Source organism: Ictidomys tridecemlineatus, chromosome 6, assembly GCF_052094955.1.
Source record: "Ictidomys tridecemlineatus isolate mIctTri1 chromosome 6, mIctTri1.hap1, whole genome shotgun sequence".
NCBI lineage: Eukaryota > Metazoa > Chordata > Mammalia > Rodentia > Sciuridae > Ictidomys > Ictidomys tridecemlineatus.
The window spans coordinates 59,535,920-59,608,008 of record NC_135482.1 but is presented as its reverse complement, the minus strand read 5'-3'; the positions used below and the strand labels follow the sequence as shown (position 1 = coordinate 59,608,008).

The following is a 72,089-nucleotide window of genomic DNA, read 5'->3' as shown; positions in this document are numbered from 1 at the left end:
AGATTTTCCTGGGGATACATGTGGGTGGATCCATAGTAAAGGCCCATCTTGCCACAGTACTCCAGTAGGCTGCCGCATAGTGGCAAGCACACATAACTGGAAAGGTTTATCACTCTGGAGCCTGCATAGAGTAGCATGTTGTATAGCTTCTTCTACTTTTATAAGGGCCACTCTGGCCTCTGTAGTGAGGGTACGAGGGGAAGTAAGATCTGGATCACCCTTAAGAATAGCATACAAAGGCTGGAGCACGATATTAGGAATATGTAAATAACCTCTTATCCAATTAATATCTCCCAACAGTTTTTGAAAATCATTTAAAGTTTGGAGATCTTGAGTTCTTATAGTAACTTTTTGTGGTTTTAACACGTCATATCCAATCGTTGCTCCCAAATACTGAATAGAATCCCCTGTTTGAACCTTTTCAGGTGCAATATGTAATCCATACTGAGCTAACAACTTCACCAAGTCTTTATAGGCCTCATTAACTGACTGCTCTAATTTGGCTGCCAATAATACATCATCCGTATAATGAATAATCTTGATGGAAGGATATTTTTGTCTGAGAGGTGCGAGTGCCTTCCCTACATACATCTGACAAATAGTAGGACTGTTAGACATTCCCTGTGGTAAAACGACCCACTCAAACCTTTGATCTGGTTCCTCGTGATTACACGGGGGAAGGGTGAAGGCAAAACGCTGTGAGTCCTTAGGATGCAAAGGAATAGAAAAGAAACAGTCTTTAATGTCAATAGCAATGATATGCCAGCCCTGAGGAACAGAGGAAAGCAGCGGCAGCCCTCTTTGTTTGGGCGTGGAAACTTCGTCCTGAAACACCCCCACCATACGGAGGCGGATCGGGAGGCCGCCTGTTCCTGAGCCCTTGCTTATCTCTGTTCCCTGTACCTAAACTCCCTAACTGCCGGGACAGCGTTCTTATCTCCTCCTCCTCAGCGTCTTCTGCCTCTGACCCACTTTCGCATGGGGGGCGTGCGCAGCACACTGAGATCTGGATACAGTCTCCTCCCGTTCTCCACGCCCCGCACACTCCCCTCTTCCTGAGACACTTCGCTCTCTGTTGTTTCTGATTTTTCTTCATGCAATTGTTCTAAAACCTCTTGCCCTTTAACAAGCGCTTCTTGGCATCGGCCATCCGTAAGACAACTACGGACCATCTTCCAGAGGGGTATCACCCCGCCCTCTAGCATGCCCTGCTCACGAGCAAAGTCAAGGTCTTTGCCTAATTTATCCCAGCTGGGTGTAGTGAGGCTGCCTGAAAATGCAAACCACGGTGCAGCGACATCTACTCTCTGTAAAAATTTTTCCAAGGTGCGATGCTTCACCTCCAGTCCCTTGGAACGTAAAAGGCCATCGAGGGCTAGAAGGAGTGGACTTGAAGTCACAGCTCCCATAACGCAACACAAGAAAACACAGAAATCGAAAGTGAAAGTACACAAAACAAAACGAACATACACAGAAAGAGAACAAAAATTCAGAGTGCAATTGCTATAAGATGTAGCGCCCTCTCTTTACAGAGGAGCTTCCCGCTTTTTAACAGCGGGTCCCACGTTACCTGGGACTTAGCGGTGCACCTCCCTGACTGCTGAAAGTTCTGGTTCCTGGGTGTTTCTTTGTTTCTTTTCTCCCGGGTCTCGGCACCACTTGTCGCGACCCCCCTTGCCCGCAAGGAAGACGCGACTCAGGAATCTTCTTTCAGCAGTTTATTCAGGCCCTTGATATTCTTCTAATAATTCTTCTACTACTACCTCGGATGCCCCTCCCAGCCTTAATAAAGCACCGCGAACCCCAATGCAAAGCTGCCACGTGTACCCTTCTCACAGGGTGCTAGAAAATGACACGCCAACTTTCTCTGATAAGGAGCTGGGAACACGCCAACTCTCTTTGATATGGAGTTGTCCTTCACAGACCACAACGGAGCCAGCGCCATCATGTAATGGCGACCACAGTCCGCAGGAACGGCTTACCACAAAAGAGTGCTCTTTAATTTCCATATGTAAAGGAAGCAGAATTACCTGCCCTGGACTCTGATTTTGATTATAAACACTCTATATCTGCATGCCTCAAGTCTTTGAACTAATACTTCTCAAGGCAACATGAAATATTTAACAAAATAGACACAACTTCAGCCCAGAAAATGAACTCTGTGTGTGTGTGTGTGTGTGAACTCTGTGTGTGTGTGTGTGTGTGTGTGTGTGTGTGTGTGTGTGTGTGTGTGCAGTACTGCTGGGGATTGAAACCAGGGGCAGTTTATCACTGAGTTATATCCCCATCCCCAGCCCTTTTTAAGTTTTTCTTTACAAGAGTTTTGAAACAGAGATTCACTAAGCTGCTAGGTCTGAGGTTAAACTTGGGATCCTCAGCCTTCAAAATTGCTGGGATTACAGGTATGTGCCACCATACCAGTTTGAAAATGAACAAATTTAAGGACTATAAATTATTCAAATGCGTGAAGATTCAGAGGGAAAAGAGAAGGTATCCGATTCTTTTTTTAAAAAAATATTTATTTATTTGTTTTAGTTTTTAGGTGGATACAATATCTTTATTTTTTTTTAAATTTTCATGTGGTGTTGGGAATTGAACTCAGTGCCCCGCGTATGCCATGTGACCGCGCTACTGCTTGAGCCCCACCTCCAGCCCTCTGATTCTTAATAATAAAAAAATTAACAAAAGCAGATATCCTGGAATGTAAAAAGTGAGGAGAGAGGGTAGATGGTATGAAGTGAGTCTGAAGTCTGAAATGGTAGGAGGACAACAAGGCCCTTGCCAAAAAAAAAAAAAAAAAAAAAAAAATTCTCCCAGAAAAGTAAGAAATGTAAGTATCTCAGATCTATTTTATATTTCAACTTATCCAGTTCCATCCTCACCTGTAAGATTTCATGTGGATCTTATTAGTGAAAATTTTGGGATAAAAGTGTTGCTAACAGAAGATACAAGTTACTTTGGTGCTCTTGCTAACTCACTGTCCAGACTCTCATATTGTTTATGTAGACCCTGAAGTTGTTAGGGAAGTGGGCTGTCCATTGAAAAGAAAACAAAAATAGATCCATATATCACAGAGGAATAAGTTCTGGGGCTGAGGGTGATGATCAGTTATAGAGCTCTTGCCTAGCATGTGTAAGATCCTAGGGTCTATCTCCAGCACTGCAAAAGAAAAAGAAAAAGAAAAAGAAAAGGTCTTGGTTGGATTAAAGGTATGGATGTCAAAACCTTTTGCACAGGAGTATTAAATTTATATGAATATAAATTTTTATATAAATTTGAAGTATGTATAAAAGGCTGTCCTTAGAAAAATCTGTGGTTGACTGCCCAATCTTTTTTTAGTTAAACCTCACTATAAAAAAGTCAAAACACAAGATGGGCTCTGAAAATATGTTGCAACAGATGAGATGCAACATTATACATTTATATCTTCTACTAATAAGACAATAAGCTCAATAAAAATGAATACAAATGGCCAATTCATGGACAAGGAAAACAAATATTTGAAAATATTCAGTCTCTATTATTTGGAAAATGTACGGTTTTTAAAAATATATAATACTCATATACTAAACATTTATTTACCTTTTCTACTCTGCTAAACACTTTCATGCATCTCTCATTTAATTATTACAATATCCTATGAGTTAAAGCTACCAATCTTTTCATCTTATGCATAGGAAAACTGATATTAAGAAAGGTCAAATAGTGGGGTTTGGTGGCGCAAGCTTAGGAGGCTGAAGCAGGAGGATTGTGACTTCAAAGCCAGCCAGCCTCAGTAAAAGTGAGGCTCTAGGCAACTCAGTGAGACCTTGTGTCTAAATAAAGTACAAAAAAGGGCTGGGGATGTGGCTCAACGGTTGAATGCCCCTGAGTTCAATCCTGGGTATACCTACCCACTCTCCCATTAAAAAACAAAAACAAAAACAACAACAAAAAAACAGGTCAAATAAATTTGCAAGTTTGCTAAGAAGTGAGGATGAGTTCTCTCTGGATAACTTGATAAGGAATAATATCCAGTAAACATTATTAACTAAAAAAAAAAAAAAAAAAACCACCAGGAAAGTTGCAGAATATGCTGTGTAGTAAAATTGCATCAGTTGTATGAAGAAAAAAATTTATTTTTGGCTATATTTTAAGAGGATTCAAAAACCAAAATGGATAAAATATGTTTTATGTTGGTTAATTCATAGATTTTAAAGAAATAGAAGCTTTTTTGGAAATGTATGGACCATTCCATAGGTTACTTTATAGTATGGTGACACTTGATTGTCATAATTAACCATGTATTAGCTTTAACATTAAAAATTAAAAACTAAATCTTGAAGTACTCTTCTGTTGTAGAAGGACATCATAACTTTTTTTATGTATTTATTTCTGTGTGTGGCTCTGAGTATGGAATCCAGGGCCTCACACATGCTAGGCAAGCATTGTACCACTGAGCCCTAACCCCAGCCACACTCTTCTGATTTTTAAAGAATTTAAAATTCTTTCTTTAGTCATTCATTCTGCTCTATGCTGGCACAGATATATAAATGAATACAACAGGGGTACCATCCACTGTGGAGTTCCTTAGTCCTGGATTTAGCCAATCCCCAAGGAATTGAGAATACATTATCTCCTGAGTTTAGCCTAAGTCCATGGGCATATTAAGACAAGTAGGTACAGACAAAGGGAAACCAGGCTGGTTGTACCAGCTGACTAGAACTCTTTTGCTCTATGGCTTGACTCTCTATAAAGGTACACCATGACACCACTTTATCTCCAGCTGAATACTTCTGTTCTTCAATCTAGCCTCTCAAGGGGTTATACAGTTTACAGAGAAGGTAAAGTGGAGTTATTTTATGTGATACTCAATCTTTATCTTATGCAGAGAGCTTTGAAATGTTTTATCTTTATAGTATGTTGAAGCAGTAATCTGTGAAAATTTACATAGAGAACCTTCAGGTTTGCAGGAGTAGGTTTTGGAATTCAAGTCAGAAATGTTTCAATTTATCTGGAAACAAAGGATATAAAAGAGAAACTCATTTTTTTTAACTTATACTTGAGGCTGACAGAAAACTTTCATGATATTCAGCCTAAACTTTCTCTGTGTGAGAGGCTTTTGGGTAACAGAAGAAAGGGTGAGCAAAAAACAAAACAAACAAAAACAAAACAAAAATAAAAACAAAACTGAAGTGTGTTATAAATGCATTAAATTTTGCATTTTAATAAAATCAAGATAAATTTGGATTTTGTTTCTGAATAGTATCATCAGATACATTAGAAAGTATGTTCCATATTTTTTAATAAATTTATTTTTTCTCTTGTATGAAAGCTTATTTTATTGGATTAAGTAACAAAGATGCTGAAAATACCACTTTAACGTAAATGTTATTGTTAATTTTACATTTTAATATGTTTCAACCTTTGTTCACCACAATAATAATTTCTACGTTTAATTTGCTAGTTTTGCTATATATTCATGACAAGTATATGCAAATTCCCAAGGGAAAAGTATACTGATTGTCAGAAAAATAAAATCGAAAGAAGAAAAAAATGCACAATATCAGCATTAATACTTATCACCTGCTAATTTGTCATATGTATGCTACAGAGAGAAAGAATTACAACAAATATATGAGAACTTTCATCACAGACATGATGCTGACTGTAACGGAGACAGAGAAAAGGACAGATAGAAGTCCTATAGGTTATATCGTAGAGAGTGTGATTTCTATAAAGTAAATCCTAGAGAAAATTATATTTATTCTGATTGTTTAGCCTTGCAGAGAGGAGGCAATGCCATATTTTGGAATCAGAAAACTCCTTAATATTTCTGTTGTCTCCTCAGGAAAGTTGAAGAGTAAAAGGACAAAGTTAATATAATAAAAATTTAAAACTCAGTTGCTAATTTAAATAAAGGGTATAAAATGATATAAAGCATTAGTAGATTATAAATATATGCATATTATTAAGCTCTACTTCTATGTTCACCAATTTCTCTGGCCTCTGTTTTTCCTCCCATAAATTTAAAACTTTGGTTTACAACCAAGGTAACTCTAGTTCTAAATTTCTGTGATTGAAACTCATTTATTTCCATGGTTATGGGAATAAATCTTTAAAAGTATATATATATATATATATATATATATATATATATATATATATATATATAATAAAAATAATTATAAAAGCTATTTAAGTTTAGTGACTGTGATTATGTCACTAATTCCCACCATCAATTTTCTAAGTTTATAAAAGTCATCAGAATCAACCCCAAAATTAAATAATTCAGGCCTAAAAGTACATAATCTTGGAAACTGGAAGACAGTGCCTCAATTGTCAAACTACAAATGTATTTGATGAATGTTATTGTAGAAATCAGTAATTCCAAGACATACTGCACATACAGAAAATCTGAAAATACTTTGAGGTTTGATGTAAATTTATTGATGAAGGCACTTAAAATATGTCAGTGATCCACATTTGATTTCAACTGAAGATATGTGTATATTGTCTGTATTAATAGGAATGAGTGAATATCACAAAATTCTTTTAAGAAAAATGTCAATGGAGGTATCAATATCACATTTAAATTTTCAATACTTTAATGCCAAACTTTGCTATATATATTCTTTGTTTTTCACCAATAGACTTTGTTGGAAGAAAAAACAATCAGAATGAGAAACCACACAATGATTAAAGAGTTTGTACTCTTGGGCATATCAGACAACCAAGAGCTTCAGGTTGTAATTTTTATCTTTTTATTCATAACTTATTTATTAAGCATCACTGGAAACCTAACCATCATCATTCTCACCTTGCTGGACTCACAACTAAAGACCCCTATGTATTTCTTCCTCCGGAATTTCTCCTTCTTGGAAATTGCATTCACCAGTGTTTCCATCCCCAGATTTTTGGGGTCAATAATTACTAAAGTCAAGACCATTTCCTATAACAACTGTTTAGCTCAATTATATTTCTTCATCTCCATGGGTGTGTCTGAATTTTTCCTTCTAACTGCTATGTCCTATGATCGCTATGTGGCCATCTGCAAGCCACTGCATTACACCACCATCATGAATAAGAAAGTCTGCTCCCTTCTTGTCTTTGGTTCATGGCTGGCAGGATTTCTGACCATTTTCCCACTACTTATGCTCTTTCTCAGGTTAGATTTCTGTGCTTCCAATGTCATCAATCATTTCTCTTGTGACTACTTCCCCATCTTGCAACTCTCGTGCTCAGATACATGGCTTTTAGAGAAAACTGGCTTTTACTTTGCCTTTGTTACTCTTCTCTTCACTTTGGCGTTGGTGATTCTGTCCTACATATGCATCATTAGCACCATTCTGAGAATCCCATCTGCCAGTCAGAGGAAAAAGGCTTTCTCCACTTGTTCCTCTCACATGATTGTCATCTCCATCTCTTATGGCAGCTGCATATTCATGTATGTCAAGCCTTCAGCAAAAGAAAGAGCATCACTGACCAAAGGAGTAGCTCTCCTCAACACTACTATTGCTCCCATGTTGAACCCTTTTATTTACACTTTGAGGAACAAGCAAGTAAAACAAAGCTTAAAACACTTGGTTTATAAGGTAGTATTTCATAGAAGCAAATGAAAGTATGTATTCAGCTGAATGAGTGCCATGGTGAAGATGCAACCAGGGAAATGAAACTTTACTTCTCCCTTATCTTTCTGTATCCAAAGCCCAGCTACCCGCACTGCTGAACTCCTTGACTTCAGCTTTCTTTTTAACCTGAATGTGACCATGTTGTGTTGTCCTTTAAAGCTATCTGTACATTCCATGTAATCACTGATTTACAATCCTGACTAGAAAACCAGTGTCTATAGAACTGAAATCACTTTGATAGTTATTCTTAATAAGGAAAATATAAAGTTTCTTTACTTTGTCACTACCATACAATTTCCTTTTTAAAATTACATGCATTTTGAAATAAAATAACGTCTACTGCAAACTATTCTGCATGGTGTTTGTGGTATCTGACCAATTCTTCCTAGTCTCCAATGGACTCGTGTATTTTTTTTTTCTATTTAGAAGTAATGGAAAACTCTCTATTTTCTTGTTTTGGTTAGAGTATGTATTCTATGTGGCTTTATATGTTCTCCTTGTTTATCTATATATTTGTTCTTTGAAATTATATATAAAGATGCATTTTTAGGTAACTGCCATTGCTTTTTTGCAACCTGAAAGTCTGTTAAAAATTTCTTTAAAAAATTGCATTTATACTGAGAGCACTATTTAAAGCCTTCTTTTGGACTAGGTATATCCTGTACCATGTCTTATTTAATCATCACAGCTATATGGCAAAATAGACATAGTTATGTATTTTGTTTTATAAATGGGTAAATTGATGCTTAACTTGCATAAGTTCATTTTGCAAAAATAGTCAATATAAGAATCTCAAAATGCAAACAAACAAAAACACTAATCTTTGCTCCATTTACATATATATATATGTATATATACATATATATATACATGTATATATATATATGTATACATGTATACATATATACATATATCCTTTTACTAAGGATCTGAATAAATCCTTAGTAAATTTAATAATCCTTAATACAATTTTGATCACCTCATTTGGGCATGGTTACATAATTAGAGTTTGATTAAGGAAGATACTAACTCCAAATATTTTACTTAATATATAAATTACAACACTAATCAATCAAAACAACAACAACAACAAAAGTCTTCAACTGCAGTTCTGTTGAGCAAAAGAATGAGCATGAAAAAAAGCTTCACAGTGTGAGCATTATTATGGTAGTAAAATTATTAAAGGAAGGCAGACTAATAATGGAAATAATGAAGGCTTTCAGTATAATGCAGTAGATTCCAAGTTTGAAACTTTTCATGGAGCATTGGGTAGAAGTCTGCATTAGGAATTGTGATTGTGATTGGTTGCTATCTTTATCCCAGAAGATGACATCAAAGGACAAACATTTTTACACTTTGTATTGTTATTTGTTTGTTACTTTTTTCTCTGTCTTATTGGACACCCCCAAGCTGCATTTTTAGAACTTTTAGAACTTTAATAGTAATGTTGTATGTTTATATTCCTTTGAGTTTTGTTTATATTTCTCTTCTGTCAATTTTCTTTCACTGAATTGGTACCTGGAGCCAGTGCTAGATAAAATGGATAAAAATACTAAGTAGTACTTATAATTTACATAGAAACCATGCCAAATCATTTTAAAGCACTTCTGTATCCAAAGCCCAGCTACCTGCACTGTTGAACTCCTTGGTTTCAGCTTTCTTTTTAACCTGAAAGTGACCATGTTGTGTTGCCCTTTAAAGCTATCTGTACATTCCATGTAATAAAAACATACTGTTTTTATGTTATAATTTTGCTTCTTCCTCATAATTTATAGTCAGAAAAGTATAATTGCTCTCGATAAAATGGAAAAATGAAGGCAAAATTTTTTTACAATATAAAAAATGACTTTTACTAAGTGACAGAAAACCTACAACAATTTAAAAGAAGCATACTAGTTCAGTGGAAGAAAGAGGGAATATGTTTAGAAATACTGGTTTCCCTGGATTACAATGAAGGCATTGTCTAATTTTTATTATTCCAGTCATTCTGGGTGTTAGTAAAAGTAGATGAAAAATCAGAGGTAAGTTGGATGTACGCAGGCAAGAGGAAGACATTCAAATCTCAGCATTGCTTCAATACTTAATAGCTTGACTTTTAACCAATGTTAAATAGATATGCTGGGTATATTTTGAAACTGGACATAATTAAAAGTCATATAAAATTGTTAGTATGTTTTGTATTATCTATTCATTTTCTATTTTCTAAAATAAGGAAATTACTATTTATATCCCTGTATTTTTAATTGTATACCAATTTGTAGAATTGTTTTTAAGGGAATGGACTTTAATTGTAGGTATTGAATTCCACATTTTCTAGCTGTGTGAAGTGATGAAAGTTACAGTAATCTCTGAGTCTCAATGCTTTAGAAATAGTAAGAACAATTTCACACTTATATTATAAAGACTGAGATAAAATATAAAAGGTTTCAGTCACTGGAATAAACTTGTGTTTAGTAAACCACATCTACTCTTCATACCATTTCCAGAGTTGAGAATTAATTCTAAACAAAAGAAAAATAATTAACACAACTATTCTCAAAACCTGAAAGTCACATGATTTACGGAGTACACTTGTTTACATAATTTTATTCAATTCTCAAAAACACTCTTGAAATTCCATCTGCATTTTAGGCAGAGAGACTGAAACTTAATGAAATTAAATAATGTATCCAAAGTCACAAATCCATTACATTGCACATTTGTATTTTTTAATTTACATCAAATAGCTAAGCCCATACCTTATGGAATAAATAAAAAATTAATCATGTTTTGGTATGATAATTTCACTATTAATTCATTTCTTATTCCTTTCTTGTTTAAATTATAGACAACTAGTTAATGGAATGAAAGTATAAACCCTTACAGACATGAATGTTAGTGTTTATGAAATTATCATCAAATGTGATTGATGATCTTTTAGTTCCTTTGATTTGTTTCTATGCACACTGGTATGGATGCAGAGAATTGAAACTTCCCATCATTATTGAAATTAATAAATACAAATTACTCTTATTCCTATTGCTCTTTTAGGTAAAAGTCTTCTAAAATAATTGTGTGAAACTGTAAATATAAATGATCATAAAATAAGTCTTCTAACCAATCAGTCAACTCTCTTGAATAATCTTTGCTTTATTCATGCTGACAGACTTTCTCAAAGGAACCAAACCCCATGGCATGGCCCAGAGCCAGGAATGCCTGAGGAGTGTCAAAAGGGCATTTTATGTGGTTACAAAGCTGAGCTAGAGATTGCCCACATATTGAATTCAATGATTAGCCTGTTCTTTAATGTATTAACCTAGACTCTGAACAGATCTTAAAACTTATAAAGTAGAAAGAAGGTGCTTTTTGAAATTTTTCTAATGATTTCTACTTAGGTTTAATTGAAGAAGAAAGAATTGAGCATACAGAATGTAAAAACAACAACAACAACAACAAAAAAAAACACACTAGATTCTCAAAGTTATTGCATTACTAAGGAAGATTTCCACCCAGTGCAACATAAAACATATTATGGTGGGAGAGGGGGAGAAAGAGACATAGATATTAGAAATCAAATGGAACCAAAGTCTCTCATCTCAGTTTCTAAGGAATATCCATTGATCCTTCAAACTTATTATATCTTTTAGTATAGTGTTTCTTTTTCACCTTGGACTTCAAATATATTGCCAAATCTTATGTGATTTGTTTAGGTGGTCATTATTAATATTCATTTGGGGGTAGGTATTTGGAAAGTACAAATTTTATTTAACAAGTAATAAATATTTCTAAAATTTTTCATTTTGAATGGCATAAGGAACCTGTCCCAGATTATTTGAAAAGAAAATAAGAATTGATTTTGCTAAAATGGGCAAAAGGAAATGAGATCTTAATATCTAAGATGCATTCTTCCAGGAGAAAATATGAATCTGTAATAAATAACACACTGAAATGATGAGTTAAAGCTTTGCAGATATCCACACAAACACATCCTGGGAATAGTTTAAGGCTGTAGGAATCATACATACCTTATTCAATATTTAATTATTCTTTTAAAGGAGTATAGATACTCAATTTTAACAAGGTCATTTATGTTAGCAAATGAAAATAATCCATTGAACTTTCTTTCTTTGGTCTTTGGAAACTTTCTATAGAAATGTTCGTTGTTTTCATGATGCACTTATAAAGCCTTTTTTATTTTTTTGATATTTTTCCTCAAATATCAGAAGTTTCTTCAGAACTTCAATCAGTAACAAAAAAACAATATTATTAATGTTAAAAAATTGTTAGAATTTACAAAGATTAGGAAGGAAATTAGCCAATAAATTTGCAAACAAGGTTAAAATAAATACAGTGCACTCATACATTTCCACAATGAAATGATAATATAAATATATTTTAAAAACTATGAGTTTCCAATATATGTATGTTATTACAAGAACTGTAAATTTGAGACTGACACCAAATTTGATCTATTTGATGGGACAGTAGTTTGTTACTTCAAGGTATTATAAAAAAGTCTTGATTTTAATAAAAAAAAAAAACCTGGGAAGTTAAGAGTGATATTACTTAAAAGGAGTACAGTGTTCTGAAAGGATGGAGTATAAAGAAATGTTAAAAAGTAATTTAGAAATAATGTTTAATAAAGGGTCTTAAAATTTATGTATCAATAAAATGTAGTTTCCTTTACATGTCTTTGGTTTTACATTTATTCAGTATAGGGAATTTGGGTCAAGTGTTTAAGCATATTTTGTAAGGTAAGTAATGTGGGAAAATGCATCTTATGAGAGAAAAATAAGACATAAATACTTTCCAGGTTAGAATAGAGGATAAGATTGGGAACTGTGCCTGATGGCAGCATTTGTTTCAACAACAAACTCAACATTAATTAACTAGAAGAATCTTCCTTTTAAGCCACTATAACTATACTAGTTAGTAAAAAATGTTGAAACATCTTTGAAGATAAGATCTTGTCCTTTCAAGAATGTGCAGGGTAATGACAGAGTTCACAGGAGACTTCAGCACAGTCCAAATATGAAAAAAACAAAGTAGCCGTGGATAATGTTGATATGCTGTGAATACTTAATTTGCTCAGGTACAATAATTAAACCCTGGCCAAGGATGGGAGTAGAGAGAGTGTGTGTGTGTGTGTGTGTGTGTGTGTAGTGTTAGTATGGAGGAGGTACATAAAACATGGTTAGAGAGATAACATAAAGTAGTGAGGGTATAAGAACAAAGAATCATGTGCCTAAATGTGCTAGGTACTATACAATCAGGTAATTCCTATTCTAATAATGTTGTTGCTGTTCTTGTGTAATTCTCTTGAGATTAAATGTTTTTGTTACTTTTTTCTAAAATAGCCTTTGGCTCAGGACATCATCCTGATCCCAACAGTATTCAGCTCAATGATTAGGTAACATTTTCTCCATTGGAAAATATGTATATAACTTCCATTAAATGTTAAGCATTTTTCCAAATGTGTCACATATATTAACTTATTTAAATCTCATGATTATCAAATGAGATTGATTTGTATTTTAGATAAGTGTATTAGCATGGAGGAGTAAGTGATTGTAAAACCTTAAAAGTGGATTGGATTCAAAGCCAGACATTCCTCCTCTTTTGTATAGAAATATAGCAATAGCATTTAAACTTTACCTCTAAAAAAATTAGAACATATTATTTAAAAAATGTATATCAAACTATTAAAGCAAGCTTTCTTGTGTTATGCTTATATAAAGCTTTAACTTAGGGCATCACCAAATAGTAATAATGATTAATGATTAGGTTTAATAATACAATTAGAAAGCAAAATAATTTGACTATGAATAAAGATCATAAAAAAATACAAGTAGACTGAAATATGAAATTTTGCAAGAGATTTACATGCATTAAACCTCAGAGTCAAACCTTCTAATGTATGTTGTTTTCTGCTTCTTTCTCCCCTCTATCCCTGACACCTGAGGTTGCTCATGGCAATGACATCAGGATTTTTCAACTTCTGATAATGTAATAACACAAGTTGGAAAAGCCAGTAAGTGGTAGTCAATGTTGGTAGATGGCTAAGAACAAAACAACCACATTTAAAAAATTATATGTCTTTACCATTTTTCACAATTCTCAGTGTAATTCAACTATTACAGAAATGGAAATGTCTATAGAGATTGGAGCAGTGTCTTATAGGTGATCCCACTTGGGAAGGTATTTTATAGGCACGTATCTGAAAGGTAAGAAGTAACATTTGGAATTAGGTCTGGCTAAAGATCTTGAACCTACCATTTCAAGTTGTGTAATACTAAGTTATTTTCTTATTATTTTAAAATTTATTTTATGTTCATATATTAGTTGTACATGTTAATGAAATTCAGTGTGATATTTCCATAGATGTATATAGCATGCTTTGATCATATTTAACCATTCTTCTTCTAACCTCCCTCAAACCCACCCCTGCACCATTCCTAATCACTGTTCTTCACTATTTTGTTTTTAGTTTGTTTGTTTCCACATATGAGAGAGAACATGTGATACTTGTCTTCCTGTGTCTAGCATATTACACTAAAAACAATGCCCTTCATTTCATCCATTTTGCTGCAAGTGATTTCATTCTTCTTTATGGCTGAATAATACCCCTTTGTGTATACATACTATATTTTATTCACTATTCATCTTTTGAAGAGCAGCTAGGCCCTTACTATATTTCTGTGAATTATTCCAGAATAAACATGGCGTGCAGGTGTATCTTTGATACACTGATTTCATTTCTTTTGAATATGTACCCAGTAGTAAGATGGTTGGATCATTTGTTAGTTCTGTTTTTAGTTTTTGAGCACCTATATGCTATTCTTCATAATAATGTAATAATTTACATTATTTTTAACAGTTTGTAAGTATTCTTTCTCCACATATTATCCTTAGCATTTCCTTGTGAGTGTGTGTGTGTGTGTGTGTGTGTGTGTGTGTTTGACAATAACCATTTTAACAGGAGTGCAAAGGAAACACATTGTACTTTTGACACTAAAGCAGTTTTTAATCTGCTTCAATTAAAGAGTTTTTCATTGTAAATGAGAAGAAATTAAAGGATCATTGTCATTATCAGGTGGCTTTCCATTTCTCCTGAAGGTCGAAATGGCATATTTCAGCAAAATTCCAGATTTACACTGGGATATTTATTAATCCTCAACTCAAATCTTTTCTTTGTACTTCCACTTATAAGTTTGAGATCAAGGAGGAGATTAAAAAAATCCTTAGAGGTGAATGAGAACACAGATACAGCATATCAACATCTCTGGGACACTATAAGGGCAGGACTAGAGGAAAGTCCATTGCATGGAGTTCATTCCTTAAAAGAAGAAAAAGTCAACATTTAAATGACCTCACACTAGATCTCAAAGTCCTAGATAAAGAACAAATCAGCAGCAAATGCAGTAGAAATAATTAAAATCAGAGCTGAAATCAATATAATCAAAACAAAAGAAATAACTGAAAAAATTGACAAAAATAAAAGTTGGTTCTCTGAAAAAATAAATTAGATTGACAGACCCTTAGCCATGCTAACAAAAAGAGGAAGAGAGAGAACCCAAATTTCTAGCATACGGGATGAAAAAGGCAATATCACAACAGACACTACAGAAATACAGAAGATAATTAGAAATTATTTTGAAACCTTATACTCTAATAAAATAGAAGATTGTGAAGGCATCGATAAATTCCTTAAGTCATATGAGCTGCCCAAATTGAGTCAGGAAGATATACACAACTTAAACAGACCAATATCAAGTGAGGAAATAGAAGAAGCCATCAAAAGATTACCAACCAAGAAAAGCCCAGGACTGGATGGATATACAGCCGAGTTTTACATGACCTTTAAAAAAGAACTAATACCAATACGCTACAATCTATTTCAGGAAATAGAAAAAGAGGGAGTACTTCCAAATTTATTCTATGAGGCCATAAACACCCTGATTCCAAAACCAGACAAAGACACCTCAAAGAAAGAAAACTTCAGACCAATATCTCTAATGAATATAGATGCAAAAATACTGAATAAAATTCTTGCAAATCAGATACAAACTATATCAAAAAGATCATGCACCATGATCAATTAGGATTCATCCCCAGGATGTAAGGTTGGTTCATCATACAGAAATCAATAAATGTAATTCATCACATCAATAGACTTAAAGATAAGAACCATAGGATCATCTCTAAAGATGCAGAAAGAGCATTTGACAAAATACAGCACCATTTCATGTACAAAACACTAGAAAATCTAGGGATAACAGGAACTTACCTCAACATTGTAAAACCTATCTATGCTAAGCCTCAGGGCAGTATCATTCTAAATGGAGAACAATTGAAGGTATTCCTTCTAACATCTGGAACAAGACAGGGATGCCCTCTCTCACCACTTCTATTCAACTTAACCTTGAAACAGTAGCAAGTGCAATTAGACAGATGAAAGAAATTAAAAGAATAACTATAGGAAAAGAAGAACTTTAACTAGCCCTATTTGCTGATGATGTGATTCTATACCTAGAAGACCCAAAAAATTCTACCAAAAAAGTTCTATAACTAGTAAATGAATTCAGCAAAGTGGCAGGATATAAAATCAATACCCACAAATCAAAGGCATTTCTGAATATCAGTGACAAATCCTCTGAAAAGGAAATGAGAAAAACTACCCCATTCACAATATCCTCAAACAACAACAACAACAACAACAACAACAACAACAACAACAAAACACCTTGGGAATCAACTTAACAAAAGAGGTGAAAGATCTATACAATGAAAACTATAGAATCCTAAAAAGAGAAATAGAAGAAGACCTTAGACTTCCATGACCTACCTTGCTCACGGATAGGCAAAATTAATATTATTAAAATGACCATACTACCAGAAGCACTCTGCAGGTTCATTGCAATTCTAATCAAAATACCAATGGCATTCCTCATAGAAATAGAAAAAGTAATCATGAAATTCATCTGGAAAAATAAGAGACCCAGAATAGCTAAAGCAATTCTAAGCAGGAAGAGTGAAACAGGTGATATTGCTATACCAGACCTTAAAGTAATCTACAGAGCAATAGTAATAAGAACAGCATGGTACTGGCACCAAAACAGGTTGGTAGACCAGAATAGAGAACACAGAGACTAACTCACAAAATTATAACTACCTTATATTAGACAAAAGTGCCAAAAGCATGCACTGGAGAAAGGATAGCATCTTCAATAAATGATTCTGGGAAAACTGGAAATCCATATACAACAAATTGAAATTGAATCCCTATCTCTCACTGTGCACAAAAGTTAACTCAAAATGGATCAAGGATCTAGGAATTAAACCAGAGACTCTACATCTAATAGAAGAGAAAGTAGGCCCTAATCTCCATCATGTGGGGCTAGGCCCCAACTTCCTTAATAAGCCACCTATAGCACAAGAATTAAAACCAAGAATCAACAAATGGGATGGATTTAAATTAAAAAGTTTTTTTCTCAGCAAGAGAAATAATATGTGAGGTGAATAGGGAGCCTACATCCTGGGAACAAATTTTTACCCCTCACAAATCAGATAGAGCTCTAATCTCTATGGTATATAAAGAACTCAACAAGATAAGCACCAAAAAAAAACAAATGATCCAAACAATAAATGGGCCAAGGACCTGAACAGACACTTCTTAGAAGAGGATATACAATCAATCAACAAATATATGAAAAAATTCCCATCATCTCTAGCAATCAGAGAAATGCAAATTAAAACTACTCTAAGATACCATCTCACTCCAGTAAGAGTGGCAGCCATTATAAAGACAAACAACAACAAGTGCTGGCGAGAATGCGGGGGTGGGGGTAGGGGGGAAGGTACACTCATACACTGCTGGTGGGATGCAATTGGTGCAGCCAAGTTGGAAAGCAGTATGGAGATTCCTTGGAAAGCTGGGAATGGAACCACCATTTGACCCAGCTATCCTTCTCCTCTGTCTATACTCAAAGGACTTAAAAGTAGCATATTACAGTGATACAGCCACATCAATGTTTATAGCAGCACAATTTACAATAGCTAAACTGTGGAGCCAACCTAGATGTCCTTCAGTGGATGAATGGATTAAAAAAATGTGGCATTTATACACAATGGATTGTTATTCAGCAAAAAAAAAAAAAAAAAAAAGGAGAATAAGATCATAGCATTTGCAGGGAAATGGATGACATTAGAGCAGATTATGCTAACTGAAGTTAGCCAATCCCCCCAAAAAACAAATGCTGAATTATAGGGCATGATGTAATATGTGAGGCATGTTGTATCAAAAAGGAGGAAACCTAACTTGATGTAGGGCATGCAACATCTAGGGCATGTTGCATCAGAAAAGAGGAAACCTAACTTGCTGGCTGCTACCCACTTCCCAGTCCTGGCTAAGATAGCTCCTGGGGATCAGCAGAAGGCGTTGCCTGGGTTGTGATGAAAAATCAGACCACCTCTAGGATAGGCTCAGAACACTTTCGCCCTCGTGGACAGCTCGTGTGTGTCTCCCATTACTGCTTGTAGGATGGGTGTACACGTGAACTCTCCCAAACCCTGCTGACCTTTATCCTGATTGACTTCTGTACATTATATTAGCTGTGTGTGTTTTCTCATTAAACGTGATCCTGCTTTGACTGGTCTCCCTGACACGTCTGATTGTCCTCTGGCGAGGGAGGGCTGGGTGCTGGCGATCAGTCGGCCCTTGTCCTGGTTGGGGCGTGCACTCCCCATCTCTCCCACAGGTCAGGAGGGAATGAGGGCTAAAAACCTGGACATCAAATGTCTACTCTGATATAAGGGGGTGACTCAAAATGGGGTAGGGAGGAAGAGCATAGGAAGAAGATAGGGAAGAGGGGAGGGAGAAAGGGAATTGTATGGATGGTGAAAGGAGACCCTCAACATTGTACAAAATACATGTATGAAGATGTGAATTTGGTGTCAACGTATCTTCTATATAGAGATATGATAAATTGTGGTATAAAGTTGTATTAAGAATTGTAATGCAATAATAATAATAATAATAATAATAATAATAATAATAATAGAGCTCATGTAAAAAATAAATAAAAATTAAAAAAAAGAAATGCTTTGTTGACATGTAAATATTTTGATATTCTAATTATTTTCATTAGTTCAACAAATATCAAGATACTTCCTGGGTAAAAACAGAATCACAATTTGGAGATTATGGTGATAGAGAGGGTACCTACTATTGCTCCCCAAGGGTTATCTCTGTTGACTCATTTCTTTCTGCAGCCTGGTTCTGAGACAATCAGGAAGCTAGCTTTATAAGAATTCTCAAAGCTGCTTGGGTGATGGACCTTATTTGAGCCAAAGTCCCAGGAAACTGACATCTAACTCAAATTTTAATTTTACTCCATTGAAAAATTGTGTTTGCAATGTAGAAACCAGCTAACATTCTCAGTAATAGGATGAATTAGCATCAGGTACCTCCTGATATGAGGAACTGAGAAGAACCACAACATGGCCTCTGTGATATTCCTGCACAAAGTATATGACCTCAATCCAACCACAAGGAAATGTCAGACAAACTCAAATTGAGAGTCAGGCTGCTACATAACTGAACTATATACTCTTTTCAAAGATGTCAAAATGAAAAAGGACAAAGAAAAACTGTTCCAGAACAAAATGAACTAAAGATACATGACAACTGAATGTAATATGTAACTCTAGATTGATCCCTGAACATCGTCTTCCAAAATATTTTCATCTGGACAATTGATGGAATAAAGTCTGTAGATCAGATGTTAAAAAAAAGTCCTATCCCACAGATATGCTGGTGAATATGAGAAGAAAGAAATATTATAAATTTTAGGTGAGAATATAAATTACTAATTCTTCTATGGAGAATAGCATGATGGTTCTCAAGAACTAAATTTAGAATTTCTAGGTAGTCCAGCTCTCTCTCCTCTGTATATGTTTAAATAAAATGAGGTCAGCATGCCAAAGAAATACCCATGTGCCCATATTTTTGTGGCACTGTTCACAAGAGTGAATATAGAATCAGCCTAGTTGTCTGCCTGTAGATGAATGGACAAAGAAAAATGTAGTATATTTATAATGGAGTACTATTCAGCCATAAAGAAAAATAAAATCATTTGCAGCAAAATAGATGGAACTGGAGAACATATGTTAACTGAAATAATCTAGACACAGAAATTCATGTATCAAATGTTCCCTCTTATATGTGTAAACTAAAAATGTGGACATGAATGTAGAATACTGACTTCTAGTGATTGGGAGGGACAAAGGGTGAAGGATGGAAGGGGAGGGGGAGGATGGAAGAAGGGTGGTTGATCAATGCAAACTATATGCATGTACATAAGATCATACTGAATCCCACTGATATGTATAATTAATATTTATGAATAAAATGTGTTTATAAAGGTAAGAAAAATGCTGGTACTACAAAGAGTGCAATGGTTGACAAGGGTTTGTAACCAGAGTTTTGTGATTCCAATTATTATATCTTACCTTTTAAAAATGTTCCTGCAACAGTTCTTTCCAAATAGAATCACCTTTGAGTCACTGCTCCAATCTGAGTAGACATCTCCTTTTCTAAAAGCATATCAATTATATAATCATCTCAATAATTGCAGAAAAGTTTTTTTGATAAAATACAGCACCCATTCATGTTTAAAATGCTGAAATGCTAGGAAGAGAAGGAACTTACCTCAACCTTGTAACAACTAGATATGGCAAACTCCAAGGCAACATTATACTTAAAGAATAAAAACAAAAAAATTCCTCTAAAATCAGAAAGAAGTCAAGGCTGTTCACTCTCATCACTCCTATTCAATATAATCTTGAAACTCTTGTGAGAGCAATCAGGCAAGAAAAAGAAATTAAAGGGGTTCAAATAGAAAAAAACAAAGTTAACTTATCTGTTTGCAGACAACATGATCAAATATCTGAAAATCCAAATAAATCTATTAAAAGAATTCTAGAGCTGATAAATCAATTTCCCAGGCAGTAGGATGCAATAACAACTTTCATAAATCAATAGCTTCTGTTCCTTTGTACTCCAATAGTGATTCTCTTGTGAAAGAAACCAAGAAAACTATCCCATTTACAATAATTTAAAAAACAAAACAAACACCCCCCCAAAAAAAAACCTCAACCCCCCCAAATAAATAAATAAAATAAACAAACAACAACAATAACAAAAATTGGGATTAATCTAACTAAGGTGGTAGAAGAGGTATACAATAAAAATTGTCGATCACTGAAGAAAAAAATTGAAGAAGACCTTAGAAAATGGGAAGATCTTCTACGTTCTTGGATAGGCAAAATTAATTTTGCTCAAATGGCCCTATTACCAAAAAGAATACACAGATTCAATGCAATCCTCATCAAAACATCTATGGCATTCTTAACAGAAAAAGAAAAACAGTCTTGACCTTCATTTGGAAGAATAAGAGACTCAGAATAACCAAAGCAATCATTAGCACGAAAAGAGGGTGACTAGAGGCATCACAATACCTGATCTCAAATGACATTCTAGAGCTATATTAATGAGAACATTATGGAATTGGCATAAAAATAAATATTGAAGGCCAATGGAATTGACTTAAAGACACAGCAACAAACCTACATACTTACAACTGTGTGATACTTGACAAAGGTGCCCAAATACACAAGATGGAGAAAATATAACCTGTTTCACAAATGGTGCTGGAATAATTGGGCATACATATGGAGAAGAATGAAACTAGATCCCAATCTTTCAAAGTGGCTCAAAGACTTAATTTTGGAATTAGACCAAAAAATCTGCAATTACTATAAGAGAACATAGGGTTAATCCTCCAACATATTGTTGCAGCCACCAACTTCCTTAACAAAACTAAAACTAAAAAAAAAGAAAAAAAATTGATATGTGGAATTAAAAGCTTCTACATAGCAAAGGAAATGATTAAGATCATGAATAGAGAGCCTGAATGGGAGAAAATCTTTGCCAGCTTCTCCTGATTGGGGATTAATATCCAGAACATATAAAGAACTCAAAATATTTAACACCAGGAGGTTCTGGGATTGTTCATCATGGATGGCGCATTTGAGCATCTGGGGGGTTGCTCAACTTCTCTGTGTCTGGTCTCCCAACCAGTATGCTTTCTCCTCCACTCTCCCCACCAAACAATTAAAAGAGAAGAAAAGGCCGGGGGGCAGAGGCAGTTGGTCTGGGAGTTTAGGTTCCAAAAGCTCCAACCAGCCAGGCCTCCAGCATCTAGGATGTGCCCAGGACAGGACCTGTGTGAGCTGCCCTGGCTGGATTGGGCCTTTGCTATTTAAAATGGCAGAACTCGTTAAAAGCTTTGGAGAACCATCATTCCAGCTGGTTCAGAGGGACCTTGTGGTGGTTGAGAGTGGTCTCTTGCCTTATTACTATTCATCTGAACTGCTTTTCTGCTAGTGCCTTGGAGTTTGTTATGGTGGGTAACATTCCAAGATCAACATATTTTCTTTTTTTAAAAATTAAATTATTTATTTATTATGATTTGTTATACATGATGGCAGAATGCAATTCATTTCATACTACACGTATAGAGCACAATTTTTCAAGTCACTGATTATACACAAAGTATTTTCACACAATTCTTCTTTTCATACATGTACTTAAGGTAATGATGTCTAACTCACTCCATCATCATTTCTACTGCCTTGCCCCTTCCCTTCCCTCCCATTTTCCCTATCTAAAGTTCCTCCATTCCTTCCATGCTCCTCCCAACACCATTATGAGTCAGCATCCTTATATCAAAGAAAACATTCAGCCTTTGGTTTTGGGGGATTGGCTTATTTCATTTAGCATTATATTCTCCAACACCATCCATTTACCTGCAAATGCCATGATTTTAATCTCTTTTAATGCTGAGTAATATTCCATTGTGTATATATACCACATTTTCTTTATCCATTCATCTACTGAAGGGCATCTGGGTTGGTTCCACAATTTAGCTATTGTGAATTGTGCTCCTATAAACATTGATATGTCTGTATCCCTGTAGTATACTGTTTTTAAGTCTTTTGGGTATAAACTGAGGAGTGAGACAGCTGGGTCAAATGGTAGCTCCACTCCAAGTTTTCCAAGGAATCTTTATACTGCTTTCCAGATTGGCTGCACCAGTTTGTAGTCCCTTCAGCAATGTATGAATGTGCCCCCCCCATCCTCCCCAACACTTATTGTTGTTTGTATTTTTGATAGCTGCCATTCTGACTGGAGTGAGATGAAATCTTAGAGTAGGTTTGATTTGCATTTCTCTAATTGCTAGAGATGTTGAATATTTTTTCATGTTTGTTGATTAATTGTATATCTTCTTCTGAGAAGTGTCTGTTCAGTTCCTTGGCCCATTTATTGATTGGGTTATTTGTTTTGTGGAGTTTAGCTTTCTGAGTTTTTTATATACTCTAGAGATTAGTGCTTTATCTGATGAGCTTGTGGTAAACATTTGCTCCCATTCTGTAGGCTCTCTATTCACCTCACTGATTATTTATATTGCTAAGAAGAAGTTTTGTAGTTTGTATCCATTCCATTTATTGATTCTTGGTTTTAATTCTTATGCTATAGGAGTATTATTTAAGAAGTTCAACATTTCTTTATTGACACTTCTTAAATTGTTTCTAGAAGAATGAAGCACAAAGCCAACTAATGACAGCTATGGATTATTTGCAGTTGTGATGCATAGTGGCATTACTATTAGTAGTGAGCATTACACTGCTTTTGTTAAAGTGACTTATCTTAATAGTTTCAAACTAAATAAGGAAAATTTTGTGGTGACCAGACATGTGAAATAGGTAAGCGAGAACCAATGACTGAGGAGGAAGCAAGGGGTGAAGCTGAAAATTATGATGATGAAGAAGTGTCCATTAAAGTTGGTGGAAATACACAGCCAAGTAAAGTTCTGAATGGAAAAAAAATGTAGAAGGACAAAAGAGCAAAGAAGATTATGAGCTATATAGCAAAACATCTACTCCTGATAAGGTTTCCAGTACTGCATTTACTGAAAATAGAAATTCTGATACTAACAGCACTGATGGAACCTATGAATCTGATAGAGAAAGGGATCCAGTGACCAAGCAAGCATTAACATTAGTGGATTTCAGAACAAAATTTCATACATAGTGCAAAGTTTAAGGGGATATGAAGGGAAGTGGTTGCTTTTGATGATTCTGAAGTGAAAGGTATTGAAGAGAAGGATTTTTAAAATTCTCTTTCACCTTCAACATCTACTTCTACTCCTTACTCACTATTTTATAAGAAGTTATAGAGTGAGTGTATTTTCCTTGTGTATATATTGACCTAGACAGACAAACAACAACAACAACAACAACAAAACATGTTGAACACTAAAAACAAATAACCTAATTAATAAATGGGCAAAAGAACTAGATGGACATTTCTCAAAAGAAGAAACACAAATAATCCACATACAAAAAAATATTTAAAAACTCTACCAATCAGGAAAAATGCACATCAAAATTACAAGATTCCATATTATTCCTGACAAAATGGCAATTATCAATTATTCAAATAATAATAAACGTTGACAAAGATGTAGGAGAAAAGGTGCACTCACACATTTTTGGTGGGGCTGCAAATTAGTACAACCAATTTGGAAAGAAGTATGAGGATTTATCAATAAAACCAGGATTGGAACCACCATATAGCCACCACAGCTATCCCATTCCTTAGTATTTATGCAAAAGAACTAAAGTCAGCATACTAAAGCAATATAGTCACATCAAATTTTATACCAATGCAATTCACAATAGCCACATTATAGAAGCAGCCCGGGTCAATGAATGAATGAAGAAAATGTGGTGTATATATCCAATGAAGTTTTACTCAGCCATAAAAAAAGAATGAAATTATGCCATTTTTCAGTAAATGGATGTAAATGGACAACATCATGCTAATTGAAATAAGCCAGACTCAGAAAATCAAGGGTTGGATGTTTCCTCATATGCAAAAAGTAGAGCAAAATAAGCGGGGAATGTAAGGGGTTATAAAGATACAGGAAAAACCAGTGGAGTACAGGAAGATGATTGAGAGAGAAGAGGAGGGATGGGTACAGGGAGGAAATACTGAATGAATCTGATAAAATTACATTTTTGTAATTTACCACAGTGTATTTCACCTTTAAGTGTATCTATAAAGCACAAATCAATAATAAATAAAAGAGTGAATGAAAGACCAGTAGAGTAGAGGAAGAAGAAGATGGGGAGGGAGGGAGGGAGGGAGGGACGGAGGAGAGGAGGGAAAGGAGGAGGGGGCACCAGGGAATGAAGGGAATAAATTCAATTCCTTGTAGGTATTATTTTGTCAAAAATGAACCCAACTATTATGAACAACTAATGAACTAATAAAAATTCAAATTACTTTGAATTCAAATTCAAAAATCAAAATTCAAGTTACTTTGAATTATTAAAAATAGGAAATATACAAAATATATGTAATTTTTCTAAAGTGAGTGCTTTTTCCTTAGTTATCTATCAACTTTTACTACCACTCATTAGCTTTTCCACTCCTAATAGTAACCCACTGGAAGTCAGAATTACTGAAGCCATTGCCAAGAACAACCTCAGGTGTCAGAGACAGAAGGGGAAAAGAAGTAGAAAACAATGTACCCTGGAAGCCTGGAGTCTGAAGTTTATATCAAGTTAATCTCTTCCAAATTTCATAATAGTTTGGTAGAACTGAGTATTGTTTTATGAACTTTGTGCCTATTCCACCTAGTTTATTTTCTAGTTAAAATAATATTATCATTGCTAATATTTGAGGATGTCTTCACTTAAAGAGATAGACAAGCTAATCTTGAGAAAGCTTGTTTAAATGATTTCTTCTTTTAAAATGCCAAGTTTTTATACTTTAATTTTTTTTTAAAAAGTTTTGGTCAGGTCCACAGCCAACCTCAGCAACTTAGCAAGACCCTGTCTCAAAAAATAAAATGTGGGAGGCTGGGGTTGTAGCTCAGTGGTAGAGTCCTTGCTTGGCATGTGTGAGGCCTGGGTTTGAATCTCAGCACTACATATAAATAAATAAAATAAAGGTCTATCAACAACTTAAAAAAAAATTTGTTCTTTAAAAAAATGGACTGGGACTGTGGCTCAATGGCTAACTACACCTGGGTTCAGTCCCCAGTACCAAAAAATAAAAAAATAAACAAATAGGACTGGGGGTAGTTCAGGGATTATGACACTCCTGGGCTCAATCCACAGTACCAAAAAATAAAATAAAATAAATAAAAATAAAGGTTAAATTCTATTGTCATAGATATTTCCATTGAAAATAATGAGGATATATAGTTTAAAATCCATTTCATTTCTCAATAAAAGCAATTGCCATTCAAGACTTCTATATCCAACAAAGTTAACTTTTCAGAATTGAATAAGAAATGAAAACTTTCTGTGATGAGAATAAACTAAAAGAATTCATAACCACTTAGCAAGCACTGCCAAAAGCACATATATATTACACAGAGAAATTCAGAATCAAAACCTGAAACTCCCTCTAAAGAGCAACTAACGAAATGAAAATTAAAACCAAATTAAATATAGCAAACAGACCAAAATTGCAGGAAACAACAAATATCTAGCCATACAATGTAAATGGTTTCAACTCCCCAATTAAAACAAATTGGCAGAAAAGGATCAAACAACAAGACTTAACTAAATGCTTGCAAGATACTCATCTTATACGCAATGACATCCACAAGCTGATAGTAAAAGAGTAAAAATATATTCCATGCAAACGGAGTCCCACAACAAGCAATAGTAATGATAATTGTATCTGATAAAGCAAATATATACAAAAATTAATCAAAAGAGCCAAAGAAGTCTACTACATAGTGGTGAAGGAACAATCCAACAAGAAAATGTAATGATAGTAAATAATTATGCCACAAATATCAGTGCATCTAATTATGTAAAACAAATACTTCTTGACATTAAATCACAGTTAAACCCAAAGATAAAAATGCTGGGTGATTCCAACCCCACCCCTTTCAACAATAGATAAGTTGTCCAGATATAAAATTAATAAAGATTGTTCCAACACAAATAATGTTATAAATCAAATGAACCCAACAGATATCAACAAAATATTTCACAGAAAGAGAGCTTAATTCATTTTCTTTTCAGCAGCTCATATAACCTTTTCCAACAAATGACCACATTCAAAGTCACAATGTAGATTTTAGCAAATACAAAATTTGGTATAATCCTATGTGTTTTATCAGATCATAATGCAATGAAATTATAATCCAACAGCCAGAACAATTATAGAAACCACTTAAAAGCATGGAGATTGAACAATAATCGTTTAAATGGGGAATAGGTTATAAAAGAAATGAGATAAGAAATCAAGAGATAAAAATCTCTCAGAGAGTATGAAAGAAGTTTTAAGAACAAAATTATACCACTGAGTAATTACATTAAAAAAACAGAAAGTTTCCAATAAATAATTGAGTGATAAAACTCAAGGCCTGCCGCAGTCTGGCTGGGCACAAAATAACCGAGCCACCACAAAAGCCTTATAGATTCAAACAGCAACTTTTTATTCCCGAACTCTCACCGGCACTCTACATGCACGTTCTGGGAAAAATACACTCCCTCCACCGGGCTCTGCATACCAATTCTCTCAGAACCTCGGGAGAACTCCACTGGAACTCAAGGAGCAGGCACCTGAGGCAGCAGGATATGCCCTATTCCCAGCAGGATCCACCCTAAACCTGGAGCCACCCTAATCCGTGAGCAGGGTCACCTTTCAACCAAAAATGCCATGCATCATTCTTACTTGGCTATGGTTCTCAGCAAAGGCCCTAGAAAATCCAGAAGAAATTAATTCTAAAATCAGTGAAAGATTTTGAAATTCTTCACAGATGTGAAGAATTTTTTTTTTATTGGAAAAATAAAAGGTCTAGAATAAGAAAAGCAATGCTGACCAAGAACTGTGATCCTGGGTGCATCACAATAACTGATCTCAAATTATATTGTAGTGTTATAAAAACAAAACAGTATGATATTGGCAGCAAACCTAAAGACAAATGGAAAAGACTAGAAGGCACAGAGATAAACCCACACAGGTATAGTTATCTGATATTTGACAAAGTTGCTAAATCATATGTTGGAGAAAATCTAGCTTTTAAAAGAACTGATGCTGAGAAAAGTGAATTTATATATATAATCTGAAAACAGGGTAATTCAAATTCTTCCTTTTCCATCTGTATTCTTTTTATTTCTTTCACACTTATAATTCAGCTTTAAAAATATTAAATACTATAGGGACATAATAATTAAAAAAATACAAGCCTGAAACTGAAAAACAAAACAAAACAAACAAACAACAACAATAACAAAAAAATATAGACCAGTGGAATCAGACAGAAAGACAAAACCAAAAACTATAGTCATTTGATTCTTGATAAAGGTGCCAAAAATATACATTAGGGAAAAGACAGACCCATTAATAAATGTGGCTGGGAAAATTGGATATCTACATGCAAAAGAATGAAACTAGATTCTCATTACACACACACACACACACACACACACACACATTCACACACACACAGCTCCAAGTGAATCAAAGACCTAGGTGTATGACCCCCCAAATTGCAAATGCTATTAGAAAGAAAGAAAGAAAGAAAGAAAGAAAGAAAGAAAGAAAGAAAGAAAGAAAGAAAGAAAGAAAGAAAGAAAGAAAGAAAGAAAGAAAGAGAGAGAAACATAGGGGAAGACTCCAACATGTAGGTATAGTCACAGACTTCCTGAATGGGACTTCATAGCTCTAAAAATACCAAAGATTGATAAATGCATGACATCAAATTAAAAACCTTTTGCACAGCAAATAAAACAACAGAGTGAAGAGACAGCCTATAAACTGAGAAATTTTTTGCTCACTATTCTCTAGAGAGATATTCCGTATATAGAACATATAAAGAACTCAAAAAACTCAACATAAGCAACAAAAAACTTCCCCAAATAACGTATTAAGTGGGCAAATTAATTATACATATTTTTTCAAGCCAAAAAGTACAAATGGCCAGTAATTTTATTAAAAAATTTAACATTTTCAGGCATCAGGAAAATGTGAATCAAAACTGCATCAAGATTTTAACTCACATCCATCAGAATTGGAATCATTAAGAATAACAATATTTGTATCAGAAAGAAGCTAGAATAACACTCAAATTATTTTCAAATTATATGGTAGGAAGGAAAAAGTAAGAGTAAGAGCAGAAATATATGAAATTAAGAAGATATAATGCAGCTTAAATTTGATTAAAATCAAACAAATCTCATCAATAAAAAATCAAGAACACAAAAATCAATATCAATAGAAAGGGAGCTAGCAAAATAACCCTACAAATGCTAAAAATATATTAAGGTAATATGAACATTGTGTGCCATCACATGTGATAGGTCACATAACGTGGTCTATAATAGAGAATAATACATGTGTTGCTGAGAAGAAAGTGTATTCAGTCACTGATGGATGAAAGAGTCTATATATGTCTGTTCGGTCTAAATTTTTAGTTGTAATTTTTACTTCTATAACTTTTTAATGTAGTTTTTATTTGAAGGATAAATGCAGTGGTGACAGAGGCATGTTAAAATATACCCAGTATTATTGTGTTGTGCTTTATTTGATTCTTGAAATTGAGAAGGATTTGTTTGATGTACATAGATGCTCCATTGTTTGGGGCATAAATATTTAAAATTATCATGTCTTCTTCTTCTTTTTTTTTTTTAAAGAGAGAGTGAGAGAGGAGAGAGAGAGAGAGAGAGAGAGAATTTTTTTTTAATATTTATTTTTTAGTTCTCGGCGGACACAACATCTTTGTTGGTATGTGGTGCTGAGGATCGAACCCGGGCCGCACGCATGCCAGGCGAGCGCGCTACCGCTTGAGCCACATCTCCATCCCCCTATCATGTCTTCTTGATGTATAATTCTCTTTATCAATATTAAATTGCTTTCTTTGTCCCTTCTGATTTACTTTGGCTTAAAGTTAACTTCTATGAGAATAGAAACCCCTGCATCTTTGTGTGTTTTATGTGAGTGATATGTTTTACCCCATCAGTCTGTGGATATCTTTGCCTAAGAGTTGAGTCTATTGGAGATAGCATATTGATGGCCTTATTTTCTAATCCAATCTGCCAGTCTATGTCTTTTAATCAATGAAGTTAGGCCTTAAATGTTCAAGGCTATTATTGAGATATGATTTATATTCCCAGTCATTCTGGTTTAATTCTAGTTTTTAATTTGACTTAGTTTCTCCTTTGATTGACTATTCTTTTAGTGTATTTCCTCTCTTAGATGGTTTTCACTTTTTTATTTTTTAATTTCATCTTGTTGGAATATTTTGTTGAGAATATTCTGTTGTGCAGGGTTTCTAGTTGTGAATTTTTTTTAAAGTTTTGTTTCTTATGGAAAGTTTTTTATTTCACCTTCAAATCTAAAACTTAATTTTGAAGGATAGAGAATTCTTATTTGTCATCCATTTTCTTTCTGAGTCTGGTATATGTTATTCTAGTACCTCCTATCTTTGAATGTCTGGGTTGAGAAATCAAATGAGATCCAAACTGGTTGTCCCCTGTATAGTTTTCTCTCACAGCCTTTAAAATTCTATCCTTATTTTTTTAGGCATTTTCATTATAATATGACTTGGTGTGGGTTGTTGTAATTTTGTACATTTGGGGTCCTTTAAGCCTTCTATATTTGATTTTCCACTTCATTCTTTAGGTTTGGGAAATTTTCTGATATTACTTCACTGAAAAGATTCTGCATTCCTTTGGTTTGTATCTCCACATCTTCATCTATCACAATAAATCTAAAATTTGTTTTTTTTTCATGTTATCGCATATTTCTAGGAAGTTCTGTCCATGTTTATTTATCTTCTCTCCATGGTCAACTCTTTTTTTCAAAATTCTATATTTTGTCTTCATTGCCTGACGTTTTGTCTTCCAAGTAGCCTAGGGTGATGCTTTCTATTGAATTTTTAAATTGGTTTATTGTTTCCTTTATTTCAAAAGTTCCCACTTTTTTTTTGTTATTGTTGTTTTCAGAATCTCTGCTTCTTTTTTGATTTGTTCCTTTGCTTTTTCATTTTATTTCTATGTCTACAAAAGATGGGGGCTCCTGCTTTCAGCGGTAGGGTGTCAGGTCGGGTAGGGGGAGCCTAGTGAAGGTGTTGGATGATGAGTTCAGTGATGCGCTCTGTGGCTTACAGTGTCTGCTGACTTCAGAGAGTGTGTGAAGTACCTGTGTGCAGGCAGGCTTCTGCGTTTAAGGGATTATGTCCGATGCTTCAGAGTTTCAAGATGGTGGTGACCGGCGGAGCCCCATGTTGGTAGACGGGTGTCTATACAGGGGTGGCAACCAGAGTTCCTACTCATGGGTAGCTTCTGGGTGTCCTCTGTGGGAGCAGCATCCATGATTTCTTCTCTGGTGGGTGGCCAAAATTTCATCGAAGTCTCACTCAGGTATCCAGTACTGCTGGGTGAGTAGTTGGGAGACCTACTCTGACACTGAGGCCTCGAGCCCTGGACAGGCATGGTGCCTCCTGCACAGGGGGGGGGGCAGGAATATTGCCTGTATAGAAGCCATAGTCTCACAACTTGAATCCCAGAATGCTGTTACCCTCTGGCCCGCCATCTTGGTTCCACCCATTGTTTCTTTTCTGTGAATAAAATTTTAATTTGATGCCATTCAACTTATTGATTCTTGGTTTTATTTCTCATGCTTAGGAGTCTTTTTGATGATTTCAATGCCTTTGCTGATATGTTCAGGTGCTGAACCTACATTTGCTTCCACTATTTGCAGAGTTTCTCATCTAATTCCTGGGCCTTTGAATAACTGAGTTTACTTGTGTGCAGGATTACAAGGGTCAATTTTCATTCTTCTCCATATGGATATTTGGTTTCTAACTACTATTTGCTAAAAGGCTATTTTTTTCAATGTACATTCTGGCACCTTTGTCATGCATGTCATGACTATGTCTCTGTGGATTTGTCTCTACTTTCTCTTGTGATCCAAAGGTATTCATGTCTGTTTTGGTGCCAATGCCATAATCCATTTATTACTATAACTCTATGATTTGAAGTCTAGCATTGGGATACCTCCATCATTTTACTGAATCTTTATAATGCTTTTTGGTAGTATGGCCATTTTGACAATATTAATTCTGCCTATCCAAGAATGGGAGGTCCTTCCATCTTCTATGGTCTTCTTCAAATTCTTTTTTCAGTGTTCTATTGTTTTAATTATACAGATCTTTCACCTCTTTGGTTAAATTTACTTTCAACTATTTTATTTTTGAAGTTATTATAAATATAATACTTTTCTTAATTTTGGGGGGCATATTTATTAATAAAGTATAGGAAAGTGATTGAGTTGTGTATGTTGATATTGAATTCTACTACTTTGCTGAATTTATTTATCACCTCTAGAAGTCTTCTGGTAGAGCTTTATCTGGAAATTCTAAATATAAGACATGTCATTAACAAAACAGGGATAATTTGAATACTTTCCTTACTTTCCTTTTTTCAAACTTGTATCCCTTTAATTTCCTTCCCTTCCCTGATTGGTCTGGCTAGAATTTCAAGGACTATATTGAATAGGAGTGGAAAAAATGGATATCTTTGCCTTATTCCTTTTTTCAGAGGATGTGCTTTCAAGTTTTTCTCTATTCTGTGTGATGTTAGCCTTGAGTTTGTCATATATAGCTTTCATAATGTTGTAATAAGTTCCTTCTATCACTGAAGTCTCTAGTGTTTTAAACATGAATGGGTGCTGAACTGTGTCATATGCTTTTACTGCATATATTGAAATAATCATGTGATTCTAGTTTTTAATTATACTTACATGGGTAATTACTCTAATTGATTCACATATGTTGAACCAACCTTGCGTCCTTGGGCTGAAAGCTTCTTGATCATGGCACAGTGTCTCCTTAACACATCTTTGAATGCAGTTTGACAATATTTTGCCAAGAATTTTTATATCTATGTTCATTCAAGACATTGGCCTATTTTTTTCTTTCCTTGATGTGTCTTCTTGGTATCCCATAATATTGGCTTCATAGAATGAACATGTCAGGGCTTGGTGTAAATTATTCCCTCATTTTTTTTTAATTTTATAGAATTTGAGAAGAATTGGCTTTAGTTCCTTAAAAGTCTCATAGAACTCAGCTGAAAATATCTCCAGTCCTAAGTTTTTATTTGTTGGAAACTGTAAATAGCTGTTTCAAAGTAATTCCTTGATATTGGTATGTTTACATTTTTTATATCATCATTGTTTAATTTGGGTAGATTGTATGTCTTTAGGAATTTGTCAATATCTTTGAGACTCCATAGCTTATTGAAGTATAAATTTTCAAAATAGTCTTTAATGATCTATTTGATTTTAGTAGTGTCTGTGGTGATATTGCCTTTTTCATGTTTAATTTCATTAATTTAAGATTCTTTGTGTTTCTTTTCATTAGTTTGGCCAAGGGTTTATTAATTTTGTCTGTCCTTTCAAAAAGCCAACTCTTTGTTTCATTGATCCTTTGTATTATTTTTTATTCTCAATTTTGATGATTTTGGTTCTGATTTTAATTATTCCTTGTCTTCTACTAATTTTCATCTTAGTTTCTTCATATTAATCTATGGCCATGAGGAGTAATGTTATATCATTTAATTTGTATCTTTCCAGTTTTTAACTGTAGGGACTCAGTCCTATGAATTTGTCTCTTAGAACTGCCTTCAATGATATTATAGACAGATGCTTTCTTATTTCCTGCTATTTTGGTATAATTTCTAATGCTTAATTGAGACTTATTTCTAATGTTTACTTCTCATTTAATTTACTATTCTTCTAGACCAATTCTTTCCTATTTCATTTTATTTTTTATTTATTCTGCATGAAATATGTCATTGAATATATTCTGTAGTTCATGAAATCTTTCTGCTTAGCATTGAAGATTTTAACTTCAACTTCAATTTTGAAGGAAAGTTTTACTGGATATGTTAATACTGGGTGGCAACCATTTTCTTTTAGTGCTTGGTATATGTTATTCCAAGACTTTCTAACTTTTAGTGTTTGGGTTGAGAATTCAGTTAAAATCCAAATGGGTTTACATATAAATGTGACCTGCTGGTTTTCTATTGTGGCTTTTAAAATTCTATCCTTATTCTGCATATTAGGCATTTTCATTATAATGTGTCTTGAAGAGGACTTCTTTTTAAACTTGACTATTTACGGTTATAAATGCTTTTTGTATTTGAATTGCCATCTCATTTCTAAGATTTGGAAAACAGAGAATCTCATCATCAAGTACAGCCACAAGAAATTAAAGAATAACTATTGTAAAGAAAACAAAAGAAGACAGAAGTAAGGTACAGAGGTAGAATAAAGGCTGATCCCATATCAGCTGCCAACTTTATTTATATCAACAGGTTACTTTAGGTCACTGGCATCATTAGTACATATTGTTTATTGTATCACTAGGCAGGTTACAGAGTTAGCAACATTATGCAGCTTTTTCCTCAGTTACATACTAATTAGTAATGTGCAATATCAGGGGCTTTGTGTAGCTTTCAAGAAAGTTAATTGTATAAAGTTACTGTTATGTGGACAGGTTCAGGCTCAGTGGTTGCAGTTGTCTAACAAGAGACTTCCTTTATTCCAGGATCTGAGTGTCTGAGATCAAGATCAAGGCTGATAAGGCTCTCTAGCACAAAATTTCTTCATGGAGGGCATTACCACAGTAGCTAGGCATTGCATATGTATTAGTTATCCTACTAGTTCTTGGGAGAAACTGCAGAATATTCCAACTGTGGAAAACAAAATGTCTGTTATTCCTCAGGATTTTTCTCACTAGAGGAAATTTGCTCTCTTGTACACTTCCACAGCCAGAAACTTACAAACTTATGGTTGCGATCCATATATCAGTGTGAACATTCAGCCTTTATTCTTTGAGACTGGCTTATTTCACTTAGCATGATTTTATCCAGTTTTATGCATTTACTGGCAAAGTAATATTCCATTCTGTACACATACCACATTGTCTTCATTTATTCATCTTTTGAAGAGAATAGAAAAGACAGTAGAATGATGCTGACATAATTTTCTTATGCTCATATATGAAAACATGACAAGTGTAACTCCACATCATGTTCAATCATAAGAATGGGATCAAAATTGTAAAAGGTGGAACTCCATTAATATATAATATGTTAAAATACTCACAATGTTGTATATATAAAAAATAAAATAAAATAACTACAGCTAAAAAATAACTATAGGTAAATGGCAGAAAAGTAAGTAGAGAGAAGAGAGCAGGGAGTGTGGAAAAGGAAAGAGAAGGAAAGGTACTGGAGTCTGCACTAGAACATGATATATTTCATGCTTTTATAATTATGTTAAAATTAATTTTACTGTCATGCATAATTCAAAATTCCAATAAAAAAGAAAAATTATGCAATCTGTTAGTATGTATTTTCGAGCCTTTATATATCCCACTGATTCTTAAATTTGATCTCTTCATGTTATCCCAGATTTCTTGAATATTCTGATCATGGTCTCAACAGGTTTTATTTATTATTGACTCTATTTTCAATATTATATACTTTGATTTCAAGACCTGAAAATCTATCTTCAAAGTGTCTAATTATGATGCTTCTTATTGAGTTTTTAATTTTATTATTTGAGTCTTTTATTTTTAGGATATTCATTGGGTTATTTTACAGTCTCTATCTCTTCTTTGAAATGATACTTCACTTTCCATATTTTTCTCTAAGTTCATTTCTTACATCTACTTTAAGCTCATCAAACATTTTAGCTATAAACTTTCTAAATTATTTTTCTGATATTTCCTCCATTCAGGTGTCAATGAGATCAATTATTGAACTGATGTGGGTTGTTTAGGTGGTTTGTTCCCTTTTTTTATTCATACTGTCTACTTTTCTATTGGAATGATTATCATTTCCTATTGAGGGGAAAGGGATACCAAGGATTGAACTCAGGGATAGTCATCCACTAAGCCACATTCCCAGCCCTATTTTGTATTCTGTAAAGAGACAGGTCTAACTTAGTTACTTAGCACCTCATTTTTGCTGAGGCTGCTTTTGAACTTGTGATTTTCCTGCTTCAGCTTCCTGAGGATTACATGCTGGAATTACAGGTGTGAACCATCATGCTAGTCAATTATTTCTTCATTGCTTAGTGAATGCCTTGTTTTAAGAGTCCCAGAATGGGCAAATCTCAGGTTTTGATATTTTTATTCATTGCGTGTATCAGTATCACATTGACAAAAGACATTAAACCCTATTTATTACAATCACTGCAGAGTAAAGTCACATACTAATCAATCTTGGGAAAAACAAAAAGTTGTTGTTAGTGTTCTACATAGTTCCATAATCCACCTGTAAACTTGTAGTAATGTTCTGGAATAGATTTCAAACTTTGTTATTGAAGGTACTAAAATTGCTATTATATAAGGGCTGAAAAGAGCAGGAGAGAAAAATTGCAGAAATAAGATCATTAAAAAAGGTAAAAAGAAAGGTAGGAAAAACTAATACACACCAAGGTGAAAGAAGAAATACATGGATGAGGGTATTCAAGGCAGGAGCAGCTAATGAAAAACGGAAAAGGTTGTAGGAGGAGCAAGTATAAAACCGAGTTAGGATTTTCTTATTTTGTAAAATGTTTACAATAAAATGCAAGAAAACTATGATCCTTGATAAACTGAAATGTTAAAGAGTAAAAATGAATATATACACACTACTTCTCTGTAATTTGATTTCTCTCTGGTTGTATATATTGAGAAGTAATTCTATTTTTAAAAGGTAGGACTTAAAATACAGCCACATCAATGTTTATACCAGTTCAATTCATAATAGCTAACATATGGAATCAACCTAGTTGTCCTCCAATAGATGTACAGATAAATAAAATTGATATATATGTACATAATTAAATATTACTTAACCACAAATAAGAAAGAAAATATGGTATTTGCTGGCAAATGGATGGAACTGAAGAATATCATGCTAAGTGAAATAAGCCAGTCCCAAAAAATCAAAGACTGGAAGTTCTCTCTGATATGTGGATACGAACTCACAACAAGAAATGGTGGAAAAGGGAAGACTAAAAATCCATTGGATTAGACAAAAGGAAACAAAGGAAAGGGAAGAAATAGGAAGTAGAGTAGAATTAATTGGACATAACTTTTCCAGCTTTCTATTTGAATGCACAAAGAGGGTTACACCACATCATGTAGAATCATAAGAATAGGATCCTAATTATAATAAGTTACACTCCCTGTGTGTATATATGTCAAAATACATTATACTGTCATGTGTATCTAAAAAATAAAAATAATAATAATATTTTTTTAAGGCAGAATAATTGAGTGGCAAAACACATGTTTAGGAACCTTGGCTCAGGCTGAGTTGTAAAACTGATACTGCAAGACAGGTTTATGAGAGAGTCATATTTTGGGCTATACAATGGAAATTTTCTTCAGGAGATTGCTTGATGAAATTGATCATTATTTCAGGAGGATGGAGGAAAAGCTCTGTGGAAACTCATGAGATGGTCAGACATCAATTTGAAAGACCCCCGAGACCCCAACCCAGAATTGAACACGCGAGTCACTGGATGCAATCAGCAGGAGGAGTTTATTCTCACACAGGCGCCTATGGGTGCGAAGCAGAACCTCGGCTGTAGCTTTGGCAGCTTGCACACCTGGGCTCGGGGTTACAGGGTTTTTATAGGGTGCAAGGGACAAGATTCCAGCTTAGCACAGTAACAGCTATTTTATTGGCCCCCTCTCAAGTTCCCCTAAATTTTTGCCCAGGTCATGGGGGGCAGGGTGGTTTTTTTTTTCTTTTTTTTTTCTTTCTCGGAAAGACCCCAGAACCCACCTGTTCCTGTTTTTGTCCTCGTTTGCTCAAGTTTGCCCCTCTGGAACATCTCGTGGTTTCTTAACTATCTGGAACATCTTGTGGTTGCTTTGTGCAAGACTTGAGGGGGCTACGTGCTGCTGGGGGAGTTTTGACATGAGGGTGTTAACATATGGGTTACAACATGGGGGGTGTGGGGCATGGGTTGCTGTTAGGAGGAAGCATCTTGTGACTGCAGGGCAAAAGGTTATATTTCTTAACATTAAGCTTAAGGCTTTGAGGCTGGGGTCTTTCAAATTAACAATGTTATCAAGTAAATATAATAAGTTAAATAATTTCTCATGAGTAAGAGTTGAATAGGTATATCTTCAAATAAGAGGTAGATGGTATAGCCACAAAGTATGTTATTTTATGACATAATTAAAGGCTCTTATGATATTTTGTACTTTAGAAGATAGGATGAGGAATCAGGGTTTTAAAAACTTTTTATTTTGTGATATTTTATGTATAGATAAGAGTCGTAAGAATAATACTGAGTTTCTGTATATATTTCAATCAACTTCTACTAATTGAATAAGCTAGTTATGAAATTAAGAAATTAAATTTGATGCAATATTGTTAGCTAAAATATAAACTTTATTTAAATGTCATTGATGTTGTCACTATTTATTTATTTAGTAATTGGGATTGAACTCAGGGTTGCTTAACCACTGAACCCACATCCCCAGCATATTTATTTATTTATTTATTTATTTAATTTATTTTGAGACAGAGTCTTGCAAGTTGCTCAGGGCATTGCTAAGTTGCTGAGTCTGACTTTGTGCTCTCAGCCCTCCTTTCTCAGCTTCCAGTGCTGCTGGGATTACAGGTGTGCACCACTGGACCCAGGACTAATTTTAATATTTAAAGATCAAATCCAAAATCCACTTTTTGTTTACATGGCAGCTTCCTCACTTTTCTCCAAATGAAAAATTTCCCCATTTTTTTGGAGGAGATAGCTTGATAATACACAATTCACCTTTTCCTTAAAATGTGACCAACTAACTTTAGTATTCTGTAGTGATCTTGCTTGCCTCAGTTATTATCATGATTTTCAAATGTTTTTGTATTTCCCTCATTTCTTCTGTGTTTATTAATTGATCTTTTTCTTGAGAAGAAACTATCTTTTTATCTTTTTAAATAGTGGTTAAATAATATATTTATAACAATATAAACTAGAAAAAGTTAATCTTAATTTTTTTCAGTTTATAGTCCAAATTATTTTGTTTCTTAAGTTCTGCAGCTTTGGTCATTGGCTGTTCTTTCAGCTTGACTCCTGGGTTCTTGCAATCTGACTCTATTAATTTATGTCTTCTCAGAGCATGTTATTGGACAGAGATAGAAAATCTACCTATGCATACTAATTCATACATCCATGTGGAGGTATGAGAATTAATGTATTAATAGTTTGTCTATGCATAAATATGTATATAAAGTTGTAGGAAGAGTTGATCTTTATTATTCGTGGCAGTTATATTTCAGTAGTTTCTGGACACACTGAAGCAGCAAAACTGAGTACTTACTTCTAGGGAAAATCCATAGGGCTACATTCCTATAAGCCTCTGGTCACAATAATTTAATTAAGAACATTTGTTGTTTTTCAGATTATGCATAATTTCTGCTCTATAGGTTACTTTTCCAATGTTCCTATAAAGCACAATAGTCTCAGTAATCCTGAAAATGTACTCTTCTATATCACCCTTTTTTCTTTGTTTGTTTGACATGTTTTAGGTATTTAGCATTTTTTTCATAAATGCTGATCCTTCCTCACCTCAAGTTTTACATTTTTTATACCTTATCATCTTTTGAAATATGGAAGGCAGCAAGTACTAGCTCTAGCTTTTAACATCTTCCTATTCCTGAACAAATTTTTCTTCTTAAGTTTCAGCCTCTCAAAAATGGTACCATTATGCTTTTTTCAAAAAGCCCACTAATTTAGCTGTTTCTCTTCTTTTCTACAGATTCATATGTACAAAAGATTTTCACTTTATCATATTTAGGATAAGCCTCTTTCTTTTTCTGGATGTGTAGTGTTGTTTATTCAACATTGAACTCATAGACAACAGACTCATGCCTGAACTATGGATATTTAAAAGTGTATTTTCTCCATATGTCATATTACCACCTTTCTTATTTTTAAAAATAGTACTTTATTGCATTGCTTGGAGACCACTTGAAGCACCAAAATCAATTAAAAACATAAAAATGGAAAAATGTGGCACTGAGTATACCATGAAAAGGGCACTTGTTTAAGAGATGAGATGCAAAGCAAGAAGCAGAACATCATCTTGTTTAATCTCCCCTTGGAATGTGCATGATGCAAAATTCAATGTATTTTTTCCTGCTCTGAGCAGCTACCCAAATGACTGAAAATGACCAAAGTGTTCATTTGAGGATTTTAAATATACTTTAGTCAGTTGGCAAATTTTCAAGTACAAAGTCAATCAACAATGAAGATTGATTTTATGTAAAATAAATCTAAGTTTGTAATAATACTTAGAACTTCAATTCTCACATCTGGAGTTCAGCCTAGCATTCCTCATTTATTTAGTTATAATTTCTTTCCTTGGTAGGGAAGAATTTTGCTATGGTTATGAAAATATATTCACTTTGTCTAAATCTCATGAACATTGAGTAATTCAGAACTGCTAATGTATATGCCTGTGAGAAGCAAGTTTTCCACTCATAATAAAGAGCAGCTGATGATTTTTTTCTTTAGTACTAGTTGCCTCATCTCTCAAAGTCTCTCATGCAGCCCCTTTTTGGACAACCTGCATGGGCGCACTCTAGTCCAACAAGGAGGTCCATGGAACAGAGTAGAGGAGAGTGTGGTTGTAGAATCACTGATCAAGACCTCTGGAGACTAAGCAGGAAGCAGGTCTGATTTTATTGTGCAGTTACCATCTATATATACTCAGGCAGTTGCTAAGCAGATTATAGGCAACCACCAATGCAATTTCTTGCTAACTATCCTTGCAGCAACCAATCGAGGAGCAGGCATCGGAGCAAGCACAGGGACTGCAACAACATGGCTTCATGCCTCCGTTTGCCACTCACATGCCTAGCACAGAGGAGTGGCCTGCCACTCAAATGCTCTTAACATATGCCATGTATGCAGTACTCCATGCACTTGTCCCCACAACAGCCCATGTACCCTCTCAATTCTGACCACAAATGATTTGTTTTCTATCTATGATTTTTGTACATTAGAATGTCATACGAGTGGAATCATAAAACACAGACTTTGGGTTTGCATTCATTTACTTAGTATAATTGTGTTTGATTCATGTCAATTGTGAATCCATGTAATATTCCATGAAATATACCACTTTTGTGTTTCCATTCTCTTTCTGAGGAACATTAAGATGATCCCTATAGCAACCATGACTAAAGATATTATGTGAATTAACAGAGATGTGTTTGTGTAAATATGTTTTCATTTAACTAGGAGTGGGATGGCTGTTTTCATCTCTCTTTTTGTTGTTGTTACATGTACATTTAACACCACAAGAAAGTGTCAGGCTGTACCATTTTATACTCTATCATCCATGTATGAGAGTCTCTTTCTGTGGCTTCATCCTTTTTTCAAGTTTTAGGCTTTTTTGTTTGTTTGTTTGTGTGTTTATAGCTTTAGTCATTCTAATAGATACATGGTAGGATTTCACTGATTTTTAAATTTTTGTCTTCCTTATGACCAATAAGAACTTCAGTTCTCACATCTGGAGTTCAATACTATTGAGCAACATTCATATTATTTGACATTTGACATTTTTGTATTTTCAGTAAAGTTTTATTCAGATATTTAGTCATTTTTAAAAAACTTGTTTTCAGTTTTTTTGTGTTTTAAGGATTATTTATATGTTTTGGATATATCACTTTATTTGTTAGTGTAGACTACCAGTGTTTCATTGTTTGATAGAAGCATTGATTTCACATCAAATCAAGGTAATTAAGTGGTCACAGATTTTCTTTTTTCTGTGAGTCTGTTTTCTGAGTATACTTTTTATATCAAGGGATATTTGATGAGAATAGAATTTACTCTATGTAACTAAGTACAAAATTTTAAATGTAGAGTGACAATGGCTTAAGGAATTATCAGGGCATTTGAGGAAAGATTTTAAATTAAGCTTTTTGAATCAACCTCAAAGTCATTTTACAAAATTGAGTCTCCATGAAAGCTGCTCCTCAGCAATCAAGACAGGTTCATTTTCATGTACTGTGACCTACACCAGAAATAGAGATGTCTTATTATAATTGAGTTAAAAATTCACATTTTTATGAGTATATATGATTGGCAGAATCAAATACCACTTACAACTGAAAATATAGTTTTTATGGTCTCTGATAGAGCTAAGCATATTTGAAGGTTTGGGGAAGATGCAAAATAAGCAAACACATACAATTCTTTAAAATTTTATTTCTTGAAATGTAATTCACATGAATAAATTAAATAAAATTTATTATAATCTCTAATTTGGAGATGAGAAACCTGGGATATTGCAACTGTGATTAAGGAGAACCACATTAGGTGCTATATAAGAACAGTTGTCCTATTAACACTACAGGCCTTCAAACAACAGAATATTTTTGAGTAATTGTATGTGAAAGGTTGTATGCTATTAAATTATTACTGGTGTAGTTTAAGATAATATTAATATTTAGACTTTATTAAGTACTAGGAAAGTTACTGGCATGTTGGAATAAATTTTTAAGTTTCATTTTATTAAATATTCAAAACTACCCTATGAGAAAATTACTGCTCCTAATTTCCATGTGGGAAAATTGGTGCTTGAGAGTTGAGCCCACTTGCCCAAGGTCACCATGGAAACAGACAGTGTTTCCTAAGATCACATAGAGTAATCCAGCAGTGAGACAGAACTTCCCTAAGTTAAATGTATTGTTGAGTGTCGTTATGATAGTTCATTATCATCTAAGGACATATTTCAAGTTAAGAAAACAACAACAAAAGTGTGATAACTGGGAGAATCTGATCAGAGAAGTACAACTGGTAGTAGTGGAGAGCAATCCAGCTGAGACAACTGTGACACTCTGAGCTGACTTGGGGAGGCATTTCCTAGCTGTGATTAACTGCTAACAATATAATGGGACTGCAACTTACATAGACCCTACCCACCATAAGAAGCAGAGATTCTGATTTTGTTTTGAACCCTGGTTTCAATATTACAAAAAACACTTTGGGAGACAATAATGAACAAATGTTTTTATTACTGAACAGTGACAGATATCCTGTTACCAGGGATAGGTAAGAAAAAATGAGATCTCAGGACATTGTAAAAATTACTCTCATATTGATAAGATATCTGCATTGTTCCAACACATTTATGTGATCCTATGTAACCAAATCAATATATCCATCTATGTATAGCAATATAACCAATGATATAGATGAAGTAAAAAAGAAGTGGCTTAGGCTTGGGAATTGACACAAAGGAGATTAAAAGTAGACAAATAGATATTCTAGAGAAAACTTAGGAGAAAGAAAATTCTGGAGACAATCAGCAGAAAGAGATGTCAGGCATGATGGAGAATGACTAAGTAATAGCCATGGGGGAGATAATGAATTATGAACCACACCTTCTATGGATACAGCTGAGGTTCTTGATGTGGAGAATTCAGTGTTCAATACAAACATGACAGAGTCTTACCCACAAGCCAAAGGAAAGTAGAATATACTGAAAGTGTTCCAAGTTATCATGTAGACATAGATTATATCTGAACTTAGCAACAGAAGAATCAGGGGATCCTGAGTTTCTTTGACAAAAATAATTTTATGTGTTGTCCAAGAGATTTAACTTTAATTCCAAAGGAACAATTTTCTTCAGAATATTTAATTGTCTAGTATATTATAATTTGAAAAGAAATCCCCATAATTAAGTGTGGTGTTTTGGATGTGTTTACTTTGCAGAGTTTCTCCCCTTCCTGAGGAGTTGCTGGGGCAAACTCTTGACTCAAATTATTGTTATGATTTGTATTGGCCACATAATATATGTTGATATGTATTGGCCATATGTAGTTACCTATTTCCTGTGGCTCTCTACATTCTTTAAAGGGAATAGAAAAAAATATCCACCTAAGGGACTATTATAATGTTTGAAGGATCAGTAAAGTATTAACACAGTTCAAAATGTAATATTCACCTAAAGAGAGTGAGTATGGTTTCATGGCCTTAATGTGTTTCTCATAATAGATTGACTCAATAAAAAGAGCTCTAGTGCCTGTAATGCTAACAGCTGAAGAGGCTGAAGCAGAAGGATTTCAAGTTCAAAACCAGCCCCAGCAACTTAGCAAGGCCCTATGCACCTTAACGAGATCTTGTCTCAAAGTAAAAAAATTTAATAAGGGCTGAGCATGTGGCTCAGTGGTTAAGCATCCCTGAGTTCAATCACTAGTAACCTCCCACAAAGTAGCTCTTTCTTCGAAACATAAATAGGAAGTAATTGATATTTTCTGCTTTCTAGTCATTTCCTCATGATTGACCATATGCTTCATTTCTTATATTTACAATTGTGTTATTTATAATCATGGTTCTCTTTGCCCAGAATATCCATTTCACTACATTTGTATTTACTTATACTCCCTCCTGGATAATGCAGATATTCTGAACAATCCCCTCCTTTACATTGATATAGCACTTGGTATGTTTTTATAAAACTGAATTCTATAGATAAATGTCTAGCATATTGAGTAGAGTGGAGATGGTCTTATCTACCTAAATAACTGGCACATACTTGCAGTCCTGTTGTTTAAAAAATATATTTAGATAATGTCTGAATTATCACAATTGTTTAAAAAATTAGGAATAACAAAGAAGATTCTTATTCTGGTTATATAATACTGTTAACATCCATATGTAGATGTTGAGGTATGAGTACATAGTGTATGCATGCATAATCAATTATTATATTATTTATGAGACATTATCTCAGATATTTTACATGTATTATTTCACTGTTTACTTGTTTTGTGCATGAACCTCAGTCAAAAAGTAAACCCCAATGTTTCTTGTATACAAAATGAAAAGCACTTGAAATAGTTTGACATGGTCTAGAAATCTAGGGTAGAGTTGTTGCTATAATTTTTTTTCTTCAAATAAAACTGGGAGACTAATATACATGGGTTGGTATACTGGATAAACTAAGTAGAAGATGAGTTCATGATTCATGATATGTGTTGAAGCCAGAGAGAGCAATTGGGAAGAGTTTTGCCACTGCTTTGAGAACTTTATAATCTTATTATCGCTATATATTGAAGAAACACTGGGGTTTATTACTTGATTCAATCAGTCCATGCACAAAGCAAACAGGAAAACTGTGCAATTCATACATGTTAATACTCTGGGCTAATGTCTTGTAAATCTTTAATCAAGAAATAATGTGATTCTTTATAACATAAACTATGAGATGATAAGAATGAAAACTAAAGTGACAGCAAAAGAAGACAAGGTTTATCAAAGCCTTAGGACAAAAATGAGCTCACATTTAGAAATTATTGTGGGGTTGACCATAATATAAGGTAAACAGCAGAAAATTCAACCTCTATCATCATCAATGATAACATTGCCTGTACTATTTCTCCCCATGAGAATTTTAGAACATTTAGGGAAGAATCACCCTTTTTCATTACAATATTCTCCAAACTTGTCATAACAAAATTAAGTATAATGTGAATAATCATAATAAAATAATATAAAGTTCTTTAAAAACAGTCATTTTTTTATCAGAAACATCTAATACACTATCTCAAATGAAAGTAAATTAGTATATTGTAAATACATGACTCTGATTTGTGATATTAGAGAAGTAGACATATCCCATAATTGCCACCCATAATCTCCAAAATATTGAATTCTCAAAACATCTATTTCACTTTGTTCATTTACTATAAATTAGAAATAATACTACTTATTGCATATGGCTTGCTTAATACAAAATAGAGTATTTAGAATAGTATCACAGATGTTGTTTCTTGTCCCTACTGTTAAAATCTCCAAAGTCATTTGTAGAAGTCACTTTCAGTTCTCCATAAAGTTAAACTCTTACCAGTTCATTGTAATTTTAATCATTTTTCATGTGTAAGTTTCTTTTATTGGTGCATATTAAGTATAAGAATGATAGGTTTCATTGTGGTATTTTGTACATGCTTATAACATGATTTAATCAAATTGAATTCATTTTTCTTGGCAAATTTTGCATTTTCTGCTCTCTCTTTCTCATATGTCTATAATTTTGGCAGTTATTTAATAGACCCAAAGAAAAATAAATCTGACTAATGGTGAATATTAATTATATATACCTCATAAAATAGTTGAGAGGATTAAATGAGTCCCTAGGTTTAAATTTAAACAGTCATATGAACACCTACACTCTAGATTTGTAGGTGATGTCCAACTGTTTCAATAATTATTCTACCAGACAAGCTCAGCAACAGGTTTGCTCAGATCTATGGCCAAGGGCAGCTGGTGCTGGGGACTAAGGAGAATGCAAGGTGGAGTGTGTGTGTGTGTGTGTGTGTGTGTGTGTGTGTGTGTGTGTGTGGCCAGGGCCAATGACTGGAAATGCCAGGGAGTGGTGCCTCATGGAAAGTGACCCAAGGTCTTTCCTGAGCTCATTAAAGGATTCAATTGCCATCGGTCCCAAGTAGAAGAAATATGGAGTTTAGAGCCTGAGAATTTTGAAAAGTTAAAGCTAGTTCATGGCTTAATTTTTATTTTAAAGTGGCATCCAGAAGAACCAGCAGGCACTGTTATTCAGGATTTCAGACTCGACATGATGTTTTTTGTGAAGCAGGTAATTAACAATGCATGTGCTACTCAAGCCATTGCAAGTGTGTTATTGAAATGTACCCATCGAGATGACCTTTTAGGAGAGACATTATGAGATTTTAAAGAATTGTCACAGAGTTTTGATGCAGCTATAAAGGATTTGTCCCTCCCTGAGGAATTCAAATGTGATTTGACAGGTACACCACAGTTTTGCCAGACAGCAAATTTTTGAATTTAATGCAAAGACATCGGCCAAAGAAGATGTTTTTCATTTTGTCAGTTATATTTCTGTTAATGGAAGACTGTATGAAGTAGATGGTTTAAAAGAAGGACCAATTGATTTAGGTGCATGCAATCTAGATGACAAGATCAGCAAAGTATGGGCAGACATAGAAAAATTTATACAAATGTACAGTGAAGGTGAAATTCAATTTAATTTGATGGTCATGTGTCTTACAGAAAACTGATATATGAGCAGAAGATAGCAGAGGTTCAAAGACAACTTTCAGAGGAACCTATGAATACAGATCAGGGTAGCAATATGTTAAATGCTATTTTATCAGAAGTTGCCAAAACTCAGACATTTATTGAAGAAGTACAAATTTTAAAAAAGATACAAGATTGTGGCTGGGGTTTGGTTTATCTGTGGAGAGCTTGCCTAGCACGTTTGATCCTCAGCACCACATAAAAATAAATGAAATAAAGGTATTGTGTCCATATATAACTAAACAATATATGTGTGTGTGTATTTTAAATCTTGTATCTATATTTAGATATAGATACAAGATTTAAAATATCAGAAGGGAGCATGATTATCTGCCTTTCATTATGGAATTGTTGAAGACTTTAGCAGAACATCAGCAGTTAATACCTCTTGTAGAAAAGGCAAAAGAAAAACAGTGCAAAGAAAGCTTAGGAAATTAAATGAAGAGGATACTTTCTGCTTTTACATTTATTTTTATGGCAATACTTAGTATAAGGAACTTTGAGCAACATCCTCATTGACTCAGTGCACTTTTGGCAACACTACCAATCTGTCTTTTCAATACATGATTAATAAAATTTTTCACTACCTATATCATGTGCATGCAGTGCGTATTAAATAAAAGTGATACTGAGAGTGCTTGCCCAAATTCCATTGTTTGACATTGGATCTGAGAACTCTTGTTGGTATTCTGGATATAATATATAACTACAGTAAAGAACCCAGAAAACACATAAAATATATTCTTTACCTCTAATTGTTCTAATTAATTGATCGGTTCCTTAGCTTAAGTACTTTAGATTTTTAAATGTCAGATCTTAATTAAATTGGGTGATCTGTTTCTTCTTATAATTAATGAAAAAATCAATATTTATGTTTTTCATATATGTTTTTAGGATATTAAAACTGAATTTTTCCTCTTATACCACTTAATTTATTTTAATTCAGATCCTTTGAAAAGAGCATAACTATAGTTTCTAGTAATTTCCATTGCTTCCAATAGAAAAGGGATGGTTATATATTGTAATTTCATTTTAGCAAACTTTCTTCAAGTGTTTGTGTTACTTTGGAGAACATATTATAGAATTATTGTAGGAATATCTGAATATAATGCCTCATAACAAATTTCCAAGAACAAATTTCAATGCTTAAAGAGTTTGGTGTTATTCTCAATTTGGCAAACATTTCAAGCTGTTAAGGTGTTTGTAATGAAAAATTTGAGCTTTGACAATTAAGATTATCTGCTTTTAAAAACAATGGCAGTTGTGATAGAGTCCTTCTGTGATAATTAGAACAAAATTAATATAGGTCAGTTTCCAAGAGCCCTGTAATATACAATGTACTCACAGAGGATTTTTTTTTTTTTTGTGAGCAGGGGAAGGTCATATTGGTTTTTATTTTATAAAATACCACTGAACTGTATTCATGCTTCTGGTTTTCTTTTCCAAGATATATGCTAAAGAATATTTATAAAACTTCTGTTTATATAATAAATAAACAAATTTTTCCAAATTTTACTAAAATTTGTATGTGACTTTTTAGCATTTTATAATTTATTACTATTACTTTATTATTTATTATTTATGACTTTAATATAATTTATTTTATTAGGGGGAATGCATACCTATTATTCAGCTCCAGCACATGAATTTTTTATGATTGTCTTATTCTGATTAATTTTGGTATTATTAATTAACTTATAACTTATGAGGGGAGGCTTGTGGTAAAATTGAGTAGAAAAATTAATGAAATATTTTTCATATATAATTTCACTTGGAGGCACTATAAAATATGTGTGTTTTTACTTATTTGTGGGTATATAGATATTTTGCTCTTGATATGGTAGTAGTTTTGGAGAGTTTCAAAGCTCTGTTACAATTTTTAAAAATGTTTTCCTAAGGATGTTCTTAGGCTCATCTTGATCTCATTCATTCACTTCAGTTTAATTTCTATATTTTCTTTTATTGAGGCTTAAATTTTGTAAAGCAACGCTAGGATTATCGTAGAAAGTATTATCAATAATCACATAAATCAGTGGAATAGAAGACAGGACCTACAAACATTTATTTTTCATCTAATCACTTAATTTTTAAGAAAGGTGTCAAAGCAATCAAACAGGGAAGGAGAGTCTTCAACAAATGGAGGCAGGATAGTGGAGCTGAATATCCACTTGGAAGAAATGAATCACAAGCCCCCTACTTCACAAAAATAAATTTAAGTTGAATCATAGACATAAATGTAATTGCTAAAAAAATATAAACTTTTTTTTCAAGAACACTTTAGTGAATATATTTGTGACTTGAGAGTAGCCAAAGATTTCTTGGGTCACAGAAAGCATTAACCATAAAAGATCTAGAATTAAGGTTCATAAAAATTCAAAGCTTACTTTTGAATGACACTTTAACAAGAGTAGCTTGTATAGAATGACGTTTTTAAAATATCTTAATAAACTCAAGTTAATAGATATAAGGATTTTTTCCTTAGATTTAATTCTTACAAAAATCCATTGTAGAATTTTCCATAGTTTAAGATAGTTCATCTACTTCTTTGATCATCGCAAATGCATTGTGATACCATTAATTTGTTCTGCTTGTGAACAAAGAAGTATAATGCTTAAAAAAAACCAAAATTATTTGACCATATAATAATACTGAAAAACTTTTATTGTATCTTCTGCTCTTATCCTCTTATTACTTCTCCGCATTATTGTCACACTTATTATTAGTATTAACATTTATTTAATTACCAGGTAAGAATGAAAATTTTGAAGTTCCCATTCATTCCAACCCTCTTTCCATCAAACTCAATGACATTTGTCTATTCCAAAGCAAACTACTTCTATTTAAAATCATGGTCATTAACCCAGGTCTTCTTCTTTGCTCAAATATATTTGACTAAAATATTTGAAATGTCAGAAAATTCTGCAGCAATATTTAGCTTTATCAAATTTATTAAGAACAACATGACAGAAAGCTTAACAATGAAATGCGGAAGGAAAAAAACAACTAACAATAATATGAAGGAAATGTGTTGAGAGGTTGTTCATAATAGAAAACACTTATAAGAACTTTATTTTTCTATCATTACTAACACTTTCATTTACCAGAGAGATGCATCACTTTCTGGATGGTGTCCTTAAAGGCTTGCTTCACTTGCTGATTCCTCAGAGAGTATATAAATGGATTCATCATGGGAGCAACAGAGGTATTGAGAATAGTGACTCTTTTGGTCATTGATGATGTTTCTCTTGCAGAGGGATTAAGATAAATGAATATGCAACTTCCATAAGAGATGGAAATGACAATCATGTGAGAGGAACAGGTAGAAAATGCCTTTTTTCTCTGACTGGCAGAAGGGAGTTTCAAAATTGTCCTTATGATGAACATGTAGGATAGAATTATTAATGCCAAAGTGAAAAGCAGAATCATTATTGCAGAGTAAACTCCGACCACTTGTAGGAGCCATTTGTCTGAGCAGGATAAGTTCAATAAGGCAAAGTAGTCACAAGCAAAGTGATCAATGACATTGGAGCCACAGTAATCTAACTGGTGAAAAAGAATAACTAGTGGGAAGATGTTTAAGAATCCTGCCAGCCAAGCACAAAACACAAGCAATATGCAGACTCTCTTGTTCATGATGGTGGTATAATGCAGGGGTTTGCAGATGGCTACATAGCGATCATAGGACATGGTCGTTAGAAGGTAAAATTCAGTTGTACCCAGGAAGATAGAGAAAAACAACTGAGCCATGCAATCATCATATGAAATTGATTTGTCCTTAGTAATAATTGCGCCCAGGAATCTAGGGGTACAGACAGTTGTAAAGGTGATTTCTAATATAGAGAAGTTCCTGAGGAAGAAATACATAGGAGTCTGTAGATGGGAGTCCACCAAGGTGAGAGTGATGATTGTCAGATTTCCAGCAACGCTCAATATATATGTGATAATTAAACAGATGAAAATCACAACCTGAAGCTCTGGGTCATCTGTTAGCCCTAGTAGAATGAATTCTTTGGGTACAGTGTGATTTCTCATTGTCAATCCTTTTTTCCCCTCCGTTTTAGAACATAAAGTGTATGTTCTCCTATAATATAAAAAAAAAATTAGAATGAAATTGAAGATAGGGCAAAACACTTTAAAATACTCATAGAGATTAGTTTTATGTGAAGTAAATTAAAACATTGTGTTCACCAGTATCCTTCTCCAAACTGCATGCTATCTTACATCCAAATAACTTGTATTATCAGGAGTCAAATATTGATCTCTCTTCTTTGAAAATCCACGGTTACAGGCCATGGCCAAAAGGTTCTCATGTGAGAGGAACAGGTAGAAAATGCCTTTTTTTCTCTGACTGGCAGAAGGGATCTGCGATAACATTTAAATAGAATCTATTTCTTCCAGTATTTTTAAAAAATCAAGTTATTAATTATTTGAAAAATATTTATTTTATAAAAACATGAAAATAGTGTAATTTATTTTTTCCTTTCCTCAATATTACAAAACTAATCTAGAATACAACATAATCAAAATAAGAGTTTGAAAGTTTTCAAAGTTTGCTTAGGCTTACCTTCAGATATTAGATTTTGAGAAACTCAGCCCCTTGTAGCTTAGGCAACTTTCACAAGTTTAACAGCCAGTCACTGTAATAATCACCTCACTTGAGAAACTTCATGTTTATTCATGGAAATGTGTTAACATCTTCTCATAAATTTACTACTTTCAAGTTTGGCTAATGCAATTACTCTTCTTGCCTCATTAACTTTTCTAGTAAAAAGACCAAAAGGACAAGAAAGGGAAACTTCTTTTCTCAAAACAATTCATTGCCTAGAAATATTTACATTTATAAAATGCATGATTCAATCATTTTTACAATATGGTTGTAGCAAATGAACAATTGGATGATGAAAATAACAATTACTGGGAAGAAGATATTCCTTTCAGATAAAGAATGCCCTCTTTAAATCCTATATCCAGCCCAGCATAGCATTTAAGCATAGGGAAAAATAATAAAAAGAACAATCCAGGCCTGTTGTCTTGGGACCTCTTCATGATATTCCCAGCAATAAATAACAAGTGAGCTTGTTATTCTCTAACATAATATATATTTCATTTCATTTATATGTTTCAAATTACAATTGGCACATATAATTGTATATTTATAAACCCTTTAATATTGAAAATTAAATAATAGAAGAATAAAGAATAACAAACTTACTTTCTGGTCTTTCTTGATGATTAAGCTAAATTCTAACACCTGGGTTTCTTAAATAGTCATATTTCACAGCTGGCCAATTGGTTCAGCAAATTTATTTGATTTCTTCGATACTCTCAAAAGAAATGGAGTGATTTAACGTTTTCATGAAAATCTATAATTAAATTCATTCAATTTAATTAGAGACCAGTAATATTTGACCAACAAAATTATGTTTTTTTTTACAGTAAACTTGTTGGAACATTTTATATTAAAATCAATCCTACTTTTTATCTCACACAGGATCTATGTGTAAACAGAGTTAAGATTAATTTGACTAAAGTATTCTCTCATTACTCACTAAAACCTTTTTCTTTGCATTTCACAGAAGTTTTAAATAAATATTTTGCAAACCTATAATCCTACACACAGATAATATTTTCCTTAAACTTATGAGAATATTACATTTTCCTGCAAATTCTAATTTGCACAACATAAAATGAGGGCTATTTCAATCTATGTATGTGATACAAGTGGAGTTGGATTTATTTTTATCTGTTTCTTATAACCTTGGGAATTCATTAAGTAAATGAAGATTGCCAAGCAGAGTCATCATTAAAAGATACAGATGAATAATTAGTATTGGGGTTTTTTATTAACATTGATAAGAAAAATATAAACTATATTGATGTTAATAAGACTTGTATATGAATAACATGTGATATTGAGTGTATAAAATTTTGATTTAGAATTTGATTCTCCTATTGTTGTTTGAATTCACACTTTTTTCTTTGAGAAATTCTGGACCTATCTTCAGGAATGTTAGCATGTTTGTAATCCTTTAAATTTTGGCAACATGGTCAAATCTTCCTCCCAATAACACAGGGAAATGGTAGAAAATTCTGTATGAGTTTTTAGTCTGATTTAAGTGTCTTCCAAAATGTCCAGTGTTAATGATCTCTGATGAGTGTTATCACTCTATCATCATTTACAATTAGGAAGAGCCTCCCTATACCCACAACTAATGTTATAGCAATGTTTGCTAAAAGTTGCATTTACTTCCCTTCATTGTATTGTATACTTTCACTGAACTGTTCCTTATGGTAATACATATGACATCCTCTTACTGCAAGAATAGTTATGAACCAAGAAAGTAAATATTTAGAAAGATGGTATTAAATATTTAAACTTATGTATGTAAAATTATTCTACTTAGAGAGATGTAAATTTATAACCAGAAAATGACAGTGCTATAGATAAGCTTATATGTAACATACATTTCCCTATCTAACAATTTCTTCTTAGTTTTTAACATATAACAAATGCACAAAGCATGTGTGTATTAAATTTAAGAAGTGCAATCATTGATGAATGGAAGACAAGAGTCTCTGAACATGGGAGAGATGAGAGAAAAATAAAGAAAGATGAGTAGGAGACACTAGTTAAATCATAGAAAAATTCAATGGCACTGAGTTGTGTTGGATTTATAATTGATACACTTTATTTTAGGCATTGAAATGACTGATTCACCATATTTATGTAGAAATGATAAAAACTATTTCCTAATTCTGAAAAGTGTATTTGATTGCCTTTGTTTTTAAATACAAGTAGAGATTGTTTTCCTATTTTTCTCTCTAAAACCTTTAACAGTAATAAATATTGCAATCATTGTTTGAGATTTATTGATTATCAAGCATTGACTAAATATTTGGCTCACCTCATTTTTTTTAAACAGAGAAAAAACCATATGAGGCAGCTTATATAAAAGCTTGAGGAAGAAAGAAGTTAAGAAGTTAAATATCCCATCTCCCTCATTTTTGCATTTGTCAGCCATGTAAACTTCCTAATATTTTTAGAAGAAAAGAAAGATGAATCTCTATTAGACAAAACAGAGCATTTTATTTAAATGTCCTATTATATAAACTTCTTTAAAATCTTTTCTCAAAATCTAAATTAATGAAATCCTTGACTCTCTTCTTCCTCAACCACTTGCTCATTTTTCTTTTCTATCTCTACTTCTTTATTTTTAGTTTCTGTTACCTCAATAGTTTTTCTCTTGATCTCTTAATATTTTACTTTTCATTTAACTGATCTATTTATTACACTTCTACCCAAAAGCTAAAAGGACACTTACTTTTTAATAATACGACCCCTTAATTCTAAGGTGTTCTGAGGATGATTAGAGTTATGATTTAACCCAATGAAACATAGTTCAGCTACCAGGTCTCACCACTGCTTTGAAACCACTGAAATCTCTGAATAAGCTTACCTTTAAAAGATGTTCCACGCGAGTGGAACTTTTTGAATGGCAGAGCTAGATGGTGGAATAAGACTCACTAGCCATCATTGCTCTATAATTTGTACAACTATACTCACACGCAATAAGCTCCATAACAGCTAAGGAACCAGGTGAAACATCAACAGAACCTGGTTGTAGGATAAGAATAAAAATTGACACATAAAAGAGGGTAGAATGGATGGTTTCATGCTATCTTTGTCACCTCTCCCAAACCCCAGGCAGCACAGTGTGGAGAAAGACACCATCTACTTGGGGAAAGGAGAGGTACATGAGCATAGGATTTAGCCATAGACCCCAATATGAGACCCACCATGGTAAACACAGCGCCAGCTACACTATTGGCTTAAGATTTTATCCATGGACTGAGCTTCAAGACTCATGCTGGCAAAAGAGAAACCACAAGTCCTTTAAGATGTACTCGTTTTCTTGTTCTCAAAACCACCAGCCAAGTGTAATAGACCTGGATTTTGGACAAATCTCTTGGATAAAAGATCATAGCAGTTGTGGGATTCAAATTCCCGCAGCACTGCACAAGGCTCAATGGTCACAGAATTACATTCCAGTTTTGAGCTATTCTGGGCAGCTCAAGATTATAAGGCCAAAGAAATATATAACAGGTTGCCGGCTATAGCTATCCTGTGGCAATGGCTGCAGTGTTTATAGGCTTAGAGATCATACCAGGTGTTCTATCCAGAATCTCTGAATAAGCTTACCTTTAAAAGATGTTCCTTAACAAAGTGAGACTGTAAAGGCTGGAACAAATGCATACATTTTCAACAAATGCATACATTTCAACAATAGACATCAATGCATGACCACAGGAATTAAGAACAACTGAGGAAGCATGATGTCACCAAGTAAAAAAAATAAGGCACCAACGACTGGCTCTTAAGAGATAAAGATGCCTAACCCACTTAACAAAGAATTTAAAATAGCTGTTTCAAGGAGCTCAGCGAACTTCAAGAAAATTCAGAGAAACAATTCAGAAATGTTTTAGATAAATTGAACACAGAGGTTGTGATAACAGGCAAATCAAATAAATATTTTAAAATATGATGACAAAATGCAATTAAGAGGATTAATATCAGAGCTGATCAAAAAGAGAACCTGTCAAAAACTGCAGTAAGAGAATATTTTCAAATTATTTTAAATTATATTTTAAATTATTTAAATTATATTTTCAAATTATTATTTTCAAAATATTTTCATTAGCATTCAAAAGAGAGTTGAGAAAGATAAATTTGTAGAAAGATTGTTTCAGAAAAGGACAGCAGAAAACATTAAAAACCTTGAGAATGATATGAATATTCAGGGTTAAAGAGTAAAGCTACCCAATAGGGATTAATTCAAATAAGACTATCCCAGAATGTATTGTAACCACACTATCAAAGATGAAAGAAAAAGAGAGAATCTTGAAAAGAGCAAGAGAAAAGAAGCAAATAATAAGGGAGATTAAGTAAGGGAGATTAAGTACACCTACAAAAGACCTCTCAGCAGAAATCTTAGGAGATGCAGTAGGATTATGAATTCAAACAGCTGAAAGAAAACAAAACAACAAAAGCAACAGAAAACTCCTACCAACCAATAATATTGTACCCAGTAAAGTTTTCTTTCAAAAGTAAAGACAACATAGGGCTGGCATTGTAGCTCAATTGTTGAGCGCTTGTCTAGCATGCATGAGGCAATAGGTTGGATCCTCAGCACCACAAATAAATAAATAAATAGACAGATAGATAGATAGATAAATAAATAAATAAAACAAAAATATTTTAAGAAGACAAAAAGGAAAAGAAATAAATGCAAGACAAACTTTCCCCCACAATGAAAGTGTCCATGTGTTTTTTAAAAATTAAATTTATTATGAAAGATACATAAAACATAAATATTATATGATAATGAAGTACCATGGACAGTGTTGATACTTGCGTATATTATGTAATATGTAAATTGGGTTAAACATATCTGGTGTAAGACACCAGAATTATTTCCTTTTGGTGAAATCATTGAAAATATTCTGTTCTAATATTTTGATATACACAGTACATATTGTTATTTGTAATCATCCTGTTGTACTATACCACACCAAAACTTTGAGCTCCTATTTAACTGAAACTTAGTACATATTGGTCACCATTTCCCTGTTGTTCCTTTCTTCCTATTCTCCCCAGTCTCACCTCTAGTAATTACCATTCTACTCACCTTCTATGAAATCAACCTACTGTCTTTGTATGTATTTTTTTCACATAGGTGTGAGATCATGCATTACTGTCTCTTTGTTTCTAACTTATTTCATTGAATGTAATGATCTGCAGTTCTACTCATGTTGTTGCAAATAATCGAATTTCATTTATTTTCCTGTGTCTAAAGAATACTTCATTATGTACCACATTTTCTTTCTTTGTCAATTGAGAGACTGTCTTCGTTTTTTGGCTCTTGTGAATACTGCTACAATAAAAATGAAAATGCGGATGTCTCTTCAACACACTTTTTTACTTCCTCTGGATATATAGCTAGTAGTGGGATTTCTGGATCACATGGCATTTGTATTTTTGAGTTTTTGAGGAACCTCCATTAAGTGCTACATTAATTCCAACATCAGTGTGAAAACAGTCACATTTCTTCAAATCCTCACCAATACTTATCAGATATCTTTCTGATAGTAATCATTCTTATGGGAGTGAGGTGATAGCTCATTGAGGTTCTGATTTGCATTTCCCTGATATTAATCTTACAATAAGAAAATAACCTCCTAACTTTAGTATTGCCTTTGAAGCTCTAGTGTATATAATTTTCGTACAATTAGATTGAATATAAGTTAAGAACAAATATGATTACTCAAAAACCCAACAAATGTTCCTCCACACATTTATCAAAAAGAAACTTGCTATACTGATTATAATGTGTTGGGTGATAATAGATATGAAGCCAACAAAGTAAAACTCAGGTGTTCAAATGGACAAACAAAAACATAAACAAATAATATTTTTTTGTTACAGTTTATCAGACCAAAATTGTACTTAAAAAAATGTTTTTGTGTTTACTGGGTTTGATCAGAAGCACAGCTTTTGTTTTGACAGGGCAGTTCAAGTTAAAAGCATTTAACCACTCATATTATTCTTAGTGAAAGCATTAAGTCATTAGTCACTGGCAAAACTATTACTACAAATGCCATTTAAGAGTTTGCAAAGACAGAATTAAGTTTATGTGCTTAGTAATAAGCACACACATGCCTTTTATGGAGTGATATAAACAGAATTAAAACTATTTACATATCATGGACTATGTTTTTTTTTTTACAAGAAAACTCTATACTGGAAAATTTAAGCATACTTTTACATAACTTGTTAAGCAATATGTTGGATGTACTTGGGTGTGGAAGTGGAAGAAATGGAACAGGAAAATCTCAAATTAACTATAACATGACATTTAAAGAAATTATTAGAGAACTAGGATTCTTAATAAAGACATTTATGACTTTCAAGATTTTACTGAGTTGTTTTTATAGTGCCCCTTTTTTTGGATAAATTTTCTTTCATCTATTTGTAGAAAACCCTGCCCTGTGGAGCACATCCTTTAGGGCTTGCTTTTCTTGCTGGTTCCTCAGGGTGTAGATGAAAGGGTTCAGTATGGGGGCAACAGAGGAGTTGAGAATAGCTACTCCTTTAGTCAGTGATGCCTTTTCTTTGGCAGATGGATTAGCATGCATGAGTATACAAATTCCATAAGAAATAGAAATGACAATCATGTGAGAGGAACAGGTGGAGAAAGCCTGAATGGCAGATGGAATTCTCAAAATTGTCCTGATAATGTACATGTCAGAAAAAAACAAACCACTAATGCTAGCAGATACCACTGCCACAGATATCTTGAGGTCTTTTCTTCAATCCGCTGCCACCTAAACAGCTACTGCCAATGTCTCTGCTTCTGATACTATTGCTGCCATCCCATGGTCACCTGGAGCTCTTTTTTCTGGGTGCTGTTGCCAACACAACTACAGCCACCTGCTGCTGCCACTGCAGACGTGTCTATCCCTGATGCAGCTATTGCCTACACTGCTGTTGACACAGATGCTACCCCCAGAGATCACCTGGGTGACATTGCCCTCACAGTCAAAACTGCAGTTGCTGCTGCAGCCATCACTAACATTGTTTCACTACAGATGCTGTTGATTTGTGCCCTGTTGCCATCAACCACTTCCACTGCTACTGGTACCACTGCCCAGAGGTTTGCTGCTGGGGAGAGTCTAGGTTTGGTTGCACATGGCTGCACCCATCTTGGGTTGCTGTTAGGGCCTGGAGGCCAGGATATATGACAACTGCCTCTTTTGGGGGACTCCAGCGGAGACCTGGAGGTCCATTGTGGGAGTGCTTGTGTGTTTGGTGGCAGGTGGCCCCTAGGGTCTTCCTGCAGGGAGTATTGGTGGCTGTCATCTTGCTTCTGTTTCTCAGGTCACTCCTTTGTATAAGAATATCCCTGGTGGCCTCTGTGCAAGTTGCAGCATTGGGATCCTGAGAATGCAGTGAGGCTGAAACTGGGGTATCTGAAGCCCAGATTGGTGGGATAGTGACTGGGTCTTTGAGAGCTAATCTGGGACAGGGACCCTGTAGGACACCAAAGACAGGGCTGAGAAGCTTCTGAATGCTCTTGGCAACAGTTTGACTTTCCATTGAGATTCATTTCATTTTATTTTATTTCTCTGTTTGCTACCATCTCAACTATATTTGGAACAGAGTGTATTTTATGCATTGATGTGTGGAGGATGATGATATATGATTGGTATTTTGCATTTTTATTGTATTCTTATATCTTTAATTTTTTCTCTTTGTTCATATTATTCCTCTCACTTGTATTTTTCCTTGGATTTTCTTTCCTCCTTTTCTCCAACCAGCAGCCCACTGTCAGCTCTGCCTCCACTCTTCCTGTGAATTTTTGCTTCTAGCCTCTCTCTTCCTCTCCCATGAGCATCTCGTAGTATGTTCTGTCCTTTGACATTTGAAATGACAAGTTATTTTATCAAATTTCCTGTTCAATCTATAGATAGTTTTGAACTTATATTTTGGTTTAATGTGAGAAAGTAGTAGAAGTTTTGTGGGAGCTATTATGTTTAAGGCTCTCTATTTTTAATACTGAGTACTGTGTTATTGGTCTCACCATTAAAGGTGAGGCACTGAAAAGATTCAGGAACACCATTGATCTGCAGGGTAAAATTTGTGCTGCCTTAGAGCCATACTACTAGGTAAGAAAACATACAGACAATATTAAAACCAAGAGAATAAAATGCCAAAAAAAAGATGTTCTGATAGCAGAATTGACTGACAACACATTACAAAAAATGTCCAAGAAGGAGTATTGAATGTGAAAAATTAAATTGACTTGTGAAGTAAAGGATAGTATAAGAAAATCAAACAAAAAATACAGGCAGTGAAAGATCACTTTAATAAAGAGTTAGAGATTATGAAAAATAAACCAAGCAGAAATCCTTGAAATAAAGGAATCAATAAATAAAATTGAAAATTCAATAGAAAAATATCACCAAAAAATTAGAACACTTGGAAAACATAACCTCAGACAATGAAGACAAAATATATCATCTTGAAAATAGAGTTGACCAGGCAGAGAATATGGTAGCAAACCATGAAGATAACATCCAAGAATTATGGATAACATAAAAAGACCAAATTAAAGAGTTACTACAATGGATGAAGGAGCAGAAATACAAACCAAAGATTGCACAATGTTTTCAATGATATACTATCAGAAAAATTTCCAGACCTAAAGAATGGAATGGGAAATCAAATACATGAGGCTTAAAGGACCCCAGATATTAAAAAAAATTACAGCAGGTGCCCACCAAGACACATTATAATCAGAACGACTATCAACAGAGAATAAAGATAAAATCCTAAAGGCCATGAGAGAAAAAAATCAAGTTACATATAGGGAACATCCAATTTGAATTTCAACTGATTTCTCAACCCAGACTCTGAAAGTAGGGGGTCCTGGAATAATATTTTTTAAGCTCTGAGAAAAAGGTGGATACCAACTAAAAGTTTTATATCAAGCAAAATTAAGTTTCAGATTTGAAAATGAAATTAAAACTTTCTATTATTAACAAAAAGTAAAAGAATTTACAACTAGAAAGCCTATACTACAGAATATTCTCAACAAAATATTCCATGAGGATGAAATGAACAAAAAAATTAAAAAAACAGCAAAGAGAAGAACTACCCTAAGGGAATATTCAACCAAAGGAAAAACTAAGTCAAAATACAGAAATAAATCAAAATGACAGGTAATACAAATCATATCTCAAAAATAATCTCGAATATAAATGACTCAAACTTATCAATCAAAAGACACAGGCTGGCCAATTGGATTAGAAAGCAAGACCCAACAGTATGCTGTCTTCAAGAGCCTCACCTCATGGGCAAAGATATCCATTGGCTAAAGGTGAAATCGATGGGAATAAAAATATATCACTTGCCTGGACTGCATAAATAGAAGGGGTTTTCAACCCCATTTCAGATAAAGTAGATTTCAAGCCAAAATTAATCAGAAGAGACAAAGTGAGACATTTCATACTTATTAAGAGAAGTATATATCAGCAAGACATAACAATTGTAAATTTTTATACTCCAAACAATGGAACATCTATGTATATCAAACTAGCCCTTTACAATTTCAAGAATCAAATAGACCACAACACAATAATACTGGGTAACTATAATACACCTCTCTCTCTAATATTCAGTGCTTCCAAACAAAAACTAAATAAATAAGCTATAGACCTAAATAATGCAACCAATAATTTAGACTTAACAGACATATATTGAATATTTCATCATATACTTTCTTCTCAGCAGCTCATGGCTCCTTCTCTAAAATGGACCATATCTTATACCACAAAGCAATTCTTAGTAAATTTAAAAAAATATATAATACCCTGCAATCTATCAAACCACAATGAAATGAAATTTAGAAATCAACAATTAAATAAAAATAGAAGCAACTCTAAAGAATGGAGACTAAACAATGGACTATTGAATGATGAATAAATAAATAAAGATATCAAAGATGAAATTAAAAAAATTCTTAGAGGCAAATGAGAACACTGATACAACATCCAAATCTTGGGGGCACTATGAAGGCAGAACTAAGAAGAAAGTTTATTGCACTGAGTGCATTTATTAAAAGAATAAAAGTCAACAAATAAGTGAGCTAACACTACATCTCAAAGACCTAGAAAAAGAAAAATAAATTAACACCAAAAGCAGTAGAATACAGAAAATAATTAAAATTAGAGCTAAAATCAATGAAATTAAAACAAAAGAAACAATTGAAAAAATTGACAAATCATAAAGTTGGTTCTTTGAAAAAAGAAATACAGTAGAGAAATCCCTAGCTATGCTAATGAAGAGAAAAAGAGAGAAAACTCAAATTACTAAATTGTGAATGAAGAAGGAATTATCACAATGGACATGTCTGAAATACAGAATATAATTAAACACTATTTTGAAAATTTATACTCCAATAAATTAGAAAATATTGAAGACATTGACAAATTTCTAGAGACATATGACCTACCCACACTGGATGAGGTCATACAAGATATAAACAAATCAATTTCAAGTAATGAATAGAAAATGCCATCAAAAACCTACCAACTAAGAAAAGCCCAGGACCAGATGGATTCTCAGCTGAGTGTTACAAGACTTTTAAATAAGAATTAACACCAAAACTCCTCAAAGTATTCTATAAGAATATTTATAGAATTCCTAGAAAAAAAAGTAACCCTTCCAAACTCATTCTCTGAAGCTAATATCACTCTGATGCCAAAACCGACAAAGACACATCAAGGAGAGAAACCTTCAGACTAATATCCCTGATGAATATAGATGCAAAAATGCTCAATAAAATTCTGACAAATCACAGACAAAAACATATTTTAAAAAAATGGCACACCATGATCAAGTAGGGTTTGTCCCAGGGATGCAATATAGGTTCAACACATGTAAATCATTAAACCTAATTCATTGCATCAATAGATTAAAAATAGGAATCTTATAATTATGTCAAAAAATTCAGACAAAGCATTTGACAAAATACAGTACACCTCCATGTATAAAATAATATAAATACTAGGGATAGTATAAACATACCTCAACATTGTAAAAGCTGTATATGCTAAACCGAAGGCCAGCATCATTCTAAATTGAGAATAATTAAAAATATTTCCTCTAAAAACTAGAAGAAGACAAGGATGTCCTCTTTCAGACCTTGTATTCATCATCATTCTTGAAAATATAGTCAGAGCAATTATATAGAAGAAAGAAATTAAAAGGATACAAATAGGTAAAAAATAACTCAAACTATCACTGTTTCTTGATGACATGATTCAATATATAGAAGATCCAAAGTGTTAAACCAGAAAAGTTTTAAAACTAATAAATGAATTTAGCAAAGCAGCAAGATATAAAACCAATACCCATAAATTAAATGCATTCCTATACATCAGCAATGAATATTCTGAAAGAGAAATTGGGAAAACTACCCCATTCATGATAAAAAAAATAAAAAATACCTGGGAATCAATCTAGCAAAAGAGGTGAAAGACCTCTACACTGAAAACTACAGAACACTGAAGAAAGAAATTAAAGAAAACCCCAGAAGATAAATATCATCCATGTTCCTGGATAGACAGAATTTATACTGTCAAAATGGCCATACTATAATAAATACTATACAGGTTTAATGTAATTCCTATTAAAATTCCAATAAGATTCTTCATAGATACAGAAAAGCAATCATGAAATTCATTTCAAAAAAATACAAGTCTCTGAATAGCCAAAGCAATCCTTAGCAAGAAAAATGAAGCAAGAGGCATCATAATCCCAGACCTTAAACTGTACTACAGAATCATAATAACCAAAATGGCATGATATGGGCACCGAATCAAACATATAGACCAATGGAAAAGAATAGACTACCCAGAGAAAACCACACATAAATATAGTTATCTCATACTAGACAAAGGCACCAAAAACAATCACTGTAGAAAACTTAGCCTCTTCAGCAGATGTTGCTGAGAAACCTGGAAATCTGTATGTAGCAAAATGAAATTAGAGCTCTATCACACATTCTGTACAAAACTCAGCTCAAAACAGATCAAAGACTTATGAAGTAGAACAGAGATCATGATCCTGATAGAAGAAAAAGTAGGATGAAGTTTTCAGCATGTTGGCTTAGAATTTGACTTCCTTACAGACTCCTAAAGCATAAGAAATAAAATCAAGAATCAATAAATCTAATGAATTCAAACTAAGAGGCTGCTTCTGAACAAAGAAAACAGTCAATAACATGAAGAGAGAGCCTACAGAATGGCAGAAAATCTTTACCACCTGAACATCAGATACAGCATTAATCTTCAAGACATAAATAATTCAAAAAACTTAAAACCAAAAAACAAATAACCCAATAAATAAACAGGTAAGGAACTGAATAGACACTTAACAGAAGAAGAAAATACAATTGATCAACAAGTATATAAAAAAATGTTCAACATCACTAGCAATTAGGAAAATGAAAATCAAAACTACTATAAGATTTTATCTCTCTCCTGCTAGAATGGCAATTATCAAGAATACAGGCATTTATTATTATAAATAGTGGTGAGGATTTGAGGAAAAGGGTATGCTTACATATTATTGGTGGGACTACAAATTGGTGCAACCACTATAGAAAGCAGTACTGAGATTCCTCAGAATACTTGGAATGGAACTACCATTTGACCCAGCTATGCTACTCCTTGGTTTATATCCAAAGGACTTAAAATCAGCATATACAGTGACACAGTCACATCAATGTTTATAGCAGCTGAACTTACAATAGCTAAACTATGGAAACAACCCAGGTATCCTTCAACAGATGAATGGATAAAAAAAATGTGGCATATAAACAGAATAAAAAATCACTTATCCTTAAAGAACAATAAAATTATGCCATTTGCTAAATGAATGGGGCAGGAGAATATTATGCTAAGTGAAATAAAATAATTTCATAAAACCAAAGGACAAATGTTTTCTCAGATTGTGGATACTAATTCAAAATAAGGGGGATTGCTGGGGAAGAATAGAGTAACTTTGGATTAGGTAGAAGGGAATGAAGGAAGGGGAGGAAGTATGGGGTATAAGGATAGGAGAATGAATCAGACATTATTATACTATGTAAATATTTGACTACAGGATCAGTGTGATTCTACATTATGTACAACCAGAAGAATGAGAAATCATACTCCATTTATGTATGATGTGTCAAAGTGCATTCTATTGTCATGTATAGCTATTAGAACAAAAAAAAACTGAAAAAAGAAGACAATATTCTGTTTCTATTCAAAGATAAATATATCTTTTGGTATTAGAACTACTAATAATAGCATCACCATTTGTATTTTATACAAATCATATCTAAAAGACATGGCCAAAATACTAAATGTTTTTCTTTAAAAAAGTGTTTATGCTTTGTTTAAACATGAGAATAATTAAAATTCAAAGATATTAAAATAAAAAACACAATATAAATAAACACCAAAATTATAGAAATCCAGGAATAAAAATTAACTCCCTGAGCATACAGAAATTATATTATTATAACTGAGGACCATCAGATTTTTAAAATAGCATTTTCTTTCAGTAGGCTTTGAATTTCTAACAGGCTCAGAGATGGTGCCAATGCTGATGGGCTATATCACACTCTTGATAGCAAATTTATTGGCAACACATAAGAATTTGTGTAGATGTGTTTCTGATTAAAAAAGGATTGATAAAATTTTTATATGGAAATTCTGAAAATGAAAAAAATAAAATTTATTAAATTAATTAGAATGTTTTTTGTATGCTTGTAAAACATAAGTGATTTATATGTTGGTTGGAATGCAATGCAAAAGATTCATTCTTGCCCATAGCAGAGAATTGTTGATGAGTCAAAAAGTCATACCAATAGTTGCACAGATGCTAAGGAATGCATAAAAATGTACTGTAGCATCATAAATAATGATATAAAATTGACAACAACATAACCCCTAATTTCAAGCCAGCAATTACATTATTATTTCATAAACAAGTCCCCTCTGATATTCTATCCAGTTGTTACAAAAGAATGACTTCTGACTAGATAACTTGATAATGATGTCCATTAAACATTATTAACTGAAAAAAAGAGGAAAGTTATAGAATATACCATGTATTAAAACTGCATTAGTGCACAAAGGAAAAATTATATGGTGTAAATTTGACTGCGGTTTTAGGAAGAAACAGAAAACAATGTTTTATGCTGGCTAATTTGACAATTTGAGGGAAATGGAAGCTTGTTTGTAAATGTGTGGACCATTCCATTTGTTACTTTATACTATGTTGACACTCGATTCTCATAATTAAGCATGTATTAACTTTAACATTAAAAATTAAAAGCTGAAGCTTGAAGTGCTATTCTGATTTTTGATTTTTTTGTAGTTGGACATAATAAGTTTATCTTATTTACTTATTTTTATATGGTGCTGAGGATTGAACCCAGTGCTTCACACACACTAGGCAAGAACTCTACCACAGAGCCAGAATCCCAGACCTATTCTTCTGATTTGTAAATATTTTTAAATGTTTTATTTAGTCACTCATTCTGTATAATGGTGGCAGAGATATATAAATGAATACAATATGGGTATCATCCACTATGGAGTCTCTGGGCCCTGGTTTAATCATCCTCCATGGAATTGAGAATACATTATCTCGTGAGTGTAGCATAAGTATATGTGTATATTAGGAAAATTAGGTACAGCTAAATTGAAACTAGGTTGGTTGTATCAGCTGACTATAATACTTTTGCTTTTATGCTGCTCTATGGCTTGACTCTCCAGAAAGGTACATCATGATACCACTACCTCTCTTGAACTTATCTCCACTGGAATGTTTCTGTTCTTCAATATAGACTCTCAGGGGGTTATATGGTGCACAGAGAAAGTATAGTTGTGTTATCTATGTGTGATACTCAATTTTTATCTTATACAGAGAGTTTTGAAATATTTTGTGTTACAGTAAGCTGTGGAAATTTACATAAAGTACATTCAGGTTTGCAAGAGTAGGTTTTGGAGTTCAGGCCAGAGCAATTTTCCTGTTTGTATGGAAACATAAATGATGTAAAAAAGAAATTTATTTTTACTTATAATTGATTGAGGTTAACAGATATCTTACATGATATTCAGCCTATATTTTCTCTATGTGAAAGGCTTTTGTGTAATAGAGGAAAGGGTGAGCAAGGTGCCAAAAAAAAAAAAAAAAGAAAGAAAGAAAACAAACAAAAACAAATGAACAAACAAAAAAATCACCTTCTGAAGTATGTTATATTTGCATTATATTTTATATTTTAAGAAAATTAAGAAAAATTTGAATTATATTTCTTATATTTTCAATAAATTCATTTTCCTCTCATATGAAAGCCAATTTTATTGGTTAAATAACAAAGATGTTCAAATTTACAGTTTAACATGAATTTTATTGTTAATTTTTCATTTTAATATGCTTAAACCTTTCTTCAAACCATAGTGATAGTTTCTGTCTTTGAGTTGCTAGTTTTGCTGATATATTCATGACAGATATATGCTAATTCTCAAGATAAAAGAATACTGATTTTCAGGAAAATAAAATTAAAAGAAGAAAAAAAGCGCACAGTTTCAGCATTAATACTTATCACCTGCTGAGTCATCCTGTTCATGCTAAAGAGGAAAAAGTAATACAAAAAATATAGTTGAGAACTTCCATCACAGACATGATGCTGACTGCTAGGGAGACAGAGAACAAGACAGATAGAGGGCCAATCAGTTATATTGTAGAGAATGTGATTTCCACAAAGTTATTCTTAGAAAAAAATCATTTATTCTGATTGTTTAGCCTTGAGAAGAGGACACAATGCCATGTTTTGGCATCAGAAAACATGATTTCTCTCTTGTCCTCATGCAAGTTGGAGAATAAAAGGTCAAAGTGAATATAATGAAAATTTAAAACTTGCTTGTTAATTACGAAATGGGCATAAAATGATATAAAAGCATTAGATGCTTGTAGATCTATATGTATTATTGAGTTCTACCTCTATGTTAACAAATTCCTCTGGCCTCTGTTTTTCTTCCCATGAATTTAGATTTTTTTTTTTTTACAATCAAGGTGACTATAGGCTTATATTTCTGTGATTGATACTTATTTATTCCCATGGTTATATTTAAAGGTATATATATTGAGAATAAGAATAATCATAACAGTTAGTTAAGTTTAACAACTGTGACTAATTTAGAATTCATAACAATCAATTTTCTAAGTTTGTAAATGGCATAAGAATTAAACTAAAAATTAGCTAATTCAATCCTAAAAGTATATAATCTTGAAAGCTGGAAGACAATGTCTAAATTTTTAAACAACAAAAGTATTAGATAATTATAATTGTAGAAATCTGTAATTCAAAGGTGTACTGCACATACAGAAATTTTGAAAATACTTCAAGCTTTGATGTAAATTTACTGATGAGGGGACTTAAAACATATCTGTGATCCATATTTGATTTCAGTTGAAGATGTGTGTATGTTTCCTGCTTTAATAGGAATGAGTGGGTATTGCAAAAATTCTTACAAGAAAAACATCATTAGAGATATCAATATCACATTTAAATTTTCAATACTTTAATATCAAACTTTTCTATATATTTGCTGTGTTTTTCACCAATAGACTTTGTTGGAAGAAAAATAATTCAGAATGAGAAACCACATAAGGATTAAAGAGTTTGTACTCCTGGGCATATCGGACAACCCAGAGCTTCAGGTTATACTTTTTATTTTTTTATTCATAACTTATTTATTACTGGAATAATAAATCACTGGAAACCTAACCATCATCATTCTCACCTTGCTGGACCCAAATCTAAAGACCCCTATGTATTTCTTCCTCCGGAATTTCTCCTTCTTGGAAATTGCATTCACCAGTGTTTCCATCCCCAGATTTTTGGGGTCAATAATTACTAAAGTCAAGACAATTTCCTATAACAACTGTTTAGCTCAATTATATTTCTTCATCTCCATGGGTGTGTCTGAATTTTTCCTTCTAACTGCTATGTCCTATGATCGCTATGTGGCCATCTGCAAGCCACTGCATTACACCACCATCATGAATAAGAAAGTCTGCTCCCCTCTTGTCTTTGGTTCATGGCTGGCAGGATTTCTGACCATTTTCCTACTACTCATGCTCTTTCTCAGGTTGGATTTCTGTGCTTCCAATGTCATTGATCATTTTTCTTGTGACTACTTTCCCATCTTGGAACTCTCATGCTCAGATACTGGCTTTTAGAGCAAAGTCGCTTTTACTTTGCCTTTGTTACTCTTCTCTTCACATTGGCATTGGTGATTCTTTCCTACATATGCATCATTAGCACCATTCTGAGAATCCCATCTGCCAGTCAGAGGAAAAAGGCTTTCTCCACTTGCTCCTCTCACTTGATTGTCATCTCCATCTCTTATGGAAGCTGCATATTCATATATGTCAAGCCTTCAGCAAAAGAAAGAGCATCACTGACCAAAGGAGTAGCTCTCCTCAACACTACTATTGCTCCCATGTTGAACTCTTTTATTTACACTTTGAGGAACCAGCAAGTAAAACAAAGCTTCAAACACTTGGCTTATAAGGTAGTATTTTACAGAAGCAAATGAAAATATTTATTCAGCTGAATGAGTGCCATGGTGAATATTCAACCAGGGAAGTAAAATTTTACTTCTTCCTTATCTTCTATATCCAAACCACAGCAACCTGCAGTCCTGAGATTCTTAGTTTCAGCTTTCTTTTTTACCTGCAAGTGACACTGTTGTGTCTCTCTTTAAACCTTTCTTTGGGTCCCATATAATCATTGATTTACAATCCTGACTAGAAAACCAGTGTCTATAGAACTTAAATCACTTTGTTCTTTATTCTTAATAATGAAAATATTTTAACTCCACTGGTATTTTAAGAAACTTAAAGTTTCTCTTCCATTTTACTACCATACAGTTTTCTTTTAAAAATTGCATGAATTATTAAATGAATTAGTGTCTGCCACAAACTATTTTGCATGCTGTTGGCAGTGTCTGTCCATTTCTTCCTAGTCTCCAAAAGACTTGGATATTTCTTCCATTTAGATGTAATTGAAAATTTTTTTTATTTCCTTGCTTTGGCTTAAGTACATGTTCTATGTAGTTTTGTATGTTCTCCTTGTTTATTCATATATTTGTCCATTGAAATGTATATATAAAGTTGAATATTATGTAACCATGATAGTTTATATGCCACCTGCAAATCTGATTGAAATTTCATTAAAAAATAACTACTCTATGCCTTTTGGGACTAGTAGGTATGGCCTGTGCCTTATCTTTTTACTCACCAAAGCTATATGGGAAAATAGACATTTTTTAATACTATGAATAAACTAATGCTTAGAAAAGTTGAGTAACTTGACTAAGTTCCTTGTGCAATAGTAGCCAATATAAGAGCCTGAAATAAAATGCAAACAAGCTAAAACACTAGTATTTGCTCTATTTTTACATTTTGTATTGTTTTTATTAGGATCTGAACAAAGTTTTGGCTCTTCTCCATCACTATCCCTCATGTGGGCATGATTTTATAATAATAGTTTTATCCAGAATGATACTAACTCCAAGATATTTTATTTGACATATAAATCACAACATTAATCCATCAAAACAAGAAGCTCTTCAACTTAAGTGCTGTTAATCAATAGAATGAACATGAAAAAATGTTCATAATGTGAACAATATTATGGTAGTAAAAATTATTATAGGAAGGCAGACTAACAATGGAAATAATGGAGGCCTTTAGTATAATGTATTAGATTCTCAGTTTGAAAATTGTCATGGAACATTGGGTAGAGTTCTTCATTAGGAATTTTGATTCTGTATTTGGTTGCTATCTTCATCTCAGAAAATGATATTAAAGGAAAAAATCTTTACATTTAGTGTTTTTATTTATTTTTGTCATTTTTTCTCTATATTATCAGACACTGTCTCTGAAGGTTCCTTTTAGAACCTAAATAGTAGTGTGTAATATGTTTATATTCCATTGAGTTTTGTTTATGTTTCTCTTCTGTCAATTTTCATTCACTGAATTGGTCCCTTGAGCCAATGACAGAGAAAATGGATAAAGATATACATAAAATTTTTGTAGAGACCATGACAAAGCATTTTAAAGCACTTCTGATACTGTTTCTGTGTTATATTTTTGCTTCTTCCTCACAATTTATAGTCAAAGAAATATATCTGCTCTGGATAAAATGGTTTTTCATTTTTGCCATTAAGGCAAAAATGTTGACATTTATTTTAAGTGATACAAAACCTACAACAATTTAAAACAAAGCATACTACTTCAGTGGAAGAGATAGGGAGTATTTTTAGAAACACTGGTTTTCCTGGATTACAACAAAGGCATTGTCTAATTTTTTTATTATTCTAGTCACTCTGGGTATTATGAAAGTTAGAGGTAAGTTGGACATAGAGAGGGCAGATTAAGACTCTCAAATCTCAACATTGATTCAATACTTAACAGCTCAACTTTTAATCAAGGTTAAATAGAACATACTTGGGCATATTGTGAAACTTGATATATATAAAAGTCATAGAAAATTATTAGTATGTTTTGCTTTATTTAGTCTATTAATTTTCTAGTTATTAAAAGCAGGAAATTATTTTCCATATCTCTATAATTTAATTGAATACTGACTTGTAGTACTGTGCTTAGGGGAACAGACTTTAGTTATACATAGTCTGAGAGTGTATTCCACATTTGCTAGCTGTATGGATTAATGAAAATTATACAATATCTGAGTCTTAATGCTTTTTTAGGAATAGTAAGAAGAATTCCACACTTGTGTTATAAATACTGAGATAAAATAAAAGTTTTCAGTCACTGGAATAAACTTGTGTTTAGTAAACCACAATTACAAATAGTTACCTTCCCTGAGTTGAAAATTATTTCTACCCAAAAGAAAAATAATTAACACAACTATTCTTAAAACCTAAGAGTCACATGATTTATGGAGTACATTTGTTCACATGATTATATTGCGTTCTCAAAAACACTCTTGAAATTCCAACTGCATTTAAAGTAGAGACTGAAAGTCAATTAACATATCCAAAGTCACCAATCCATTGCATGACACATTTATGTCTTTAATCTACATCAAACAGGTAAGCCCATCTGTAATGTAATAAATAATAAATTAATCATGTTTTGAGATGATAATTTTTTATTCAGTCACTTCCTCTTTCTTTGTTGTTTAAATATAGATTACTAGTTAATGAAATAAAAGTATAAACTCTTAATAGACATGAGTGTTAGTATATATGCGATGATCAACAGATATGATTCAATGATCTCTCTTTTACCTTGATTTGCTTCTATATAAGCTAGTATGATTACAGAGAATTGAATCTGTCCATTATTACTAAAATTAATAAATATAAATTATTCTTATTCTTATTACTTTTAGAGAAAAGTCTTCTAAAATAATTATAAGAAACAGTAAAAACATATTCTCATAAAAAAGTGTTTTAACCATTCAGTCAGTTCTCCTGAAGAGTCTTTGCTTTATTCATGCTGACAGATGTTCTCAGGAACCACACCCCATCTCATGGTCCAGAGCCTGGAATGCCTGAGAAGTGTAAAAATGCATTTTAGTGTGGTTACACAGCTGAGCTAGAGATTGCCCACATGT

At 33.3% G+C, this 72,089-nt stretch overlaps 2 protein-coding genes and 2 pseudogenes across 2 annotated transcripts; 3 read left to right on the top strand and 1 right to left on the bottom strand.

Annotated features, from left to right (window-relative positions):
• The first annotated feature begins 6,659 nt into the window (after positions 1-6,659).
• On the top strand, positions 6,660-7,598 carry LOC144378370 (olfactory receptor 6C3-like). The gene has a single exon (XM_078052393.1). The coding sequence runs from the start codon at positions 6,660-6,662 to the stop codon at positions 7,596-7,598; it is 939 nt and encodes a 312-aa protein (XP_077908519.1).
• A 38,514-nt stretch (positions 7,599-46,112) lies between these two features.
• LOC101961611 (ubiquitin carboxyl-terminal hydrolase isozyme L5 pseudogene) lies at positions 46,113-47,253 on the top strand (annotated as a pseudogene).
• Positions 47,254-49,908: 2,655 nt separating this feature from the next.
• LOC101961325 (olfactory receptor 6C3) lies at positions 49,909-50,847 on the bottom strand. The gene has a single exon (XM_005341702.1). The coding sequence runs from the start codon at positions 50,845-50,847 to the stop codon at positions 49,909-49,911; it is 939 nt and encodes a 312-aa protein (XP_005341759.1).
• Positions 50,848-68,092: 17,245 nt separating this feature from the next.
• Positions 68,093-69,039, top strand: LOC144378369 (olfactory receptor 6C3-like; annotated as a pseudogene).
• Positions 69,040-72,089: the final 3,050 nt, after the last annotated feature.

Coding starts and splice junctions, on each gene's coding strand:
- LOC144378370 (XM_078052393.1), top strand. CDS start 6,660: ATGAGAAACCACACAATGATTAAAGAGTTTGTACTCTTGGGCATATCA.
- LOC101961325 (XM_005341702.1), bottom strand. CDS start 50,847: ATGAGAAATCACACTGTACCCAAAGAATTCATTCTACTAGGGCTAACA.